Genomic DNA, 64,593 nt, shown 5'->3' on the forward strand with positions numbered 1-64,593 from the left:
TGAGTTTCATTTGAAAAAGTATTATTTTTGACAATGCGGGTTGGGTTACTTTTTTATTAAAATTTTAATTTTTTTTTATTTTAATTTAATTTTTTCAAAATATTTTCTAAGTTTTTTATATTGATTTTAATGTGCTAAAATAAAAAATAAATAAAAATATTTTAATATATTTTTAAATTAAAAATCACTTTTAAAAATGAGTTTCACGGCGGTATCTAATGCATTAAACACATGTAACTAGCTTCCTTTTCGCGTTTGACGTGGCCTCAACAGCTGTGATCCAATGGTATGTCCATCTTTCATGATCGCTGGCCCCACGAAAAATGTTTTTTTTTTTTTTTTAATTTGTTTTTGTTTTTATGAATTATTCTATGATTAAATATTTGTGAGCACATTCCAACAACCCGAACACCGAACATTAATTGAACTTTTGAATTCTTATAACCCATTTGTTTTTTCATTCCAAAAGTATTTTATAAAAATTATTTTAAAAAACATTTACTACCGCAACAGCTAACATTCTATCAATTTTGGCAGTTTAGCTTATACAAGGGATCAAGTCATCAAACCTTTGCATTACACATATTTTACACGTCCAGAGGTGCCTCTTGCCATAAAGCAAGAGATATTTTGTTTCCTTCATATATATATATATATGAAAGCAAATTAAAACTCCCTTCTCTTATTACATATAGATAATGCTTCTTGTACATTGGCATAAAAATAAAAATAAAAAAAACCCTGCGGTTTTTATTATTCCAAATACACAAATCCTGTATTCCAACTATGTAGGAAGTGAACGCCATTAATTGGTTTGCCGGTACTTTTTTTCATCTGAGAGAAACTGAGCAAACCTGGCAAGAGCTGCTTCGTTCGTGCGTCCTCCTTCAATTTCTTCATACTTGCCAGTATCCATATTCACTCTTGACTCTGTCTTCTTTAGGAGTTCAGATCCAATCTCTTTGAGCCTTTGCAAGTTCTGGGGAGTTGCAATGTCAACAGATGCTGCATCCCCGCTCAATTTGTCATCCTGTTAATCCCACACCAGCAAACTCCATTTTAGTTACGATTGATCACTTGTCATATAATCATGTCACCCTGTGTTGTTGGAATTGTTCTGGACTAATTAATTCAAAAAAATATTATGGTCGCAAGAAAATAAACCCTTTTGTATATATACCTGAATACGTAGGTAAAATTCCTTTGATTCCAGAGACTGGAAGAGGGAGGAGATATGATAGTCAACCATATCAGAGCTTGCACTGCTAAACATGTCTATAATTGGTGTTTTGCCACTGTTATAAACCCAATTGATCATGCTCCATTTAGCGGCTGTGGATGCATTATATTTCTCTTCATACTTGGCTTCTCCGGTTCCTAGCGATAAGACTAGCATACCCTTTTTCTCCGTGGGTTCCACGCCAGCAAATTCACCGGTATGCATCCTGATCTGGTTGCGGATCTCAGATATGGCCAATAATGCCTGTGGACAATTGGATTTAATTGGTTACTCTTAGCCATGCTATTGTAAACTGCAAGTACTTTTTCATGTAACCTAGCTAGATACTCACAGGATTATTTGCGGCAATCGCACCGTCAACCAGGTCGAAATTGCGAGTGGAGGTTCCATTGGGATCCTTGGTCGTGAAGAAGTGTGCTGGCAAGTACGTTGGAGCTGCAGAGGTGGCCACACAAATGTCTGCTAGCCTAGCATTTTTCAAAGCATTAGTCTTTCCCTGTAAAGCAAAAGAAAAATTAAAGATCAGTAAACTTGTGACTTTCGAAGTACAGAAAGATTTTTTCTAACTGGCTTAATAGTTACTAGCATCATACTTCAGTGGTGGAGAAGATCACTGGTTGAAGGAGCTTCATGTCAAAAGTAGGCAAAATAACGTTTGTGAGGGTCTGTTTGATAGTCAACTCTCCTAGCAAGTTGTTCGTCAATGACCTCAGATACTTCCCATCATACTTTGGCCCGCCAAAGAAAACTGACAGCGGACCTAACAGGTTACTATTCAACGGATCGAAGTAAACATCCACCGCAAAAAAAAAAACAAAAAAAAAAAAAAAACAAATTATCAACAGTCAGAATACTTCGAAACAATGCTTCATCATGCTAATACGGAACGTTTCTCTTGCAAGTCCTGTACTGGAAGCTAAAGCATGTGGAGAAAAGAATGGATCCAGCACTGGAATTCACCTTTTCTGAGGGAAAATCTTGGGGGTGTGCTCTAAATAGAAGTCATTGATGTCCTTTGCTGCATACATGGGTCTGTTTTCCTTATTAGGAGCTGCAAGCATGGTGGCTACCAGTCCACCAGTGCTCGTCCCAGCGATGATGTCAAAATAATCTGCAATCCTCGCCTGTGACCCGTCCAGCTCCTAACAAATAACAAAGCATAAGCATAAACGAAAAGATGAAATGAAAAGGATGGGAAAGGACATGGTTTAGTTAGTAAATTAACTACCTGAAGTTTGGATTCAAGAAAGGCAAGAAGGGAACCCGGAATTATGCCTCTAATGCCACCTCCGTCAATGCTTAGCACTGTTGCCACCCTTCTCTTACCAAAACCAGTAGCCATATCGGTTTCAACTTTCAAGAGAGACGGGCGCTCAATTTAACCAAGAAACAGTACAAGTTATGTTCCAGTACTGGTTGCTGGGTATGAATATGCATCTAGGCGATCGATTAGTCTTTATAAGGGAAAGACACCAACGACCTCGCCTAAAAGAGTCCAATAATGCCTGTGGTACACACACCAACGATCTCGCCATAAAGAGTCCACGGCCATCTTTATTTTTATATTTTAAAAATATTTTTTAAAAAAAATTATTTTATTTTATAATAAATAACTTTTTTTATCTTGAGATATTTTTAGGTTTTGGTGTGAGAAATAAATTTTAAAAAATAAAAAAAAAATTTAAAAAATAATAATTATCCCCCTCATAAACACCATTATTACTGGTGACTACTTTTAAAAAAAACATTTATTTAAAAATATATTAATATAATATTTTTTAAAATTTTAAAAATAATTAATTTAAAACATAACAAATTTTATTTTTAATTTTTTAAAATTATTTTAAAATAAAAAAAAATAAACAAACTCCAAATTACTTTAAATTTCGTAAACGGAGGCCTTGGACCATGTATGTGCTGACCCGCATTTTGTAATTATCGAACTTCTTCTTTATTTTCATGGCTGTAGTACAGACGCCTTTGTTGAATTGCCCAACTTTGTAGCTATGTATCATTCCTTCCTTGATTGGACAATGCCGTTTAATGCAGATAATTAAATCCTAGCATGCAATTTCATACTGTTATGATTATTATTTAGAATGAATGAAATCAATGAACAAATCATCTTATATAATCAAGTTCTTAAAAGAAATTTTAAAAGATGCACAGTTCTCTCTTTATCATAGACATATTAATCAAACATATATGAAATTAGTACGTGATTAATGATAAAAGTTTAGGATTAAGGAGTTTATTTTTTCTATATCTCAAGTTTGACCCTTGTAATTGTTAATATGATGGTCATTAAAGACTTATATAGTTATTAATTTCAGGACTCGTAGAGTGCATATAAACTAGTCTAGATATTTTTATTAATATATATATATATATATATATATATATATATATATATAAAGCAATTCATGGCGGCTTTCTTAACTCTTAATAATTAATTTCTGTATGTATGTGTGCTAGCGTGGCAGGCGCGTTTTATAAAATATCATTTCTTATAGATATGCTGTCCCTGTTCTTGTTGTTGAGGAAGATGACATGGCTAGCATTTAACTTGTTATGCAGGAAAAAAATCTTACTGATATTTTTATTATTTTTATGATTTAGGTGTTTTCTAGTTATCATTTTAAAAATGATAATAATTTTATAAAAAAATATTTTTTTATTAAATTTTTTGCACCAACTGTGAGATATTAAAATTATAATCTTGATGAGTGTAGTTTAACTGATCAGACTCTAGATTTGCTCTCTAGAGATCACCAGTTTGAGTCTCACAAATCTCAGGATCATTTAAGGCTTATATGATCATTAATTTCAAGCCGTGAAAGTAGTCGAGATGCACACAAGCTAGTCCGAATATCCATGTTAATAATAATAATAATAATAAAAACTTAATTATAAATCATCCAGTAGTTGACTCAATAATAAAAGTTTAGGACTGAAAAAGGGGTTTACTCCTTCTATGATCTCATGTTTGAGTTCAGTGGTTACTAATAGCCATCATGGAAGCTTATATAATTGTTAACTTTAGGACTTGTGAGATTAGTCAAGATACGTGCAATTTAATTTAGACATCCATGTTAATAAATAAAAAAACTTTTATATATATACACAAATTATGTACGATAGTCATACCCCAGTTATTAATCGTTAGCTTCTTGTATGCACGAGGAATCTAGTATCTTTGAACTAAATTAGGAAGTATAGTTCCCCTGTCACGCACTGAAAAGGGATCACTCTATCTCCACGGCTGATCTTTTTTGCTTACAGAGTGAGATAAAGGGAGGCCGGGGAAGTAAGTACAGATGAAAACTGGGCATCTCTGATGAATGAATGTTGAATAGTGGGGCACAAAACCCACCAACAGAAGATCATACCGACTCTTCTGGCACAAACACAAAGGCTTGGGGGTGTCGAGAAACATATATTGGGAGCGTAATGCCTGTTTTCTTTGTTCTCACCATTCTTTATGCTCTGTTAAAGCTGCTAGCTAGATATTTAGACTTCGACAGATAATTAGAAAAACTCCTGCTTGAACGTAAGCTCTTGTTCTTCGATCTCAAACCAGAGAGTTGTACATTTATTTATTTATTTGGGTTAACATGTTACATTTTATTAATGTCGTCTTGTCCGAAACTTGCTTGCCACCCTACATACCCATATGAAGCCATCCAAACAACCTTCTGATGCTTTGTACAAGAAAACGCATATTTCTTTTTCTCGCTGATCCTGTCATCTGTTGTTGTGGAGTCATCGAGTTGGATTTAGAAATTGCTTTTGCTCGAGCTTTAGGAAAAGCATTTCCTGATCTTTTCAATGAGGCAGCCTTTTTGAATCTTGCTGTCCTTCTTCCTCTTAAACGGGAGATCCATCTCCAGTTATCCTTTTCTCTTCCATTCTCCTTATCCCTGACATGTTCTTCTCAGAACGAGTTTCTTTCAATCTTATTGACTCTGAGTTCCGGCTTGCTTCAGCTGCGAACTTCTTTTCCATGGGCACAGAAACCCGCCAGGCAGCAAGTGAAGTCCCTTCTTTGGCTCTTCGCTTCAAGGAAAGATATTCCTTTTGACTGAGTTGAACTGAGCTATTCTCTGATTCAGAACTCTTGATGTGCCCTGGTGCTTATGTTGCTGATTCTCCAAAAGCTTCTGATTCTATTTGCACTGCTCGAAGAGTTAATTGAAACGTACTTAGAGTCTGCCTCCTCAGCCTCTGGACTTGTTTCATTTTTTATCTGTCTTCGCCCTTCATCTTTTTCCAGCTTGATTATGTTGCAAAAACATCACAGTCTAAAAGTTTAGGTTATTAGAAAAGTGTAAGTTATTAGGTGAGGTTTCAGGAATAATTTTAAGCTTGAAACTTGTATAGACTCGTAACATCTTTTGAACATTTGATTAATAAGACTTTGATACCATGTTAAACAATCATCTCAATCTAAAAACTTGAATTATTAGTTAAGTTTCCAAAAATAGTTTTATATTTTAAGAAAATCACTACAAGATTTAATAGTTTTACCGATGGAATTTTTCCATCGGCGTAAGACACATATTCCGTCAGTAATTAATTTACCGACAAAATCACCGACGGAAATGCTTCATCGGTGAATCTTTTATCGGTAACTTTTTACCTGTCAGTAAATCCGTTTGTAATAAAAAAATAAAGCTTCATTCCGGGTAATTTTTTTTTTTTATTACCGACGGATATACCTACGGAAATTCCGTCGGTAATTATTTAAAAACATTTTAAAAAAAATTTCATTTCATAAAAATTATAAAATAATTAAATTAACATAAATCAACACTGTATAATATATACTCAAAATGCTTGGAAAAAAGAATAAAAAAATCAACTCAAACAAATTTGCAACAAATAAATAAAACAAAAAAATAAATTCAACTAAAAAAATTCATATGAAAAAAATGAAGTTGCAATTGCTAAAAATTTAAAAATCCTATAAATAAATCAACTAAAAATTGATCTTATATGGAAAAAAAAAATCTCACAACAACATTTATACAATTATCAAGAACAAAAACAATTAAAAATAAAATAAAAAACAAATATAGTGAAAAAAATCATGAAAAAAAAAAAGAAAAATCTTACCTTAATGTACTTGCAAGTGAAGCTAAGGAAAGAAGAAAAAATTGTAAAGCATATTAATTTAAAAAAAAAAAAACTAAGAGGATAAAAACAGAAAGAAGAAGAAGACATAACCAAGCATGGAGGAAAAGAGAAGGAGATGAGGAGAGAAAAGAAAAAAAAAGAAATAGATATTGATGTTTTTTACATATAATGAAGAAGAAGAAGAAAAATAATAAGAAATGAGTCTGTCTTTTGTGAAATAAGAGGAATCAGGTTTTTTATTGGAGCACGTTAGCGACCGATTTACCGACGGATAATTGAATATTCATAATTTTTAATTATTCCGTTGGTAACTTCATTGGTAATATTTAATTTAAATTTTCAATTTCATAAAAAGTTTTCAGAAATCGCCAACAATTACCGACGATTTTTCAATCCATCGGTGATTCCGTCTGTAATATTTAAATGAAAATTTTAAATCAATTGAATTTTTCAGAAAACTGCCGAATAACACCGACGACTTTTCAATCCGTCGATGATTTTGTCCGTAAAAAACAACAATTAACAGTGCAATTGGAAAGTGAACAGTTCTGAAGATCTCTGAAAAATTCCATTGGTGATTTCCTTTGTAATTGACATGATGAACAGTTTTCACAATTTACCAACAGAATTTATCGACGGATTTTACCAACATAATTTATTTCCGTCGTAAAAAATGACACGTCATCATTTTTTTTCTTTGTTTTAATTTTTTTCCCACTGTAATTCTCTCAATATTTCCGTTTGTATTTATCGATTTTCTGATAGTGAATAGTCAATGTAAATATTCTTGATTACTTTCTAATTAAAGGAAGATATCTTGTTGAAGTCACCCTTTAGTTTTAATATTATTTTAGATTCTTGGTTTCTAGCAGGTGGACTTTGCTAAGTGTTCCTACTTCTTCAATTTTGATCGGTATGCCTTGTTTGTTTTGTGAGACTTTTCTTTTAGTTTTGATTTGATCTCTTAGACACTCTACTATTATTCTATTTTAATTAAGCTTGAATTTTGACAATATAATGAGTATTATAGATTATTGTTTTTATTTTAATTACTGGTGAGAAGTTTTGAACTATTATTTGTTTTCATTAGTTTTGAATAATATAATATTTTAAAAGATTATAAAATGTATATATTTTTAAATAACTTGTTTTTTTTATATGTCCTTACGACACCAATCTTGCATTGATGGTCATGGACTTGAGATTCGGGTCGTGATAACATTAACTCATGATAAGGAGAAATCTCAAGATCATATAGATGACCAAATGACATCCAAAGAATAAAAAAAAAGTTAGGGAGATTCAAAACAAAAAAACCCAACAAGAGAATTGAGATTACATCAAGAAAAGGACATACAAATAAAAACAAAAGAGACTTTGTACAAGGTGAAAAGTTCTTGCACAAGAGATAAGGTGATTTCAAATAGACCACCTAGAGAGAGAGAGAGAGAGAGAGATTCTTCTCAAAAAATGAGAAGGAAAGTGGCCAAGGAGTTATGATAAAAAGAATGCATCAATCTAATGAAGAGTGAGACAAAATAAAATAATCACTTGAAATGCTGAATCTTGAAAAGTGATGTTTGGTTAAAAAAATGTAGCCGCAATCATAATAGGATAAAAATGGATAATAATAGCTATATTTAAAAAAATACAATTATTAAAAATAAGTAGATGAAGCTAGAATGAAAATAGAAGTAGGGTATATCAAACTCATGAAAATTAAAAGTATTATGAGGTTTGAGGGGAGTGTTAAGGAATAAATCAAGGCAAATATTATTAATTATTTTCTAATTAATGAAAAGAAATTAAAAATCAAGGAATTACACAACTCAAGACAATCATGAAATTATTTCAATCATCTAATAAAAGGAGATGATCAAGTATTTTCTATAATTTAATTTATTTTATTTTGTAATGTGTCTTGATTTATAACTATATAAACTATCAAATAATGACTTCCTTTTCTATTCTAAATCTTGTCTGATTCTTTCTAATTCTTAACACAATTGATCCAAAGCCTAAGTTATTTCATTGGTCATCCCCGTGACCCTTATTTCTTCTTCAGTTTTGGAACGCATGTCTACACAGAAAGGAAAAACAACAGTGGCCATCGTTTTTCTTCTCACCACCACCATTCTTCCTCTTCATTACCACCGTCAGCATCGTGAGTTGTCGTCAGGCCTGCTCTCCTTGACCCTTCTCCTTTTTCCCTACTTTCGCTGCCTCGTCATCTCCACTGTTCTACAAAGTGAACAGTGGAGAGTGAATTAATTGAGTTCTTAGGCTTGCCAATTCTTTTAATTAAGCTCATAATCTCATTAATTAAACTAATTTTAAGTTTAATTAAGTCCCTAAACTTATTCATTCTTCAATTAAACTCTCGATATGATTAATTAAACCGAATCAAAGCTTAATCGAAATCCTAAACTTGTTAATTCTTTCAATTTCTTTTAAAATTAACTTTCAAAGTCATAAATCCAACATGATTAAACCCTTAAAGCTTTTAATTTGTGTTGTCTTGACTCAAATTTCAATTTTCTTCATTTTTTTTAATGAATTTATGTTGTCAAAAATTGGGTTATGACAAAGAGTATTATACCATGCATTTTTGTAATCTTGATATGAAAATGTTTGAGAAAAGTAGTTTTTAGAAAAATATTTTTCTATAAAAATTTTCTTGATTTGACTCATAAGAAAGTGAGAACTTTTAAAATCCTGCATTTTGAATAGGCAATTGTGTTTGGATCATTATGGTTTGGGGTATGAGTTACTTCAATAAAATTAGTCTCTTAAAATTAACTCATAAAACTATCTGGTTTTTATCAAGTTTTTTGGTAAGTAATGAAAGTTTACTAGGAATATTGTTTTATATATTTCTTTAGAAGTTTGTTTTAAGGATTCAAGTTCTAGTATTGTAATGGAAAGAGTTTGGTCTGGTATTTTAATTTCCTATTATTAATATCAGGAAGATTGTATATGATTTGGTCTTAGGTTGGGTGGTAAGGTTGAATTAATAGGGACTAGTGAAGTATTGACAACATGAGAAAATGAATGAGGTCTTGGTGATGAAAGGGCATGATTTTGGTATTTGGCCAAAAAATTGCTATGTGATCTAGTTTATCTTGGTGGTGCTAAAAGATTTCTTGAACTTCCTAGATGAAAGTTCATTGCATAGGAAAATTTTGTTTATTAGGAGAAGGTGTTTGTTGCCTTATAGGAGTGCCTATTATTAGCTTTTATTGTTGATAGTAGTCTTCATCAATTATTTTTTTCTGTAAGAATTCTCTTGTCAAAAAAATTAGGAAGATAATTTAATTCTCCTTTGATATGTTCTATTTGAAAATCATAACAAGAAAGTATTGCTTGTCATCTAGAAAAAAATTGTTTTGAGACAATATTTTTGACATCTTTTTGAAGAATTGTTTTTTAAGATTTACAATCAACTTGTATTAAATTGTTGACAATATTATTTTGGAGTTTTGTAACACATAAAATAATAGATAGTTTTTTTTAATAGTAGAATAATTCTTTTGAGATCCAAGCCAAATACCTCAAAAATATCTGGTTAGTTGTTCTTTGTCTTTAATCTTTTGTTTTAATATTACTTCATATCTTGTATAGAGACACATTTGTCTCAACTATGTGAAATGTTTTAGGGTTTGATATTCCTAAATATGGAAGAGTTTTGACATGTATTTTAACTTGTTGGACTATTAAGGTGTGATGAGACCATATTGGAGGATTCTTTTCTAATCTTTGGTACAAGGATGCATAGATTTTTCTAAGATTTTAAAGAAATTTGCTATATAATTGAGACATTAAAAAAAAAACCTTTGTAATTGATTCTTATCCTAATATATTTAATGGTTCGTAATAATATTTTTGTATTATATAATATGTTTAAAAGGTCTTTTTATTGAGTATTAGATATTAATCCATTTTAAAATTTCATTTAATGGTTAGTAATTAATTACTAATATTGGTATTCCTTGTTAAATTTCTACTTGTTTCAACATAAAAAAATCTAGTTATTCTTCTATTTTCTTTTTTGCAATATTCATGAAATTCATTATTTGTTTGAATAGTCTTGTTTTTCATCGAAATTGTTTAATAAGTTAATATCATTGTTGTTTAAATTAATTCTTGTTGTTGTTTAAATTTCTCTTGGACTTCTTTTGTTTGTAATTGTTCTTTTCAATTAATTCTTGTTCCTTTTCTCCAAGGCTTGAAGATTCTTCAATAGTATAATTTTGAATTCCTAATTCTAATAATTCTGATTTAATTTATATATTATCTTTTTGTAATTTTTTTATCTGGTCTTTTAAAATATTAATTTCATATTGAAAATCAATAATAGTTATATTAGGGTCAAAAGATTTATTGTTAAATCTTGTTAGCATATATTTTTTCTTAATCATAAGGATCTGGGTTAATGTTTTTTTTATTCTTCTAAAACTATATTTTTGAGTTTTTGGTATAAATCTTTCTTTAATTCTGGTTCCTCATTTTTTTTCTTTTAATTCTATTAAAAATTCTTCGTCTTTGGTACAAATGCTTCCACAAACTTGAGTATCATTTTCTTCTTCCAATTCTTTCTGAACTTAGAGGGTTTGTTGACTCTTTCTTGGATTCGTGTATTTGTTCTTATATATATATATAGCTTATAATATACGAGCTATATCATGCATAGTGACTATCATATCAATATAGGGCTTCAAAAAAATTGTTTCTTGTATTACTTTTGATAAAAACATATCTTTATAACATTTGAAATCATTCATTGTTGCACATGAAAGGTTTGATAATATTTCAGAAGCTCTGTGACAGGAATTGAATTGGTTCTCCTTTAAAATGTTTGGATATGATAAAATTAAGTAATAGTAATAATAATAGTAATAAAGATTATAATCATAATAATATATTTATTATTAATAAATTGTTCACTCTTCTTGATTTCGTGTATTTTTTTCAATTAAAAATATATGTTTCTTTGGGACTTTCAATTTATGAAGGTTGGAGTCACCGTGAGCCATAGGCTCCTCGTAAAATGGGCCCAAGCCTAGCACAGGAATAAAAAGGCTGATTAAAATCGAAGCTTCAAAACTAGGTATTTTTATGAGTGCATTGTCCAGGGCAAGTGATACCACCACCTTCGTCCGCCTCCCTTCTTTACCTATATATTCAAATTTAACCAACACCATTCCTCTCTGCAGCTTCAAATTCCATATCAATCATAGGTATAGGCAGAGGCATAGCTTAATCTCACCTCACCTACTCAAAACACCCAACCCCTTCCCAACCATGGCCCACTCTAATAATCCCAGGCAGGGGCTTTCACCCATCCTCCCCCCTCCCCCTCTTTTCTTTTTTAATTTGAATTGATTTTTAATTTGTAGATATTAAAAATTAAGATTTCTCTTATGGTACAGTTCTGATACTGTGGATCCTACTTGTGCTGAGATTATTGTAGTGCGTCACGGCGAAACGGTGTGGAATGTTGACGGAAGACTTCAGGTTTTTAGTCCTCAAGTTTTGAATTTCTTTGCTTAAACCTGCTTAATTAGGTTTTTTTGGTTAATGATTCTGTTGTAGCAATCAAGTTGTGGTTGATTAATTCCAGTGAGACTGGATTGTGTGGAATCCAGCGATCATAGTTTAAACAAAAATAACAATAACTCTAATCTGTTATTAAATCATTTTTTTATGATATGATATGATTGCATTAGAATTCAGTGTTATGAAATTGCATGTTGGTTGCTATGTTTTGGCAGGGACATATTGATGTGGAATTGAATGAAGTTGGGAGAGAACAGGCAGCTGTGGTACGATACCAATTTGTATTTCATGTGGGGTTTATTAGCATTAGCGTTTCTTGTTCTCATGTTGGAAAATTTTCTTTTTTCACTCCTTGCAGGTGGCTGATAGACTATCCAGGGAGTTTAAAGTCTCTGCTGTATATTCTTCTGATTTGAAGAGAGCTTTTGAGACAGCGGAGAAAATCGCAGCTACTTGTGGTATTGCTGAGGTATATTACTGACGTGATGAGACCATGGTTTTGAGTTTTGGGTTTGATTTATATATAATTTTTGGTTAGTTATGTATTCATTAATATAACTTGTTTACCGGCCGGGTTTTTACCTACATGGCCAAGCTCAATCATGTTGTTTATGGTAGTTCTACCCTGGCAATCTTGAGCCATGATTTGGAAACTATTAAACCTTGTGGAATGCATTTTAATTTGTAATTTTATTTTTTTCTACTTATTCAATTGAAATTCAATTACAGGTTATTAAGGATCCTGACCTACGGGAAAGACATTTAGGGGATCTTCAAGGCCTTGTCCTTCAAGAAGCTGCCAAAGTTAGTGCTGTGGCTTACCGGGCCTTTAAATCTCACAGAACCAATCAAGATATCCCAGTATGTCAGACTGATCTATTCTTTCAAACATCCTGATTATTTGGTGCAGTATCTCTTTATTGGAAAGTCCTACTGGGTCCATCACCACATTTCAACCTTGGCTCTTTGTAGGCATCACATTGCTATGTTTAAAACCCTAAATTTTGTGAAACTTATTAGATCAATGAGTTCCCTTAATTTTTTGTACTAAATGTCAGTCTATCTTGTCAATTCTCACGGCACAGCTGTTATGAATATTCTGCCATATGTGCAATCTTCTCGTTTTTCTTACCTATCATCCATATCTTTCATCCTAGCAAGATCGCCTCCTCTCGTCAAGTATCTGCTTAACTCACCCGACACTCTACTCAGACATTACTTGTGCATAACACTCTCTATTACCTCACCATGCATACTTTCTCAAAAAAATCTATGCAAGGCATGTGTCATGCTTGAGGAAAGCGACTAGCCAAAAAGCAAAGAAGTTTATAAATTAACATTAGGAAAATGAGCAAATGCAGAACCAAAATGCGTTGAAGAAATTTGAGCTCTTTGAATCTCTTTGAGTCTTGATGATGAAAGTCCTCTAAAAACCCTGGAAAGTGTACTAAAAGAAGCCCCAAAGCTAGTTTATCCCAAAGCAGTTGCTTTGATGTAGGTTGATTCTTTAAAATTCTTGAATTTGATTCCGAACTAGTAGTTACTCTGATTTACTACATGTCAGGGCGGTGGAGAAAGTCTTGATAAACTTTACGATCGCTGTACATCTTCATTGGAGAGAATTGCTGCGAAGCATACAGGTATAGTATCAGTAAAGAGTACCAACATCTCGTCTTTAGTTTTGGTGGAAATCATTTGATAGTATGACTTCCTTATTTTCTAGTACAAGTGTTTGGAAAACTTTGCATTTTAGGTGCAAGTTAAATGTATAATGTTTTTTGAATTGCAGGAGAGCGAGTTGTTGTGGTCACTCATGGCGGTGTCATCAGAGAACTGTACCAACGAGCTTGCCCAAATGGAAAGTCTGGAGGAAGGGTTTTGAACACTTCTATTAACATCTTCCACATATTTGATGGGGATCGTTGGACCATTAAAACATGGGGTGATGTTAGCCATCTCAATGAAACAGGATACCTGAAGTCTGGTTTTGGTGGGGACAAAACATCTGGTTAGTTTCTTCATGGCGTGCTGGAGTTATAGGATGAGAAAGAAATAACACCATAATGGAAGACACTGTTCTCATGATCCTTCATACACTCTATAGGGCCCTAGGTATTTTTATGACCATGTCAAAACGTGCACAAATGAATTCTTCATGCTATGATAATTCTTTGTCTGAAGCATAAAAGGGGAATCGCACCTGGCAGGCCATCTTTTGATTTCTAGTTCTTTTATAACATGGCATTTTCCAATTGTTGCGACAAGGATCTGCATTGTGCTTTGTGAAACACGTTGGTAGAGGTTGCTTGAAACCGACTGTTTACCTGAACCCATGGCACCCATAGATGGAAAAATTACAAGGGGAAGACAGCTCATTGGATTGCATGCGTTTCTTATCAAACAGGTTCTTCATTCCTTGATATGGAAAGATGTGTTTGGGACAAGGAGTGGGAATAATGGTGTACAGTAACCTTGTTACATTGTATAATCATCACAGCTAAAATTTAGTTTAACTAAAGTTATATCCTGGAAAGTGAAATTTTTTCATGTTTGTTTATAATTAAAAAAAGTAGTTAATTAAAAAAAAATTTCATCTAAAGAAAAATTAGAATTTTTTTTTATTTTAATATACTTTTTAAAATTACAAAAACAGTTAAAAAAATATCTTCTAATTTGTTGATTATATCAAATTTAATTTTTTAATTTTTTATTATTATATATTTTTTGAATTTTTTTTATATGTTTTTTTTTTTTCAATTTCTTCTAATTTGTTTTTTTTATTATTTTTTTTCAATTTCATCTCTTATAAATTAATTTTTTTATTTTTTATTTTTGTGATTACTATTTGTTTTTTTTATCATTGTTTTAATTAGAATATATATATATATATATATAGTTTTTATTATTTTAAGTTTCTATTATTTTTATTGTTATATATTTTAATTAAAATAATTTATAAAATTAGATTTTTTTTTTAATTTTATCGTATTTCAACCCTTTGTTTTTTTTGTTAGATTTGAACTTTAATTTTTTGATTGCTTTTTATTTTATTTGAAATAATTTTTATAATTAATTTTTAAAATTTTTTTATCATCCTTAAACTTTTTTTATTTTTTTATGATTTTTTGAAATTCAAAAAAATATATTAATAAGTTATTTTTTAATTTATTGTTTATGGCATAGGTAAACATTAAAAGTATTTTTCAATTTATGTTTTTATGAAATTATCAAATATTTAAAAAATAATCTATTTCTCATAAATCTATTTTTTTTTTATGAAAAACTACTTTTAAAAAAAATATATTTTCTAGTTAATAAATTTAAATTGAATTTGGTTTATGTGGGATATTGCACAACCTCTTCCTACTACTATTATTATTATTATTATTATTATTATTATTATTATTATTAGAAGGGGAAATCATTGTTTTCTAGCATTACTTTTAAAAAAAAATTATTTTTTTAATTTTATTTTTTAATATTAATTTATTAGGGATTAAGGTTTATAATTTATTTAGTTTTTTTTTAAGTTATCTTATTTTCATAACCCAAATCACTTGTTTTGCGAGTTAACTCGATTGAGTAGAGTTTTTTTTTTTGTTTTTTTTTTTTCTGTAAATAATTTTTTTTATTTCATCTTTCAACATTTGACTTGAATAAAGAATTAAATTTCATAATTTATTTTAGTTTTTTTCTATGATGTTATTATAGTTTCATGACTCGAGTTAAAGATTTGAAAGGTTAGTCTAGGTTGACTCGAGTTTTTTTTTTTTATATTTTTAGTTTTTTTAAATTCCATCCTCTAATAATAAATTGATTGGTAATTAGGGCTTTATAATTTGTTTTCGTTTGCTTTCTATTGGATAATTTCATGATCTAGGTCTGATAGGCTAATATAGGTTCACTCAAATTTTTTTTCTTTTATCAATTGATTTTTTTAATTTTATTTTTCAACATTGAATTAATCAAGAATTGAGCTTCAATTTTTTTTTTTTTCAATGACGCTATTACAGTCTTATGACTTGGATCATAGATTTAATATGTTACCTAAGTTGACTCGAGTCGTAGATTGTTCATATGAAGCTGGGTTGACTCGAGTCGATCAAATATATTGTCATCTAAGTATTTTTAAAAAATAAGATGTTGTCTTGAGATTTTTTAGTTAAACTATTTTTTTTTATTGTCTAATTATCTTTGGACTTGCTAAATCGATCGAGTCATATCGAGTCAATCCTTATATAGTTTTATTTTTTTTTTTTTTTTGCAAACACGTACAATACCTAAATATTTTTTTTTAATTTTTTTTAAAATTAATTTGATGTCTAGTGAAACATGGATAAATGATATACTAATGTTGTAAATGGCACAATAATTTCAATGTATTGGACAAATTTGTCCTTACTATTATTTTCATCCATTACTCTCCCATAAGTAGAAGCAAACAAGAAAAACCATCACAACCAGAGGGCTTTGTTTATTTATAATTTTTTTTATGACTCGCCAAACATGTGATGTGAATGCTAATAGTTAATTGTCAATATTTACTAGGGGTGAGTAAAAAACTCGAAAAAATTAATAATAAAATCAAGAAAACAAAAATAATTGAAAAACCCGAACCGAGAAAAAAAATGAAATTAACTGATTAGAAAACCCAAGAAAAATTTCCAGTTCAGTGCGGTTTAGTTTCAGTTTCAAATATCTAAAACTAATTGAACCGGATTGAACCGATTCAACCAACATTTTAAAAAAATAAAAGAGAGTATAAAATATAAATAATCTAACACTAACCTAGCCACCATCCCCAATCTTATCTTCTCCTCTCCATCACATTATCTTCTCTCTTAACCCAAAAAACTTGCTTCTAGAGTAGTGGTTAGTAGATTTGTTTTCCTTTCGATCTTGATCAATTTCAAGCTTTTATTTTTCTTGATGTTTTATGGGGGTTTTTTTTTTTCACTGTAATTTGCAACCCTGGTTTTGCTTATATGTTAAATAGAATTCAATCATGTCTTGGTACATGTAAACTAAAACATGTTCTTGAATTTTGTTTTTTCTGCCAGTTTTCTTCTCTTCATAGTTGTATATATTTTTTTTGCTTTTGTTCATGTGGATTGTAAAAATCATGAGGTTCCAAAAAGGAGTGAATAATTGTAAGTTTACCTTACTGATCTTGATCACATTTCTTGGAAAAATTGGATAAAGTATTGTTTTACACGTCTTGAAACCGATTTCAATTTATAAACTTCAGTTTAATTGATGAACTTTTCCTGGACTTTTAAGTTTCTTCTCAGTTTTATCGTTTTTAAACAGTATAAATCAAACCAAAATCAGTTAGTTTAAACCGGTTTTGGTTTTAAATTTTAAAAAATAATAATTTTGGTTTGGTTCATTTTTTTTATGTAAAAACCAAACCAAACCAAAAATGATCATCCCTAATATTTACTACCACTATTACATGCTTATAGCCGTTTGAAAAGGAACACCACCATGTTAACCCCTAACTCTCCTTGGCCGGTTTTTCCCGGAAAAAAAAATCATTTCTTTAAGAATTAAAATGAATTTTTTTTTTTCTTTTAACCTTCAAAAGTCAATCTCTTCATGCTCAAAATATGCAAACAAAGATTATTAACAAAGATTATTTTTTTTTCTAATCACACTAAACTAAATTAGTATTTTAAAATTAAAATAACGAGAGATTCAACTCTTGAATCAGGTACAATTTTTTTACGTGATAGTTTTTTTATATAAAAAGCTACTTTGTTTCTTATCGGACCATTGAATCTTTGTAATTAGGCCTAAAAGTTGTTGTTTGGATCAATTTTATTATTTTTCTAGGATTCTTCCAATTTATTATTTTTGTTTTGGACTATGTTTTAATTTTCTTAACTTCTTTGTTTTTTTAATAGAGGTAGGTTTTCCCGACCTATTTAAAGGTTTTATAAACTTTTTAATAAGAAAACTACCATATACTTAAATTTTCAAAAATAAAATTATAAATTTAGAGTTGATATTTGTAATACCTACATCAGAATAAACATCTTCATAAATACATGATGATTATGGTTCTTCATACCATAAAGTCCACTTTCCTCCAAATTGACATAATGATATTTTAAGCATGATCATCTACAGACTTTAATGTTTCTAGCCCATTGAAAACTTTTTTTTCCTGCCCATTTAAGTATGAAAGTGGCTTTATACTTGTTAGCACAGACACCATCAAATTGCAACCCAGTTCTATGTCTCACCAAATCAGTTGTTTCTTTTACTGTCATAATTTAAAATGAGTAGAAAGTTCTGCAAATATAAAACCAAATCAGATATATATTCACCACCTATAAATGATGGAGGATCCCTTCCTTATTGTCCTTTGCTAAGCTCTTTGTTATTAGATTTGTATCTACAAAACATTGGTGTTGGAATACCAGTTAAGATTTTCTAGTTCTCAAGTGAAGATTTTTTTTTTTTTTTTTTTACATTTAGTTTGTCAAAGAACCATCTCAACCTAAAAGCTTAAGCTATTAAATAAGGTTCATTTAAGGGGATATGTTAGAGAATAATATAAATCATATTCTAGAACCTCATATAATAGCTTAAGCTATTGAATTAAGATGGTTCTTTGACATGGTATCAAAGCTTTGATGACCAAACAGTCACAAGTTCAAATATCATTATCCTTATTTATTTGATAAAAAACAAGCATAAGGTAAAATGAACATATACAAGTTTCAAGCCCAAGAGGTTTTCACCTGAGGGGGTGTGTTAAAGAATAATATAAATCATATCTTGAAACCTTACTTAACAACTTAAACTTTTAGATTAAAATGATTATTTGACATAGTTCACCTTATATCCTCGAAACATCATAGTTACATGGTAAATTTCTCATGGATTTTAAATGAATAAGCAAATATGATATCTTTATAAAAAGATAAATATATGCTTTGTGCACCATCGTGGTGCCACTGAGATCCATGTTCTTTATTTTTTTTCGACTTTTTTCCTTACAAGGAAACAAGTGGAGCTTGGTTGAAAATATCTTAAATTCATTTTTTTCCCGACAATTCTCAAGGGTGATTCTTTCTGACATGAATTATGCTTGGTATCATATCCCATTTTGCCTGTCTAAGTTCTAATAGTGAGAAGAAAACATTTCTGACCAAAGTGCTGTGTTGAAAGGTCTTGGAGAACAGTCCTGAACACATCTCTGATCTATCAACATCTTTCTCGTATCTGATGACATGCGTGTGAGATCTGTTTCTTTCTCTTCTTGGGGTCACTTTTAGATGGTGTAGGAAATAATTTCACATTCTCTCATCATCTTTCATCCAATTTGGTGTCTAATAGGCTTTCTGTCACAAATCAATCAATACTCTGTTAGTAGTTTTTGATGAAAATGGCGAGGAAATAAGGAAAAATATGTTGGTATTTCTGACATGTTAAATTACCGAAGGAGATTTCGTTTTCGTTGATAATTTTAAAAGAAATTAAAACTTTGTAATTCTATCTTCTTCCCATTTCTTGTTTTTATTTGATTTCAATTCAAACCCTGATTCTGATCTCTCTCCCACCCACTTTAGATTTCTAACAACAACCCAACCCGCCATCAACATATGCAACGTCCCTCTCTTGATTCATTTTCATTTTCTATATTGCAATAATCTCAATTTTTTTTTTTTTTTTTTTATGATTTTTGTTTATTAGTAATTTGTGTAGGCTTTGTCTAATCAGCAAATTGTTGATTATGTACAAACTTCAAGCTTGTGATTGTTGGTGATGGTGGTACAACTTATAATTTGAAGTTTTTTGATTTGGGTATATTTTTGGTGTTTTTAGGATTTGGGTTGGTTTTTCAGCTTCCGGGTTTCCTTCTGTTTAAAGGGGAATTTGATTTTTTGATATTTTTTTTATTAAAGAATATGGGCATTTAAAAAAGAAAAACAAAGTTTATTTTATGAAAAGCATCTAACTAGCCTTTTGTTAATGGAGTGATGCAGACTCACGATGAAGAGACGTGAAAGTTTTTCAAGTATTCTTTGGTGAATTGTATCGGTTGTTGCGTTATGCAAGCAATAAGCTTAGCCTTTTCAAGCAGCAAATATGCTTTAGAGTGTTTGATATTGCGGTAATTATTGAATTTGTAGTTTGAAAAAAAATTATTTTATAAAAAATTATTTTTAGTTGAGCTTAGTTTAAAAAAATAATATTGTTTAGTTAAAACTGTAGTTTAAATTAAAGGTTGAATAAAAAATAATTTAATATATTTGGTTAAAAATGCTTTTGAAATTGAGGTTATAAAATAATTTTAAAAAATATATATTAATATTTATGATTTTTAATTTAAATATTGTAGATTTAACTATTGATATTACATCGTGAAATAAATCATACTTTATATTAAAAAAAATATTATTGTTTCATTAAACTATCTACAATTCTATTACATATACAAAATTCATCTGACAAAAACTATAGTTTCCATGATTTTTTGAGCGTGCAATAAAATTAGGTAAAATATTATCAGGAATAAAATTGAGATTACAATACAAAAAAAATTTAATTCACCTTAAACTAATTTTTTTAAAAAATTAAATAAAATTTACGATTTTTCAAAAAAAATGTTAACTGATTTTTCAAAAAAAAAATTTAAAAAAAAATTATTCACTTTAGTGAACATGCGGTTATAGAGAGATGCTGCATTGTTCACTACAGTGCAGCATGATGTAGCCACAAGAAGTAGATAGGACTTGCTTTTATTTTCCAGCGTTTCAAACGCGTAATTTGGTGGGATCCATGAATAGTAACTTACATTTTTTTTTTTACCAAACATGATTGCATTTGTGTTTTAAACAAAACGCAGAAGCAACAACGTATAAACCAAACATTCTCTTACTGTTCTGTAATTTTGTTCATCGATGACTAATTATTAAAGCTGTGATTGTTTTGATTCCAAGAACTAATTTTCAAGCAGCAGGCACGCGCTGATGATCATCTTCTTGAAATTTTGATACTGTGGTTGGATTTATCTTGCTTCTTTTGCTTTCTTGTTTTCTTACAAGTACGTCGATAGGAACAGATGAACAGAAACATTATTGTTGATCTACACTCAGTTTCCAGCTTTTGTTTATCGTTCTTTTGTACCAAATATTGAACAGAAAGAGATTCTAAAATCTGTGTGCTTTTGTTTATATATAGTTTACAAGATTAGTTGCAACTTACTAATATGTGGGATTTGGAGAGAAAAGAGACTGTTTACCATCAAACAATTTTAAATTCTGTACAGAATATGGAATCTACCCAGCTATTATCTTTAATTATTGCAAGTTTATTTGTTTAGATATTATTTTCTTATGCTGATTTTATTTTATGCTAATTGTGAGATGTTAATCAATGAAAAAAATGAATAAATTTTCTTTTGTGCTAATTGTGAGATGCTAAAAATATAAATTGAAAATTCCAATAAAATTTATTCCGTCGACAATTCATTTAGCACTATTCAATGTCAACGGATTATCCAACAAAAAATAAATGGTAAAAGCTTATTCAAAAGATGAAATATTCTATCGATATTAGAAATCATTAATAAAATAAAATTATCGGTTATCAATTTTCTAACCATAATATTTTATCAATAATTTGTAATATTAACAGAATTTTTTGTATTCTTCAATTTTTTTGGTAGTAAATATTGTTGTGACCATACTAAAATTTGCGAAAATAAATTCCTCGTGCCGTTTTATAATTTGAATAAAGAAGGGGAAAATACCAAGGAGGGTGTAGCTAAATTCGTCACTCATGTCTGCCCTCCCTCGAGAGGTCTTAAGATTGCAAATCTTTTAGAGTTCAGTACAGTAATTAATTTTATGGTACGGTGAATAACATGTTGCTCGTGTTTATTTTTATGTTTTAAAAATATTTAAAAAAAATTAAATTTTTTTAATTTTTTATTTATTTTAAATTAATATGATTCTAATATTTTCAAATTATTTTGATGTGTTAATGTTAAAAATAATTTTTAAAAAATAAAAAAAATATAATTAATATGTATTTTAACATAAAAAATTAATTAAAAAAAATAATTATATCTATATTGCTAAATAAATTTATAATTTCAAATAGATTACATATCATGATGATTTGTTGTTTGTGATCACATGCTAGCCCAATGGACTGACAAGGACCGATGTTACCTATTGCGAAACACAGTAGGTGAAGTTGCATGACCCCGACATTTCACCTGCACCACATGACATTTAATTAACAAGATGTAAAATATTGCAAGCATAAGATAGCACAGCTCACAGTGATAATTAACAGAACCTGCACTTGAAAACCCAAAAGAAAAGAGAAATGCTGATAAGTTTTTAGATTGAATTAATTTTTTAATATGGTATTAGAATTTTAATAATTAAATAGTTAAGAGTTTGAAATCTTATTATCTCTATTTATTTGATAAAAATTAAATAAAAAATAGTATCAGTCTGTACAAGTTTTAAGCGCAAATTTCTTTTCTTTAAATAGGTGTATTAGTGAATGATATAAATCATATATTAAATCATTTTTAAATTGAATTGATTTTTTAACCTGATTTAACATAATTTACTTATATTATATCTTAAACATGGCATCAGTTTTAAATATATTCAGCAAATATATACAATGGTTTTGGAAGCTATGCGCAGCTATTGCATGTCATTCCGCATTTAGATTGGTTCTTCAGCTAGCTTTATATATTAAAAAAAATATAAATTATATTTTAAGATTTTATTTAATAATTTAAATTATTAGCTTTATATATTGAATTGGGTTTTTTAATATTATATCAAAATCTTAATAATCAAGCAATTATATGTTTGAATCTCATTATCTTGTTTATTTGATAAAAATAAAGTACAAGATAATATGAGTCTGTGTAAATTTCAAACCAAAAAATTTTTACTTAAAAAAAATACTAAAAAATAATATAAATTATATTTTTAAAATCTCACATAACAATTTAATTAATGAGTGGAGATAGTTCTTTGAATCATGCCGAAACCTTGTCCTAGTCAGCATGATATGCATGCCCTCAGCTTGTCCCCAAAATCATATACAGATTTAATTTTGTGTGGAGCAGTCTCGTGGGGCTGAATATGCAAGGGGCATGCAGTATATCAATTATCAAATGCTTCGTTAATTCAAAGTAACTGTTAATTTCACCAATTTCATTTGAAAGAAAGGACCACACTCAAATTCATGTTCGAGTAGGTGAGACCGCATGTGCAATGATAGGTGGGACTCTCTCTTTTATTGTCTGCAGTTCAAGTTATCCAATAAGTGTACAGCTTCTCTCGTCTTAATTTCTTTAAGCTTATTTCTCCTGGTTTTTATCTTCGTTTGGACTTGAGAAAATACAATATATTTTTTTTATTATGCCCGCGATGACCATACTATATAATAAGGTGGTCAAATTCGATGTCTTGTAGTGGCTTTGAAAACAAATAAACATTTATACTTATTGAAAGAAAGAAACAGATTAATTTGTACTCGTTTCAGGGTCGCAAAGATTCTTTTCCGAGCCGACAAATCCTTTTTTTATATATATAAAAAAAACAAATCAACTTGGAATTGTCAATCCAATTTTTTACATAAAAGGGATATTTAATTCATCTTTCCTCATCAATGGCTGACCATCTATCCGCCATTAGGGGTTCAGGGAGAATTTTATTCTCATCATCTCTTCATGTTTGAGAATATATTTTAAAATATTTTTTATTAAAAATATATTAAAAAAATATATATTAATTTTTTTTTTGATATTAACACATCAAAATAATTTAAAAATACCAATAAAATATTAATTTAAAATAAAAAATTAAAATTTTTTTAAAAAAATTTTGAAACACAAAAACAAATTAATTTAATATTTGAATTTCAGTGATTAAGGAATTAGGGGTATAATTAACCCAACCTTCTTAACTAGACGCAATTTCCTATGTATTTGGTTAAATGGGAAAATTATGTTTTAAAATTTCCTCTACAGAAAGAAAATTTTACTTGCAAAAAGGTTTTCTATATGATGTCAACAAAGGGTCATTTAAAAAAACAATTTCTTCGTACTTTCAGGTTGACCAGACACGTATTTGTTTATATAAATCATTGAGCTAAATATATATATATATATATATACTGATTGGTAAAATAATTAAAATTTCAAATGCTTTTAGCAAGAATTGATAATAATTATTTTTTAAAATATATTAAAAAAATTATTTTTAATATCAATATATTATAATATTACAATAAAAATTATATTTGAAAAAAAATTAAAGATTCTTAAAAATAGTTTTTGAACGACAAAAACAAAACACTCTAATCATGCATCATATAGCTATACCATCCTGTCATTCAGTAAAGTCAAATTAATTGCATTTTGTCACACTGAGGCTTTAGTTCAAATAAAGTGTCATTTCCTGGATCCACCATGGGAGGTCTTGTGTTCGTTACAGTGATTTTATTTCCTTGGAGTTATCCGGCACCAACTTCCACTATGATTTGGCTCCAAAAGAGATGAGCATCATCATCATCATCGCCATCATGCACGGCCACAGCAGTCAATACCTTATTCAACTGCTACCTCCGGCAGCTTTTCTGCTATGAATATGTTTCTCTCCTCCTTCCTCAGCACGGCCACAGTATAAAAAGCATGGCAGAACCACGTGCCAGACAAAGTGCTGTGTATATAATCAAATATTTCCATTGACGACGTCGTAGTGGCTGGACACGATATCTACTTGAGCTGTTTTTACTAGTTTTCGTTATAATTTAACTATTAAATATCATATACAAATTATATATTTATCTAAAAGTTCATCGATATGGCTAAGAACAAAGTTGATGAGAGCTTATATCTTAATGATAAATTTTATTATACTGTAAATAGTATTTATTTTTTTATCGTAATACAATACGATGTTTTTTTCATATTATTAGCACGAGTTGATTTTTTTCTTAATGTTATTTTGATCAATGTTATATTTGCTATTTATTTTATATTTTATAACATTTAAAGCTGGAGTGTTACGTAATAAAAAATAATAATTTGAATGTAATAAAAAAACATCAATCAAAATATTTTTTACCTTAGCAGTTGAAATAATACTAATAATCTTATAAGAAATGCCAATCAATCAAAACCATGTAGTGATTGTAATTTAGTTGTCAATCGAATATGATCTCATAGTAGCTATTGGTAAATATATATCGGTGAAATTATTTCTTCAATATAAGAGAATTATAATAAGAAAAAAATAAATAAAAAAGTAATATAATAACATGTTATTTTTATAAACAAAAATACTAACAGATTTAAATCCATCAATTAAATCAATAAATAAATCCATCTATAACATATATTTTATTATTTGACAAGCAACTCTCCTCTCTTTTTCTCTCATTTATCTCTTTTTTTTTTTTTTTATTCTTTGCGACAAACACCACAATCCTTTCCAATTTTATCATAAATCAACTTGCTGCTATAAATTCATTCAGCTACCCCAAGCATCCACGCAGTATTTAAGGCCTTTTGATTTAACAATGGAGGAAAGGATCGAATCCATAATAAGAAAATATTGGGCATCTTGTATTATTATCCAGCAATGCTCCGTATCGTAGTCAATCTCAATGATCACTAGAAAGATATTGATGCCTTCGCCGGCACGCCTCAATTACACGTTCAGATTTGATCTCTTTTAATACTTCGGGGGGTGAGAGATTTGAAATCCCACCATTTCTTCCATTTATTAATCCAAGAATCTTCCATCTTTTTTAAACTTATTACGTGGGATTTCCTTAATTTATTCCAAGATTGTTTTTTTCTTGCACCTTATCATCACCATCACTCTGATTATTATTATTATTATTGGCCTTGCAATGTTGTTATTGATAAAGTTTAAATAAATTAATGTTACTAATTCTGAGAATGACATGTATGGATAAGTTTTGTAGGGCAAGAAGGTGAAGGGAGAGTGCGATGAGTTCAATGGCAGGTTGTAAGTGGGGAGCTGAATAATGAATTTATGATGATAGCATGTGAGTGGGCAGGCAGATAATGAATGTAGTTTCAGATTGAAATCAAGCTTTAGAATTATGTGGTAAATGGTAAAATTGAGGTGTGTTTGGGATCGGGACCGCTAGTCTGAAAAATTGCAAAATTTTAATTTTTTATGTATTTTTTTTATTATTTTAATATGCTAATATTAAAAATATATTTCAAAAAACAATATTTATTATACTCTTAAAAAACTTTTTCACTGTTGTTTTGCTATGTTCTTGGAACCGGTAGTAATAAATTTATTTGATAATTTTAAAGTTCCATTACAAGAATTTTGATAAAAAGTAATGTGTGAACTTTGTAGGAATTGAAATCTGAATTATTACAACCAAGTACTATAGACTTGATGACATATGAGAATGAATCTCCTTGAGGAATTTAATTTCATGATTTCTTTTGCCCCCCCACTATAACATGGAGTTTAAATTTAAAATTCCGATCATTGGTTCCTCACAAAAAAAAAATTAATAATAAATACCAATGTTTCCTTAGCTAAATGATTAAGGCACATTGTATTTTAATGATTTTTAAAATGTTTTATTTATCTAAAATAACCTAAAAAGATATTAAATTAATATATTTTTAGATAACAAAATATTTTCAACCATATTACCCAATTACATAGTTGATAAAAAAGAGAATTTGTGAATTCAACTCGAGTTTTGTATTTTTTTATGTTTTGAATCATTTTGATATATTAATATTAAAAATATATTTTTTTAAAGAAATATATTATTTTAATATATTTTTAAATAAAACTTACTTCAAAAAATAATATTTACAACCATGACCGGAATCGGTAAAGTCATGAACGGATTGAAATTGAAGGGTCTTCACCAAACTATATTGATATGGTTTCTGCATTTCACAAAACCGTATCTGTTTACTTCAATGACATATCGTATGTCACATGGCCACCTTAGATTTGCTGTACCCCCACTAGTCTACATGCATTGTAATTGGTTGACTTTCTTTTATAATCATAAGCTGGGCCACGACTACAATAAGGCATCAAATCCAGTGCCTGGACGTCTTCGTTCAAAGATAACATACATGTACTTTTAAATATATACATTATATTATTTTTACAAAGTGTGGGAAGAATACTGTGTGCATGTGTTATGGATATAATCTTGTTGTACGGTGAATCACACTATAAATATAGAATATTTTATATTATAGACGATACTGTAACGTTATAGGATCGGTCTTTACTATTTTATAATTAAAAAATGTTGTTGGTGATGTTTGTTTTCTGTTTTATATGCTCAAAATTGTTGAATGTAGCTTGACAATCAGACCCAACACGAATCTGGCTGAGCAATTAAACCAAAATCGCTTCCAATAGATTATAAGTCTGGCTTGGTAGCCAAACTCAACACTATTAGGTTTAACTTTCAACCAAACTCAAATATTTCCAAAAAAATTTTGAGCCTTTTTAAATATTTTTCTTTTCTCTTATTTAATTGGATCCAATAGCGCTAAGTCCTGTCGAGCAGCCAAACTCAACAATTTTTGAAATTCATGATCGTCCTATTGGTCTAATTTGACAATTTTGGGTTTAACTTGGTTGTCAAACCTAATAGCATTGGGTCTAGTATTGCTGCTAGACCCAAAGTATTTAATGTATTTTTTATACTCTTTTTTTTTTTGAAAAAAAATTATAATTGATCAATTACAAAACATGGTCCACTATACTAGTATATATATATACTAGTAAGATAGCATACAAATACCTGGTTATGATAAAGAACAGAGCTCTTCCACATCAAGTTAATTTACCCTGTTGATTTAGTTAATGTTCAAAATTATGGTAGATATTGTTTTTTTTATTTTTTGAAATATATTAAAATAATATTTTATTTTATTTTTAAAATTTTATTTTTGATGGCATAAAAAATATTAAAAATAAAAATAAAATTTAATTTTTTAAAAAATAAAGTTGTACCATAAAAATAGACGCAACCTTAGTGTCATGTGAAAATCATCAATTTAACTGTCAATCGATTTTGAAAATATATCAGCAAATAATAATAATAATAACACCCGTGACAATGTTGAAATTTTCCTTCATTAATTGCTCTCAATTTCATGTGAATAAAGCCGCTCCTTCTAATCATTTTTTATTGGTTTCTGCACAAGCAAAGTACAATACATAATTTATATCCTCCTTGTAATATAATCATTTATATTTCAAATCTCCACATTAATTCAAAAAATTATTTTAAACGAGAGAAATAAAATATTATAATAAAGATCCAAGTTGTTTGTATCTATTATATACTAAATCTTGACGGTATAATTTAAATCTAACGATTTAGATTAGCTAAAAATAGTCCGAACCTCTATTGAACCTCAAGCAATTTAAGAACAAGTCCTTCAACTTTTAATTTTCGAATTAGACCTCCCTCCAACTATATTATATTGAAGATTGGATCCCTTTAGTTTCATGTTTTAAACTTTAAATCACAAATTAAACTAACCAGAAAGATTAATTAAGGAGGTTGATTGCTGCCTAATAAGGGCGGGCAATTAAAACGGCAATGCTTTTGACTTTTTGTACCACCTCGGTATTTTTGAAGGCAAAAGGAAATTAGATTATCAATAAAATAATTCAATTTATTCAAATTAAGATAAAATCTAGGAACCTTCCCTCTTTCCTGTTAATCCAGGCAAAAAAAAACCCATAACAACAACATGTACCAATCAAAATTCATGTAATAAAATAAGGTATATTTAGAAATGTTGTTTTTTAAAATATTAATTTTTAAAAAAATTTATTAAAATAATATATATTTTTATTTTTTTAAATTTATTTTTATATGAGTACATTAAAAAAATTTAATAATAATAAAAATAATTTTAAATTAAAAAAAAAAACTAAAAAATACGGTTGTACCTTAACAATAAACGGGTTTTAAACAACCCTTCCAAAATTGTGCCACGTGTACTTACTCTGCTCGTTGGGACCACCACCACCTCCAAAGCAGAAAGCTGATAGAAATTGTTGGGAAAACCTCAAATTAATCCCCTAATTATCAAGTTATTCCCAGTTTCGCTGTTAGAGTTATCTTTTCTCAATTAGACCTTCCAATATTCACAAAGTACTCGAGTTAATTGTAACAGATATAATTACAGTTTTTTCTTCTAATATTTTATTTTGTTTAATTATTTTTCTTGTAATAAGAAAATGAAAACCCATCAATATAGTGATGGTCTAGTGGTTAAGGTACTGCTATATTAATGTAAAGATGAAAATAAAAGTTTGATATTCAGAAAACGCACTTATTAAGAGAGGGAATCACGAACTCAAAACGAAACTAATCTCATCCTTTAAAAAGGTGTGAGGATACCAAGATAAAAATAAAAATAAAAATAAAAATCTCAAATAAACTTATTTACTCACTTATTAATCAAGTAAATCTAAATTAGTCACAGCAAAAATTAAGCATAAATTTAATAAGATTTAAATGAGCTAAACTTCAGTTTACAATCCTAGAATGAATTATGTAAACATAGTATGAATACAAAATATGATTATAAGTTTGATTACATCAATGCCTTTGAAATTGTGATATTGATGTGTATTTTTTATTTTTAAATATATTAAAATAATATATTTTTATTTTTAACATTAAAATAATTAAAAATATATATTAATTTGAAGCCTTCGAGAAAATAAAAATTCAAGAATGTAGAGGAATGGGGTCGAACCGCATTCTTGATAGTTGGAGGGCTAATGTGAGGTTTGTCCAAACTTATTTATCTGTTAACATCACAAAACTAATAAAAATCGAAACCATGCTTAACAAAAAGCACAACAAAACACACCGTCCTTGCTTCCTTTCTATCTAACCATATTACATTACAGTTACAGTTACAGACCCCTCCCTATCCTCTCTCTCTCTCTCTCTCACTTTCTCTCTCTTTTCTAATCACCATAGACAGGCAGACTTCAGTTTCCTTTACGTTTCTTTATTTTTTCAAATTCCAAAATCCTTTGGAAGAAAACTCACTTGCAATTCAAATGCTTTAAGTAATTCATTTCCAATTCTGTGTTTTTTCTAACAATCTCTCTGTTTGGGGAGAGGCTTAACACAATGGGTATCTGCACCTCTAAACCCTCCCCAAACTCCACTCTCTCTTCTCCCATCGCTATCCAAGCTAAGGACAACTCTATTCCTACCAAGGACACACCTAGACCGGATCCCAGAACCCCAAATGTTAACGATCAGAACAACACTACCGGCTTAGAATCCGTTAAAAAATCGCCCTTCAATTTTTATAGCCCGAGTCCGGCTCACTACTTCTTTTCTAAGAAGTCTTCGCCAGCGAGATCTCCGGCGGGGAATGCGGCCAGTGCGAACACGACGCCGAAGAGGCTTTTTAAAAGGCCGTTCCCGCCGCCGTCTCCGGCGAAGCATATACGGGCAGTACTTGCGAGGCGGCATGGATCCGTGAAGCCGAACGAGGCGACGATACCGGAAGGAGGCGAGGCGGAGGCGGCAGGGTTAGTTAAGAGCTTTGGATTCTCTAAGCATTTTGGAAATAAGTATGAGCTTGGAGATGAAGTAGGGCGAGGACATTTTGGGTATACTTGTCAAGCCAAGTTTAAAAAAGGTGAACTCAAAGGACAACAAGTTGCTGTTAAAGTAATCCCTAAAGCAAAGGTATTTTTATTATTTTAGTTAATTTGTTGGTGATTTTATGTAATTGAGTGATTTTATGGTTCAAGTTTAGTGTTTTTGGTGTGTTAGATCTGTGGGGATATGTGTGCTGTTACTTTCTTAATTTGTTTCTTTGATGCATGTGGTGTTAGTTTTTTTTTTTAAAGAAAGTTAATAATATATTTGAATTGTGCATTCGCGGTAGATCTTTAGCGTGTGCTGTAATCTTATTGTTGGTTTCTGATTTCTGTTTTTGTATTTAGCATTATGATGAAATGTAGTGTCTTGGGAAGCTAAATTGTTGGGGGGAAATTACTTTGATCAAGATAAACCTGTTGTTAAGTTTCAACTACATGGATAATAGTCTGTCGCTGTGTTAATTTCTAGACCAGCTGGATCCGTCTTGGTTGGTTTATTTTATTTGCTGCTTGATGGTGTTAGATATTTGGCTCTTGCATTTTGCCAATTTGTTTCATTTGCTTATTTTGGTTTTTGTTTTTGTTGTTAGATGACTACAGCAATTGCCATTGAGGATGTGAGAAGGGAGGTTAACATACTGAGAGCATTGAACGGGCATAACAATTTAGTACAGTTTTATGATGCCTATGAAGATCATGATAATGTCTATATAGTAATGGAGTAAGTGCTGATTGTTCTGTGTTTTCTTTTTTCGTATGTTAGATCCTTATTATGGTTATGTTGTGAAAAAGATCGTAATCTTTTGAGTTCATTTTTGTTGATGGTATTCGGCATCTATTTTAATGGGTTGTTGTGATTATCATGCATTTTTCAGGTTATGTGAAGGAGGAGAACTCTTGGATAGAATTCTTGCAAGGTATAAAATAGTAGCTATACCAGTATTTAGTTCATTTTCATCTAATTGATGGACTAAAGAACTGGAATTTAATGGAGTTAGTTGGTCAGCTGCTCACAGCTAATCAAGTGATGCTCTTTTCTTGTAGAGGCGGAAAATATACAGAAGACGATGCAAAGGCTGTCATGATACAGATATTAAATGTTGTAGCATTTTGCCATCTTCAGGGTGTGGTGCACCGTGATCTTAAACCTGAGGTGAGATTCAGTGTTACTAACATGCATAACCAGTTGCATTTTGTCCTGCAGCTTCTGTTGAGCGTCATATTCTGTTACCTTAGGCAGAGTCTCATGCCTGGGCATTTTGAAAGATTATTCCTTTCCAATTCTTCAAATTGTTCATTCATTAGCTTTTAGTTAGGATCAATTGTGCTATTTGAGGCAGAGTATGAAACTGGAGCACCTGAATCTGCCTGCATAATAAAGACCAGTGCGACTTCTAAGGAGTCCTTGTTGTTTTCCCTTTTTGAGCTATGAGTGGAATATAAGTGCGTGCCCCTTGCGAGATATCTTTTTGTAATTTTATAGGCATCAAAAAGTTCTTCCTGTTTGGTATCACATGCATCTAGGTTTAGTTTGACCTGAATGCAACTTCATGAAAATGACCAGGAAGAAGGAAGAACATGTGATAACTTGTACTCTCTTTTGCTAAGATTTTTGATTTTAGAGATTTTACTGGAATTAAAAGTGAAAAAACTGAGACAAAAAGAAGAAGAAGACAACAACAACCTTTAAGTTTGGCGGTCTTTTTTGCTAATTTATTGGTCAACAATTGTTCGTTGAAAACTGACTACTTATTTGCTTACTGCGTGCATAGTTGCATTTTGTTATTCATGCATTCTTATCTAAGTGTAGCTGATTGCTGTATCAGAATTTCTTGTTCACATCGAAGGATGAGGACTCCCAGTTGAAGGCCATAGATTTTGGTTTGTCAGATTTTGTAAAGCCAGGTTTGCACTTGCTCTTTATTCTGAGATGTAGTTGGCTGCTTTGTTTTCAATAGCTCCATGAATTCACTAGTGGTTTCTAAAATATATCTCTTTTTACAGATGAAAGGTTGAATGACATTGTTGGTAGTGCATACTATGTAGCACCTGAAGTTCTACATAGATCTTATGGTACAGAGGCTGATGTCTGGAGTATTGGTGTGATTGCATATATTTTGTTGTGTGGAAGCCGTCCATTTTGGGCCAGAACTGAATCTGGGATCTTTCGTGCTGTTCTAAAAGCTGATCCAAGTTTTGATGAGACCCCTTGGCCTTCACTTTCTCCCGAGGCAAAAGACTTTGTCAAGCGCCTATTGAATAAAGACCCACGAAAAAGATTGACTGCTGCCCAGGCACTAAGTAAATGCCTTGACCACTGTTCAAACGCTACCTGCTGGCTTTCTTGAATCTGAATTGATATTTGCTATTATTTGTTGCAGGCCATCCTTGGATTAAAAGTTCTAATGAGGTTAAAGTGCCTCTGGATATACACATACTCAAACTCATGAAGGCTTATATGCGCTCATCATCTCTTCGGAAAGCTGCTTTAAGGGTTTGTAATGCAATTTACCAATGAGATTGTTTTGTAATGTGCTTTGATGCTGCCTACTTGAGTGTGAAGTGCAACTTTTCATTTAAAGCTCCTTTCAACTTATGTCATTATTTTTCCTATGTTGCTTCCATGTGCTTATGTTGAGTGGTTGTGAAGGTGTCACTATGGGTTAATAGTTAATACAGACAATATCATCCTTACTGGATCATTCATGCATAGATGTTTAGATCATATTTTATTTTGAAAGTGTATACATGGCTAGAGCCAGAAATGCTAGCCAGAACTTGTTTGGTACACCTCAATTTTGCTATTCTCTAGCTTTTAATGTTGATTGTAGTTTATGGATCACAAGTAACTGTAACTCTAAAGATATGCCCAGCTTAGCACTGGCTGATTAATGATTCTAATGGGCTCCAGAAATGCAGTTTATGGATTACAAGGTTGTCATTGAACAGCCATGTAATAATTCTTACAAGTGGTTATTATCAAGCAATTTGGGGCTATCGTTAAGCAAATTACTTGGGAGTTTTTTGTGTAGCCCCAACCTTTGATGATTACGCTCTTACGATTTTGTACTGAACTTTTTGTTGGCATTTTGGCAGGCTCTATCTAAAACGTTGACTGTGGATGAGCTATTTTATCTGAAGGAGCAGTTTGTGCTCTTAGAACCAAACAAAAATGGCACTATAAGCTTAGAAAATATTAAAACGGTTGGTTGCTTTTTGAGTGCTTTAATTTTTATTACTTGTTAGCTAATTTGTCGTTAGTTATGCTAATACTTTTTTTAATGGTCAGACCTTGATGAAAAATTTTACAGACGCCATGAAGGAGTCACGGATTCCTGATTTTCTAGCATCTGTAGGTGTTTCAATTGTGGGAGCTATTTAGATTGTCATTTGTGGTTTTGCAGTTTCTAATCTTCAATTCCAACTGGTGCTTGTTTTTGTTGGTTACAGCTAAATGCACTTCAATACAGAAGGATGGATTTTGAGGAATTTTCCGCAGCTGCATTAAGTGTCCATCAGCTAGAGGCCCTTGATAGATGGGAGCAACATGCCCGTTGTGCCTATGAACTGTTTGAGAAGGATGGGAACAGGGCCATTGTCATTGAGGAGCTGGCATCAGTATGTTGCTCTCTTATCTCCGACCCTACAAAGAATTCTTTGCACATAGGCTTCTTGTCAGTTATTTACTTTACCTGCTCAAATTCTGCATCGTAGATGTGGTTTTAACTGTTCCAGTGGTCCATACATCTTAGAAACAACTTTTCAGTTCTTTAAATGAATTATTGGCAAACTGGTTGTGGTTGACTTTTTGGTCTAATCATAATGCATGTTATGCCACTGTTTGTGTGTGTGTTAAACTTGTATTGCTGAAGCATTAAGGCATGAATATGGTAAGTCAAAAGGCAGAGACTAATCAATCTCATTTTTCAGGAACTCGGCCTTGGCCCTTCTGTTCCTGTTCATGCTGTTCTACATGATTGGATCCGGCACACTGATGGAAAGTTGAGTTTCCTTGGATTTGTCAAATTGTTGCATGGTGCATCTAGCAGGACTCTTGCGAAACCTCAATAGAAGTTTTGAAGCTGATTTTAGACGCTCCAAGATATGGCTGCTGCCAATAAAAGAAAATGGGTGAGAGGCACCGAAATCCCAACCCCAGGTCTGATACACAGGTATATTTGCCTCCAATTTATGGGAGAAGAAAAGAAGTTTAGACCAATTTAATTTTTGTGGCGCAACCTTGTATAATACTTTTAGAATTGTGATGCTTGTGATACTTTAGGCAAATGTAGCATGGGCATTCACAGTTTCCACTGTAAAGCTGTAGTCAAGTAAGTGTTTAGTTGCAGGTGAGAATATTTATTAAACTGGTTAGGAGAAATTGATGTTCTGACATATTGGACTGGTCCTTGTGTCCATGATTGAAATGTATCATTTCTACGTTTATGCTTTCTAGTCAAAAGTTAATTCTGCAAAGCATTGCTTTGCCAACATCAATGTTTAATGGAAAGTTTCTGTTTCTGTTTTGTTTTATTTTTCTCTCCTGGGATATAATGGTAAATGTGTTAAGAATCTGCTAATCACATTATAGTTCAACTAACACTAATCCATAAAAAATGTATTAAGAATCCATTGCGACTCCATTCTTGTCAAATGTATGTTGCTTCATTCTTCTCAAATGTCTGGATGTCTTTCGTTTTTTCTTTTGCTAGTAAGATTTGTTAAGTCATGTCATGGGTGTAACATTCAGTATTATTAAACTTGGCCAGTGAGTTAACCCGATAATTTGTTAACTCGTGATCTCATTTGAGCCTAGTTTAATGTTAAACTTAGTAGTAGTTGATCCGGTTAAATTTATCAACTTGTTGAATTGATTTAGTCAAAATTTGGGACATATTATTAGACTTATTTGTGTAATATATTATGATATTTTTTTCAAAATGCATCATTTTAACTTCTTTTTAAATAAAAAATCTTAAATTGGGGTTATCTTGTAGAAATGTTTTCTTCGTTTTCAATCATTGTATTGTGACCCCATTTAATTACTCATATGAATAATTATTTTCTTATCTCCCATTCCTTTATATAAAAAATTTTTTTCTTGTTCAAGACAGTTTAAAACTTTCGTTATACATGATGATTTTTTGGTAAGTAAAATTTTCATATATAATTCAAAGTACAGTTATCCATGATGCTCCAATTATCTTCTTTTACAAGGGCCATGGTTTAAATGAAAAAAGAAACAAAAAGAAAAGGAAATTAATAAAAAATATTTTAAAAAAGAGAGCAAAATCTGATGCAAAACACAAGGCTTTGAATCAATCTATAAGCGATGATATCACAGTACCGTCGTAGATTGTTATCTATGTTTTTTTTTTTTAAAATGAAAATAAAAACAAGAAAAAAAATCACAGATGATATCTTAAAGGAGAAGAAAAAACAATCAGTGTGCTCTCCTGCTCGGCCGGCCGTTCGTTGGAGCAACGTGTTGTTTAATTATGCAACTGTCATTCTTTTCAAAAAAAGCTTACAACTCCCACAATTCAAACGTCATTGCGGCAAGGAATATTTCTTAGACATGGCGCCCGGAAGGGACAGGAAGCGCAAACGCCATGTGTTTGTCCAAGTTCATCGTTTATTATAAATTGTAGAGGCATGTATTGTTTCTTTGATTGATCGATTGTGTTTGTGCTTGTAGCTGCCATGGAGGGTAATTTGAAGTCTTGTTAATTGAATCAGGTGATGTTTATGCAGAAAGGTTATTCAAATTACCCTTTTGTCTCATTTCTGGTTGTGCTATATGATCTTCCTTTATGATCTTTAAGTTTGGATTGTGATTTTTCTATTGCTTTGTTGATCAGGGTTTTGGTATTAATTAGATTTAAGAAAGTGACAAGGCACTGGAAGATTCTCGGGAGGAGAGCTGTAGCGGGAAGGCTAGTTAAGGAAAGCTATGGTTCTGCCAAACAGCAACATACATTTATAGTAGTAAGACTCTGTTTTCAGGTGAAAATCTTAAGTTGATTTGGGTTCTGAATGACCTCTGTCTGGGTGCCCTAGGGTTCTATATCTCCAGTAATAATCAAATATTTTTTAACTGAAGAGATTATCAAATATCGGTCTACCTCTATGGGCACATGATAGTATCCTTCTTGGCTATATTTATTGGTTTTCATTGTGAAGTTTAGCTTAGTTTATGGTGATTTACCTTTTTGATTGGTTATTGTGTGTACTAGGTTGAAGTACTGTGGAGCAAGGGGGTTAAGAAATTGCCTCCGCTTCCTCCTCTGCCTGTGAAAGGCCGGAATCTCTCAAAATGAGAACTTTCAGACAAGTAGGTGGGCATATGATAAAACAAGAAGTTTCTCTAGTATTGACTTTCTAATATGCTGTATTCTTATTTTATTTCTTGTCCACTTCATGTATAGTGTTGGAATGGTGTAGCAGAAAGACATAAAGTGCTTGCTGAAAAGCACAAACGAGGTGAAGCAACAAGACGTCCGAGAACAATGAAGAAATCTAAGATGACATGGTCTGAAAATGGAGGTATGCTTAGGGTTTGTGTTTGGGGTTTTCTTTTTCTAAAGCATTAACCTAACTTGTCACATTTCTTCCACGATGTTGACATATGCAAAGTGTCGTAATCCTTCCCATCATAGAAGAACACATCAAACGAGAAAGACAGCCAAACTAGAAAAGAGGAAGCATGTTGATGAACATAGAAGAGACCTTTTAGCCATGTAAAACATTTAATGATCATCACCAGCATGCCCTGGCACAATTGGGTTTCAATAGAAATATGAGCTTACACGGATCTAAAACTTCTTGGAATCATAAAAATTGCAGAAACATCAATGTGGATTTGGGCCTAACTCTTCAGGCATATGGCATTTACTACCAAAGATCCTTGCACATCACAAATAGAACTGCATCAAAGGAGTGTGGCATTCCATTCCTCTTGATATGACACGGGCTCCTCTTCAAGTGTGATGACAATACCTCCTTGAAGGCCCTATCAGCGTACAACTGCGATGCCTGCACAATGTCAGGGGCTTATTCAAAACAGTGGAACCAATTATGGCCATGCAAATCCTAGCTACAACTTCGAAGGAAGTAATTTGAGCCACATACCAGAAATGATTAACATTGACAGACCATTACACCGAATTCCTCAAAGAATGGAGACATAGGGACCATCATCGTTGAGATGTCATATCTGGGATATGAAAGATGGGTTCTTTCCTGTCATCCAAACGATGCTGATAAAGAGTAGCAAGGTGCCTTGCAACCAATTGATGCCCTAATTTGGCTGTAAGTAATCCAGTTATTACTCCAGTTGGTGATTTTCTCTCTTGGTTGATCCTCCTTATAAATCATATATGAGATGCTTCAATCGTATTCATCCGTCAAGGGCGCACCAGGTTAGGAGAAGGACATGAAAGCAGTAGCCTCTCAAATTGGATTTTATTGATCATGTATCAATGATATATGCAATGATTGCGATGCGACATGGATGGTGAGAAGCGAACAGCCACAATTGTATTGATGGTTTGACCAATTCTCATGCAAAAACAAAAGCATAGTCCTTTCCCGCAAATTGCAAGACCTATCTACAAGATTGCTTCCATCTTGCATTCATGTTCTCTCTGAATTCCGAGCCTGGAAATTAGTGCCAGCAATGCTTGTTAACCATGACCCTTCTGCATAAACATTTTGTTCTCATGTTGGTAACATCATCTTGTTAAATGAACACATTTCCTTTCTATATGCTTTATTATTGAAGACATTAACCGCATTTACAAGAATTACTAGATACTAAATTCCATTTCATCTTAATGGGACTGGGCATTCTAGAGCTTCCAAATCTTTTTGGTTGGTCTTGGAAGTTTAGCCCAAGAATTCGCCAGGGAAATTCTTACATTTTAAGCTTTATCGAATGTTTATTCATCTAGAGTCATGGTTGTCCTCGCTGGCTGGAATTGATGCACTATAGTGTGCTTGATAGAGATTATTGAGAGAATTCAACCAGTTTATCTAGATCTTCATTCTTGGTTTTGCAATTGCTGTTGACGGACATTATGCTTGTGAACGTTTTATACAGGACAAGAAAGAGACTCTCGTTTAAGAATTAAACTAGGTCCGGGTAGCGATACGCTGCCGGTAGGATCCAAACCCATTTACCGCATAAAAAAAATGTGAGCATTATTATTATTATTATTATTTGCATGCGATAAAATATTTGAAATGAGGAAAAACTTGATAAATATATTAGATAAAATTAAGTGAGTGTCATATGTGTGAAAAAAAAGTTGGTGCGATATGTTCAACGTATTGGGCCACAAGCAAATTGGTTATCCTGTTTAAATTGTGATCTAGTTAAAAAAAAAGAAAAGTAACCCTTACTTAACCCTAGGTCAAATATGAAACAATAAACTATCAAAGGATTAAATTGCAAAAACATAAAAATAAATAATCTATGAAGTAAAATGAAAAGATGGTGACACATTGTATTAACTCGTGCTAACTTGCAAGATCGACGATCTAGGTAATGGATATGGCCACAATAAGTTAGCCAGGTTGGAAAATCTATCTCATTCCTTTTCCTTCTCTAATTCTTCTCCCAGTTAAGTCTTGACTGGGTGTCAATTGACCTTGTGTTCGATTAAAGAATGATGATGAAATTTAAGAAATAAATAAATGTTAAAAAATAAAGCTTAAATGCTGAATGATGAAATAAAAAAATAACTTAAAAAAATAAAACACGAGTGAATCACCTAGACCAAGATTAATCATCCAAACTTGCAACCCTTCTAAGATCGTAAAAAAGATCTCAATTAAAAAAAATGCCAAAACAAAAAGAATTGCAACAAAAAATTAAAATAACGACCAAAGCACATTGGAGAAAAATTGAAGAAGGATGACATTGTAAAAAAACTTTAATTCTCAAAATCATCTAAAACAAAACTAATAGTAATTAAAAAAATGATGATAAAATATGACAGATAAAAAATTAAAAGATGAAAATAAAAAGTAAATAAATGTTGAAGGATGAAATGAGAAAATTTAACTTAAAAAAACCAAGCATGAATATCCTAAACTTGGGTTACTTCTCCAAACTCGTAACATGTAAAATCCTAGATCTTGATTCAATCATGAAGCTTAATTTTCAACAAATTTAATGTTGAAGGATGACATCATAAAAAAAGATCAAGTTAAAAAAATGTTCCAAAGAAAAAAGAAATTGCAAGAAAAAAAAAGAATGAGGATTAAATCATTTAGAAAAGACAATTGAAATAGGATGAAATCATAAAAAACCTTAAATTCAAAAAATTATTTAAAATTAAAAAAAAATTGAGACCAAATCTGATAAATAAAAAATTAATGAAGATGAAACTGCAAAAAATCATAATTATAAAATCCATTAGAAAAAAACTAGTAATTAATAGAACATGGATCAAATATGAAGAAAAAACAAATTGAAATGATAGTTTGAAATTTTAGAGTGCCACACATAGAAATTAAGGTGGAGAAAGAGAGAGAGAGAGAGAGGAAGGAAGGGGTCGCCAAGATAAACCTAACCACATTAAGGATGCTTGTTAGTGATCATCGGACATGGTTGGATGCGTCGCTCAAAAGCAGAATCCTTCATAATGTGCTAACACATGTTATCCACGCATCAAAACTTTTTTCTTGTTTTCTTTTATATTTTATATTTATTAAAAGATAAAATTTCCCCTAAGCAAACATAGATATAAAAAAGGAGTTAGAGTGAAAAGACAAATTAGCCCTTATCTGACAACTTATCATTTTATGCTTTATCTCTTCACTAAATTTGAAAAAACTTACACGAAAATGATCACCTAACATCTTACTACACCTCTGTATAGTTCGTTTTGGCTGATTGACACTACAACGAAAGTGACACCAACCCAAAAAGGCTAACTCAAGCCACCTTTAACTACTAAAATTAACAGTTCATGATACATACTTAGAGCCAACGGTTGGGTTCCGTCGAGGCTGAATTAAGGGCTAATATTTTGCATCATTAAAGAACAATGCCCCTCTTCCACCTCCTATAAATAAAGGTGGATTTCATGGTCTGGGCAGGGAGAAACTCGGGATGCAAAGTTGACAAAAAACTAGCATTCCTCCCTAATTTTCTTCTTTTTTGTCTTCAATTCTCTCTCTTCTCTCTTTCTCCACCATGATCTCATCCATTCCAACCTTACCCACGCCATGACCAAAAGTGACCCAACATTTTCCACCAATCCATACTCTTACCAGCAACAAGGATAATTGTCATGAACTTCTGCTTTTCCACCGTAAACTTCTTTTCCTTTTTGCATCATCCACCACCTCCACCAACCTTACCTCAGCCTCCTGGCCAGACCATTAGCAACACTCCCCATGCCAGGTAACCCTTCCCCCTTCTCCTCGTCCTTCTTCTTTTCCCCTGCCATCATCGATCTTGTATGGGGAATAAGAATTTGTTCTGGTTAAGAGAGGAGAAAGAAAGGTCGCCGAATTCAATTTCGGTAAAACAAAGTTTCAATACCTCAATATTTTTCAATTTAATTTTGGTATAAAATTTAATTTCTATTATTTTTTAGTCATTGGTTGAGAGAGGAGAAAAGGAGGTCATTAGATTGCGGCGATGGATAGAGAAAAACATCGTTAACACCAATTTAGGCCACTAAAACAGATTATAATTATGTCAAATAATTCTATTTGATGAGGAGAGTTTATATTAGGTGTTTTGTACCTTTAAATTTCATGAAAAAAATATCTAAGCTCAAGTTAATTTTTAGATTTTGGTTGATTTTGATTGAGGCCATAGATATGTTTATCACGGTTCCTACGGTATTTTATATTTGTTTTGGGTCAAAATGTCAACCCAAATCACACGGATAACATACCATTCACCTCAGTTGCAAAAAAAAAAAAAAAACATTTAGGGTTCAATCACGCAGGCCCTAACATAATGAGCCAGGTGGATTGGCCGAGCTTAGCTTGTCAGGCTCAACAGTGCCCTAACCTTTGCTTCTTTTATTTTCTATTTTTTTTAAATGAATGATTTTTTTATGGTTTTCTCTCTAAATGTTTTTAATTTATATTTAAATTAATACCTATTTTGTCTTTTATTTTGTTTGGAGAGCTTATTTTAAATGTTGATTATTTTTTTAGTTATGTTTTTTAAATTTCAAGAGTTTTTCTAATTCATCTATAAATTTTTTATCATTTAATGAATGAAATTTATTTTTTTAAATAAAAAATTATTTTCAGGTGATATTTCTAAAATGTGTAACCTTACATGTTGCTTTTTTCTCTTTTTATTTTATTCGATCAATTTAATTTGTCTCTATTTCTATTATTGTTTGCTTAAATAAAAACTTATTTTAATAAATAAATTTAGCAAACACAACTGGGTAAATATCTCATATTTCGAGATTAAATATCTTAATCTATACATGTCTCTAAATTTTTCAAGTTTTATTTTTAGGTATCGTTAATGATTATTTATTTATTTATTCATACAAATAGTTCTTGATTTATTTCATTACATGTATGCATCAAATGTATGATTTGAAGTTAGATTTTTTTAACTACAAAAATACATTGAAAAAACCTGCATATATAATTTGTTATAGAAAATAAAAATATTTAACTTACAACGGGGCGCTGATCACATAACTATTAAATAAACTAAATGAAGAAGGTATGTTACCATTGCATTCATTGTGACACCAAATTTAGGCTTATGGACTGTTATAGCATGCTTGATTCAACTCTTTTTTTCTTTTTGTCTTTAAAACAATTATTTGGTTTCTATCACTAATTTTTTTTTTTTTTAAATATTTCATCATTTGCACTATGATCACACTGTGTTAATCCAAATAATTGGTTTTTGTTTGTGTGTTACATCATATTCATGATATAAAAAAAAAAAGTGTAGGCATTAATTGATGCTTAATTTTGCAAAATAAGATTTAATTTTATCAATTTTAAAAAAAATAAAATAGTAAGGATCAAATTTAACACGAAATTAAAAAATAACCTTTTTTTTCTTCTTTATTGTTCATGAGGCACATTGAACTATATTTTGGTTCCTAAAGTTTCTACCTTTTCATTTTGTATTCTAGTGTTTTAAGAGTCTCACATTTCAATCATAAATTTTATTTGTTTTATGTTTCAATCTTTAAAATTTAATAGGAGAGATAGTCGCTAGAAAGTGAAAGATGAAAGAGAAAATGGTTGGTCAGTCATATTTCAGCCATTAAAAAAAGTATGTTAGTGTTCATGGGTTTGACTTGAAGAGCGGGGTTCAATGAAAATGTTGTTTTTTCTTTGAACATATTGTAAAAATTAAATTGGGGTGTAAAGGTTTTTTTCTTCGGTTAGATTTTAATTTCAATGAGTGATTGTAGGTTTTTTTTTGGAGGGTAGAAATGAATAGTTTCTAAAATATTTTAAATGTAATTTTTTAAATGAAAACAAGTTGAAAATTGAGTTAGTGAAGTAAAAAAACTCGAACACTAACTTTTGATCATCATAAGTGGCTAGAAAGTTAATTTGGAAATGACACTTCATGAACTATTTAAAAAAAAACTTGAGGGAACATCATGCGGATGGCTGGTTGGCCTTGTTTTAGATGTCCATTATTTTTTTCAAGTTTTTAACAAAATAATTTTTTAAATGATTTTTAAAAAATAATATTGTCCAATTACACCATTATTTTTAAAAAGATTATGAATTTTTTATAATAATATTATAGATTGCTTTATGAATAATTATGCATTAACCTAATATGTAGAGTTTTTAAAAATAATTTGCTCATTAATATTTAATGGTAATAACTATCTTTTTTTATATAATTTTCTCTAACTTATTGTTCTTAATATTTTTCATATAAGTGTGCAAAAATAATCAATTCAAGTTTTTTTTTCTTTTTAATTGAAATTTAATTTTATTATTATATAATAACTTTTTACTTAAAAAACAGTACTTTTCATTAAAAAAATATTTTTTAATCAAAATGAAAAATAAATTCATGAATAAAAAATTAGATTTTTATTAAAAATATATCATCTTTCCTTTTAGCTGTACTTATTATAGTTTTTGCGAATATCTTTTTTAATTACTATTGAGTTTTATTCAATGAACTCTATTGCTAATAAAAAAAATTGTTTTGTTCTTAAGAAAATACATGAATAAGAAAAAAAATTACCCCCCAGTGATTTTATTAATTATATTTTTATAATTAGATAATTAAATAAAAAAATAAATTCTAAAAAATTCCTAGAATAGCACGCAACCAATATCACTTGTTTCCATCTCAAAGGAAGAGCATAGAAGACTAGAGAAGAATAGTTTCTAAATAGGGATAATTCCATGAAGGGACAACGTAATAAGAATGTATTTATATGCATTATTAATAATAAGGCCATGGATCTGTAATGGTGAAAAACAAAAGTCCCTTTGTGGAACGAAACTCTGCGTTTGTCTTCTCTTATTGGAACCTTGCTATGTGATTTTGCGTTTGTTTTTCACTATTACAGATCCATGGCCTTATTATTAATAATGCATGTAATTTAGTTTTTACATGTTTTTTAATTAAATTTCATAAAATTTTATTTAGTTTTGTGTTTTAAAAATGCTTTTTAGAAAATTTTAATTTTTTTTTGCTTCAAATTGATATATTTTTAATATTTTTAGATCATTTTAATGCACTAATATCAAAAATAATTTTTAAAAAATAAAAAAAATTATTTTCATGTATTTTCAAATAAAAAATACTTTGAAAAGTAACCACAACCATACTTCCACCAAACATTTTATATATATTTTTTGCTACATATAAATTTCAACTATATTTTTTACTAAATATGTATATCTAAATCCAACAACCATAACTTACTATACTTTTTAAAAATTTATTTTTTTAAAAAATACAACTACAAAAACTACATAAAATAATAAACACGAATTCATGACAACGATATTGTAAGACAATTGCCTGCTAGAAAAGTCAAGCATATTAATTGATAAAACCGTTTGGTAACATGTTTATATTAGGTTTGAAAGTGTGTTTGAGAAGCAAAAGCATTGATTTGATGTTTCTTTTTATACAATAACATATTATATATTGTGTACATTAATACAGATTGTTTTTTACAAGTTTGTTTATTTTTATGTTTTAAAATTTGAAAAATAATAATTTTTTATTTTGAATTAATTTTTTAATTATTTTAATATATTGATATCAAAAATAAATTTTAAAAAATAAAAATATATATTATTTCGATATATTTTTATTAAATAAAAAACATTTAAAAAAAACTATTATCACAATACTAATACTAAACAGAAAAAAACCCCTAAGAATTCGTTCAAGACAACATTTATTTTTTTTAAGAAAATAATATTACAAAAAAATATATAATTGTGTATTTACTTGATGTTATCTAGCTTGGTAATTCTTTTTGTATATAGTAGTATGACCTCTCTGCAACTCTCACCTTCAACGAAGAAGGGGAGGAAAAAGAGAGGACAAGATCAGACAGTAATATGACCTTGCATTAGAACAACTTAACTTATGTCGGCATCGATGTTTTTTCCCCTCTACCTCTCTCGTAAAATAAAAGGGAAAATGAGGGCCCTAACCTGCTTCTAAGTTCAATGCATGGCTCTCTACTTCTATCAATTTCCCAAATCATTGGTATAAGAGAAATTTCAACTTCAATTTTTTTCTTGAGTCATTAACATATAATTTTATCATTAATTTTTCTTTTTTGATGATCAAGTAATTTATCAATTAAACTAGATATTTAGTTTATATGTGACAAATTTAGTCAAGGAATCAAGACAGATAAATATTAATCAGAACCCCAGTTGCATCCTATTAATTTTTCCTTCCTTTGATTAAAAAAAATATATTCAAACTTGAGATGCCTTACACAGTAAGTTTCACACAGGAGGAAAAAAAACAAAAAAAAAACCCTAAACATGAGAAATTCTAGCTCAGGAAGAGAATATTATGATGACAATTAACGGTGAAAGAGGGGCTATATTTTCAATATAAAAAGGGTAGAGAGGCAGCACTCAAAGTTTGAGAGTTCATATTTCACAAGGCAAGAAAGTTCTTCTCGGTGAGGAGACAGACAGAAACAGCTGAGGAAGGAAATTGTATCCCCCATCTTATCATATATAAATATATACCAGATTCTTCCTTCTAAAACCTCTAGCTAGCAAGTTGCTTGTTCAATTCTTGGTGAAATTTATTAACGGCCCGGGGGCTCAAATTCTCACTTCCCAAAACAAGAAGAAAAATCCTCGGAGTTCTGCAAAGATGCGGAGCATGAAAAGCTCCACCTCCAATAAAGGCATCGCAGCCATTGTAGGCGTTGGACCGAAGCTCGGCCGATCCATTGCCCGCAAGTTTGCCCATGAAGGTTACACTGTTGCCATCCTTGCCCGTGACTTAGGTACTTTATCTAGCTCTCTAATTCTCTATCCTTCACTTGTTTTTGCTCCCAAGAAAAAGATAAAGGAAACAAGATCGATTATATATCAACGCTATTTTATAGAAAAAAATTCTATGTCTTGCTAGTAATCAATGATTTTGCTGGATGCTTTTGAAAGTGCAGCAGAATTTCATACTACATATTCCTGCAGTTTAATTAGCTTCCCTGGACAATAATATTTTTTGCTTTTGCTAACAATTAGTTTACTTGTATAGAGATTAGTAAATGATGAAGACCATATACGTTCTACTCTCAATCAATTCATATCTTTTAGCCGTATATAATAAATTGTTTGACATTTGATACATGTAAAAGAAGAATCGAACTTGAAGATGTTGTAGATTATAACTTGTCGGGGATTGAAAGAGAAGGCGAGAAAGAGATTTTTGAGCTAATTAGATAATAGAGTGAGATATGGGTTTTGTAGGGAGGTTATCAAGATTTGCAGATGAGATAGCAAGGGAGGAGAAAGCTCAAGTTTTTGCCATCAGGATAGACTGCTCGGATTCAAGAAGTGTGAGAGAGGCATTTGAGGGTGTTCTTTCACTTGGCTTTGTAGAAGTACTCGTCTACAATGCCTATCAACCAGCAGTCTCTCCACAAACCACCAGCTTCACCAATATTTGCGTCGACTCTTTCGTGAAGTCCCTCGCAATCTCCTCCGTCGGTGCCTTCCTTTGCGCCCAACAGGTATTCCTTTCCCTCAAATTTGCCAAAACCAAAAGCCTATTACCATGAACGTGTTCCATTTTCAAGAATCTTAAGGCTTCTTGTTTCTTCAGTATGTTATGTGGCTTCTGTTAATGCATGGAAATACACAGGTTCTTCCAGGCATGGTAGAAAGAGGGAGAGGGACAATTCTTTTCACCGGCTGTTCAGCTTCTTTAAATGGCATTGCCTGTTTATCTGAACTGTGTAAGAACTCTCTCTTAAGATATCCCGAATTCAATTCTGAAAAGGATTCCACTTTATTCTCTTATATATACATGTTATCTGCTAAGCGTGCAGTGCTTATTTATTTCCCAAAATACAGGTTGTGGAAAGTTTGCCTTGAGAGCTCTATCACAATGTTTAGCCAGGGAGTTTCAGTCTCAAGGTGTGCACGTTGCACATGTTATCATCGATGGTGTGATTGGCCTACCTACACCTAGGTAGGTTTTATCTTCATCCCTTCCTTCCTTTTCCTTTATTAGTATCTATTTTATCTCTCATATTCTCAACAATATAACTGAAGACAGCAAGATTCTAAATTCCTTACTCTACTTTTGTCTCCAAAACACTTTACTTTCATCGATTATTGATTCATTACCAACCATAAAAAGAGAGAGATGAGTTTGATATCTGAATTCCCACTAGATACTTTTTGACCGAAGCAGAATACCATTACACAGTCGAATTACACCTCAATGACAAAATGAGCATGATGGTTGTCCATGTAAAGTGTGAGACAGTCCTATTAATTACTAGTTCATTGTACACAGTAACCACCAAAATTATACATGGATGGATATCCATTCTATGTGGAGCGATAGTTCAAAGTGGTATTCTCCAAATGAACAAACAAAAGCAAAGAAATTTTCATTAAAAACTTGATTTTATGAAAAGGGGTGATATATAAATAGCTGTCAATGAAAAGGGATAATGATGAGCAGTTAATGAAAGAGAAGGAAAATTGGCAATCGTAGGGGACCACCAAGCTCTCAGAGAACGTCAGCTGGGGAACAACAGCAACATGGTATGGCCGGTGGAGGTGGAGAGATGATGATGGACCCAGACTCGCTGGCTCAAACCTACTGGCATTTGCATGTTCAAGGCCGGACTGCTTGGACCCAGGAGATCGACCTCCGTCCCTCTAACTCCATCAACCCCAGATCCTGTTAGTCCCAAGCTACGTAGGTGAACCCGTCTTTCCCTTCCATCATTCACTCACCTTATATCATCACAATCACAATCATGATCTATTTCTATGACAAGCAACGCTTAATTTCTCTCATTATATATGGTTATCATTGTTGTTTTGGGTTCTTGTAGCTCTTATACCCCAGGCTACACTGTTTTATTCCTTGTCCATATGAAAGGTTCATGCATGGTCTCTTTTGAATCCACTTGAAGGACGCACCCACGTTGAGAGCCCCACAGTCTCTCCAAGTGGTCAGAAAAGGAAGGACTGTGTTCTTAAGTTTCAAAGTTTCCGTTTTCTTTTGGGTTTGCAAGAACTTTCATATTAGCACCGTTGGGAATTGAATTGTATCTACATATTTTTCTCTACAAGTGTGATTAAAGGATTGGTTTTGGAGGTTATCAAGCTATATTGATCTGTTTATTTGGTGCTAATATTTTGTTTTTTAGCGTGCAACTAGTTTTAAGACCCCACCTCAAGTTGGGCACGAGAGAAGCAGGAGGGGTACGAACGTTGCATGGATACCTGAATGACCTCGTGTTCTAATTTAGGACACACAAACCTTCATATACTCGATTACGAGCTTCTTTTCTTTTTCCTTCTAGTTCTTTCTCATTTATCCTTATCCATCTTTTTTTTTTTTTTTTCAAATAAAGACATCTTTAATTTAAAATGTATATCAGGAGACCAAGTTTGTTTTTTTAAAACGATTTTAAAAATATAACTTCCAATACAGATCTGGTTTTTTTACTACAATATTTTTTAAAAAATTAACTTTAAAATTTGAATTAAAAAATCTTATTTATCACAAGATCAACCTCTTACAGCCTATTTAGAACCCTTGAAATTAAATTTAATTCCAAAAGTTAAATTAATTTTTGTATTTGAAATCCTTTTGAGAAGATGTAATATTTTATTTATGAACAAGCTATTCATTGAGAAGATGTGCTTGCAATTCTGAATTAGAGCAAAATAATCAAGATTGCTATTTCAATTCAACTCCATAGATATTTCAAATGGTATAATTGAATTCAATTATGTAATTTAATAAATTTTATTTTAGATATAAAAACTATAAAAAAATTATGAATTTAATACAAATCAAATTTCAATTACAGATATAATAACTTGGTTAAAAAAAGACTGATAGAGTTTAATTCCCATTTACTGACTACATTATAGATAGCACATATAGGCTACAAGGGTCAGGAACCACATAAAAAATGCAGGGTGTCATTTTTGACGAATTTCACAAAAAAAGAAAAGTGGAGGGCAGTGGGGCTTTCAGTCAAAAGGTTAATGTATAGGGTGCCCAGTTATGATATATTTCTTTGAAGAGACGTCGTTTAGGGCCCTTTTATTGTCTCTGGGTGTGCCATGCATGGCAACAATACGACGCAGGCATGGCTCCCACTCCAATCATTCGATGTCAACAGAAATTGCTCAGGAAGTTTCGATAGTGCAGCATCTAAATTATGACTCAGCTGCATGACTTCATGGTTTGATTCCGATACACTCCTTTTTTCATATATAATGGTTGATCAGGAATCTCTCTTTTCTCATCAACAGGTTTTGATTGTGAGAGCCTAATTCCAACTTGCAAGGTGGCTATGTGGGCATCATTAATCTTCAAAGAGTTTACTATTTCGTAGCAATGAGTTCGTCAAATTGTTAACATCATAGCCTCGCTACTCTAAACATTACAATTACATTATAAATTAAAAAAAAAATTGTTTTTATTGTAGATTCTTTCACAAAACACTATGAACTGTTCATAAAATAGTTATGAAAGCATTTGTGTACAAATAAAAGAGAGTAATAGAAAGAAAAGGAAGGCAACAACAGAAAGCAAAATATACAACATATCTTCGGAACATAATAGACCAGCTTAGCAAACTTTGAGAACCTTTAATCAGATTCGAGCATGTGTAAGTGAAGTTTCTATCAATTGTGAAGTATGAACTCAAAGACTGATTTTTAATCCGGTATTTCATCTTGACATATCAAAAGATTTCTAGCCAACAAAAGTAAAGATAGCTTCATGTTGAAACTAGCTTCATGTGATTCTAAAAAACTTGGCATACATCATTCCAGGCCTACCCATTTGATAAAGTGACTCTCTATATATCTTCTAGGTTTCATAGCATTAAAGGAAAAGACGCTCAACAGTTTCTCTATAAAAAAAAAACAAAGAACAAAGAACAAAATAAAAAGCCCATAACATCATTGTCTATTAAATTATTTCTATCAAGTAAGTCCTTAGTAATTAGAATTAGTTTAGAGATAGTTTTGTGTTTAATTGTGTTGGATGCATAAGAGTAGCAGCCATCCTTTGTATTTATACTTGTAGGGTTGTGTACAATATAATGGTGGATGTATTACATACTATAACTATTACTATATAGAAGTGTTTACATTGAATTCAAACTCTTTCCTTAATACACCCCGTCAAGCTGAAGGTGGAGATTCCACCCGAAGCTTGGATCGAAAATAAGCAAACGAGACTGGAGGAAGAGGCTTGGTAAGGACATCAGCTAGTTGATCTTTGGAAGATATAAACCGTACCTGAATTTCTCGCTTAGTAACACGATCACGGACAAAATGATAATCAACTTCAACATGTTTAGTATGAGTGTGAAATACTGGATTTGCAGATAAGAAGGTGGCCCCTAAATTATCACACCATAACGTGGTCACAATCGAAGAAGGAATCCGAAGTTCTGTCAATAATGAGCGAATCCACAAAATCTCAGCAGTGCCATTAACTAAGGCTTTGTATTCCGCTTCAGTGGAGGATCTCACAACAGTGTGTTGTTTCCCAGATTTCCAGGAGATAGGGGTAGAGCCAAGGTACACAAGGTAACCACCTGTGGATTTTCGATCATCAATACTACCAGCCCAATCAGCATCTGTGAAACCATGAAGAGACAGAGGAGAATCCCTAGTGATGTGCAGGCCATAAGTTGTTGTAGCCTGGAGGTAACGCATGATGCGTTTGACAGCAGACCAATGATCCTTAGTGGGGGCATGCATAAATTGACAGACCTTGTTGACCGCATAGCAGATATCAGGTCTAGTGAAGATAAGATATTGTAATGCCCCAACAATTTGTCGATACCATGTGGGATCAGAGTAGAGAGTACCCGGTATGAGTCCTAATTTGAAGGAGGCAGATAGAGGAGTATCAACTGGTTTGCATGAAGTCATACCTGCTCGTTTGATGATATCGAGAGCATACTTATGTTGGCTTAATAAGATACCCATAACAGTAGGTTTAACTTCAATGCCTAAGAAGAAATGAACAGAACCCAGATCCCGAAGCTTAAATTCTGATTGCAGCAAGGTAATCAATCTATGAAGCATAGCTGAGTTACTTCCGGTTAATAAAATATCATCAACATACACAAGCAGGTAAATCATGGCACCATCATGAGAGAGGATAAACAGAGAAGTATCACCCTTGGATGCCTGAAATCCAATGGATAGTAAGAACTCACTCAACCTGTTGTACCAAGCACGAGGGGCTTGTTTCAAACCATACAGAGATTTATGGAGACGACACACATGAGACGGGAGTGCCGGATCAACAAACCCAGGCGGTTGCGCCATGTATACCTCTTCCTGAAGAATGCCATTTAGAAAAGCATTATGGACATCCAACTGATGAATGGTCCATCCATATGAAACAACGATAATGAGCACAAGGCGAACCGTTGTAGGCTTGATCACTGGACTGAATGTCTCCAGATAATAAATCCCTTCTTGCTGAGTGAACCCGCGGGCAACTAACCGTGCCTTATATCGGGCAACTTAACCATCAGCATTTCTTTTAATCTTGTACACCCATCTACTGCCAATCACATTCATAGTTGGATGAAGAGGCACCAACGTCCAAGTCTGATTAGAGTGAAGTGCCCGAAGTTCCTCCTGCATGGCAGTGTCCCAAGTAACATACTTGTTTGCATCCTTAAATGACAATGTCTCCTGCTGAGGTAAGGTCGTGTCTCGTGAGACAGCCGCAATGCTAAGATTAGCATTTCTTTCTGGCCGTGGGCGAAGCACCATAGGATGGGTGCGAGCCCGCTGAGATGGGGAGGAGATAGCGGCAGGGGCGTGCTGAAGATTGAATTTAGATAGATCAACACATACGTTAATTCCAGGAAGGGAAAGAGAGGAAGAACCTGTGGGTGAAGAGCTCAATATAGGAGAAGACCGTGATGGAGACCTAGCAGAAGAAGTATCCATAACAGGGGAGAAACCATGAGAGCTGGCAGCAACATCGGATGATGCCTATGAGTGTGACGAATCTGAACCTGCAATTGGAGAATGATCATAATAACATGCAGATAATGGTAAATTAGCCGAAGGAGGTGTAGGCAGTGATGTAGAGAGTGACGAGGGTTGCATGAGAGGAAGTAAAGTGATAGGTAGAGAGGGAGCAGAGGGCTGTTTGGGTGTTGCTGCAATCTGTTCAGTTTTATCAAGAGGAAAAACAGTTTCATGAAACCGGACATGATGTGCAAGATAAATTCGTTTGGATGACAAATCAAGACAACGATAACCGATATGCGAGGTACTATATCCTAGAAAAACACAAGGTGTGGACCGAAAATCTAATTTGTGAGCATTGTATGGCCGAAGAAAAGGAAAGCAGAGACACCCGAAAGTATGAAGAAACGCATAATCAGGAGTCGATTTTAACAGACATTCAAACGGTGTCTTATTATTAAGGACTGGAGTGGGCATGCGATTAATTAAATAAACAGAACTTTCAAAAGCATAACTCCAATATTTAAGGGGAGCATGACACTGACCAAGGAGAGTGAGTCCAGTTTCAACAATATGTCTATGATGGCGTTCAACCATGCCATTTTGTTCATGAGTGTGCGGGCAGATCACGCGATGATGAATACCAATCGTTTTAAAATATGTATTTAGTTTTCGATATTCACCACCCCAATCGGTTTGAACATACTTAATTTTTAAGGAGAATTGGCGCTCCATAAGCGCCTGAAACTGATGAAAAATTGCAAAAACATCAGACTTAGCAACCAAGGGATAAAACCATATAAACTTTGTATGAGCATCCACAAAAATAACAAAATTGCGAAAACCATCAGATGATAACATAGGGGATGGACCCCAAACATCACTAAAAATCAAGTCAAGAGGGGCTCGAGTTTGATGACCCGTAGGTTTTAGAGTCAGACGCGATGACTTGCCTAGAGGGCACGTAGGACACTGAAAATTAAATTTAATGGACGTACATGACACTTTATTATTTTTCACTAGCAAATTCAGAATACGTGGACTAGGATGTCCAAGGCGACGATGCCAGACATCAGCTGAAGTAGATAGACAGGTAGAGGAAAAAACTTGAGGCAACGACGTTGCGGACGACGCGGACAAAACATATAGACCATCTTTACTCTGACCGGAAAGAAGAACTGCCTTTTTCATGAGATCCTTAACATAAAATAGAGAGGAATGAAATTCAAAAAACACGTTATTCTCAAGACAAAATTTTTGAACAGATAGCAGAGGTTTTTTAATGGTAGGAACATGTAAGATATTGGATAACGTAAAAATGCGGTTTGGTGAGCGAATTTTAGAGTGAGCAATATTTGAGATAACAAGGCCCTTACCATCACCAACATGCAGATGATCATTTCCAAGATAAGGTTCTGAACTCGTCATACTTACAAGATCCGGCGTGACATGATGATTTGCACCTGTATCAGGAAACCAAGTAACAGGAGTGGTGGAAGGGGCAGTATTAAATGCAAGATTAGCATTAGCTTGCATATGATGAGTAGCCAACTGAGAACACTGTTGAGCAGTACGCCCATATTCATAGCACAACTGACATTTTATTAGGGGTGAGCAAAAAAACTGATAAACCGATTAAACCGAGAAAACCGAAAAAAAAAAACCGAAAAAAAAAACCGAATTAACCGATTAAAAAATCACAAAAAAAATCCGGTTCGGTTCGGTTTCGGTTTCAAAAGTCTGAAACCGATTGAACCGAACCGAACCGAACCGGTTCAACCAAGCCCACACTTAAAAAAAAAAAACAAGTATAAATACATAGCTTTTTCTAACCCTAAACCTAAAAGAGCATTCCCTGAACACATAACCAGCCACCCCTCCATTTGTTTTACTCTCTGCATCTCTCCTTCTCTAATATAAAATTCTTAACTAGCAGCCCCAAGATTCTTACCCAGCAGCCCCCCCATACAGGTACTAAGGCACACATACAAACAGTTATTGAAAGGAAAGGGAGGACGGGCAATGAGTTTAATAATCCATTTTTTCTATTCACTCTAGCCAGACTTTCATCTGATACTTCGACTGGGGAGGAGAGGAAAATCAGTTTTTTGATACGATCTTTCTGTCTCGCTGCACCGACATAGAGGAAAACTTTATAACAGGGTAGTGGGCTTCTCCAAATCTTGATTTTGTTTTCCTTCTCTCGGTTATTGAAAGCTCAAAGCTACTGGTTTTGTTCTGTCATTCTCTGTTCAAGTTCTTTATACTCTCGAGTTACATTTCAAGCAAACTCAGAAGAAAAAGAGGAAGCCCACGAAGCGGTAGCAGTTACTTGTTCTGCTTCGTCTTGAAGCTAGAATCAATCCTTAGATTTCATACTTTTCAGGGAGAAAATTGTGTATTTTGGCTTGTACAAAAACGACATCATTTCATTTCATAGATTTTCAAGCTAGCGAACCAAACTGACCGGTTTGGAAGGGAAAAAAACCGAACCGAACCGAAACTGGTCGGTTTGAACCGGTTTTCGGTTCGGTTCAAAAATCTGAAAAAAAAAATTAATTTGGTTATTTATTTTGACCCAAAACCGGACCTAACCGGAAATGCTCACCCCTACATTTTATGTTGCGAGGATAGCCACCAAAACGATTTCCTTGTTGCCCAAAATTACTTGTTGGCCGTGAAGAAGAGCCAGATGAGAACCGATTCCCATGTGAGCTATATTGTTGTCCTGAAGTATAATTGTTTGCTGGTCCATTGCCACGGTAAAAATTGCTGCGATTGTTAGGTCTCCAGCCCCCACGAAAACGCCCTCGTCTGCCAGATTGATGCTGCACAAAGAACACAGCTGGTTGCTGCGTTGGAGTTGGTAACAAAGGGGCTGTTACAGATGGCTGGAGGGAGGCTTTGTGCAGGAACTCATGTGTAAGAAGGCTGCTATGGAGATCAGTATAGCTGATGGGGGCATCCTTTGTGGACAAGCTGGTGACAAGATCCTTAAACTCACTGCGCAATCCGCGAAAAACATACAGATTAAATTCTGCAGGGAGATTGGTCTACCAGCGGCAGCCAATTCATCAAACAAAGCCTTAGCTTTCTGCAGGTAAATGCTGGCAGAATCATCATTCTGTCTTAGCTCCTGGAATGAGCCGTGGAGCTGCATAATTCTGGAATTTGAGGGAGAGGCCAGAGCTGTTTCTAACGTTGTCCAGATTGTATGTGAAGTGTTGCAATCTACAACCAAGTGCAGAACTTCCACCGAGAGAGAAGATAGGAGGGCACTCATGATTAGATGATCTTGCTGCTTCCATGATAAATATGCCGGGTTGACAGAGAGTATAGATGGCTCAGCCGATGCCAAATGTGAAGAAGGACATGGTGATATGCCATCAACAAATGAATAAACACCTTGGCCCAAGAGAAAAGGTTTCATCTGCATCCTCCAATACAGGAAATTATGGTTGGAGAGTTTTAAAGAAACTACCTGATGTGTGTTAGGAAGAGAGATAATGGAGGCAGTAGGCGATGCCCCATACATGACTGATTGCTCTACAGGGGAGAAGGAAGATTGAAGAGTTGATGCAGCGCCAGCAGATTGTTGATTGTCCATGATGCTAGGAAGAATAAGTTTCAGTTTCTACTTTGTGATAAGTGACAGAGGAAGGAGATGAGTAAGCTCTGCGAAGGATGAGGCTGCGTTCTTTGTGAATTAAATTGAGGAAGAACCGGCTGCTGCGAAGGATGGCTGTTGGTTGCCAAATAGCTACGCAGGAGAATTTCAGCTTTTAAGGGAGAAGGCTGCTGAACAATAACAGTGCTCTGATACCAAATTAGAATTAGTTTAGAGATAGTTTTGTGTTTAATTGTGTTGGATGCATAAGAGTAGTAGCCATCCTTTGTATTTATACTTATAGGGTTGTGTACAATATAATGGTGGATGTATTACATACTATAACTATTACTATATAGAAGTGTTTACATTGAATTCAAACTCTTTCCTTAATATTAGTGCATATTTTGTCATGAAGTACTAACCATATGAAAACTTTTTTTTTTTTTTGGATACTTTTCCATAGAATAAGGGGGGAAGGACATACCAAGACGAGCAATTATGTCAATTAAGGTGTTACAGGATTTGACAATTTATTTCACATTTCTTTCAATACTGTAGAAAAGCTAACTTATTATTGCCTTTGTTGTTATTTATATGTATAGAAGGTTACAAGAGTGATTGTCGCCTATATACGTGGTAATCTAATCATCCTAAGAACAATATGAAATATTACAGATATTATGGAGACATTAAAGGTAGCATGGTATGGAGAGTATCACGGATAATTAATCTTGATATAATTACAAGAATTCTACTGTTGGCTGCTGGCTATCAATATCTCTTTCATCCCCCCATAAGCTCAAGGCGGGATTAAACTGATGAAGAGCGTGTAACAAACTTGGCAGAGCGGACTGGTTTAGTAAAGATATCCACAGTTTGATCAGGACCAACAACATGTTCTAACAAAAGATCTCTGCTAGCAACACGTTCTCTGATGAAATGCACATCAATTTCAATGTGCTTTGTTCGATGATGAAAAACAGGATTCTTGGCCATAGTCACATCACTGATATTGTCACAGTACAACTTTGGAGTTGGAAGACAATAGCCAATACTCTATAGCAAATTCATAAACCACGTGAGTTCGGTTGTCGTTGATACTAATGCACGATATTCTACCTCTATCGTGGAACGAGATACTGTGGCATGCTTTTTAGCACCCCACAACAACATATATATAGCAAAACTAGAGGTGGAACGCCGGTCATCGTGACAGCCGGCCCAATCTACATCGCAGAAGCCATGAAAAGCAATTAAAGGAGTGTGAACAAGGTGAAGACCAAGATCAAGGGTGTCCTTCAAATATCAAAAGATTCTCTTAACAACAATGAGATAAGGCTCCCTAAGGGCATGCATGTATTGATAAACGCGATGAACAGAATAGGAGATGTCAGGTCTTGTGAGAGTAAGATATTACAAAGATCCAACAAGCTAACGATAAAGGGTTGGATCAGATAATAGGGCACCATTAGTGGCTATCAATAATGTTCTTGAGGCGAGGGGAGTGGCAACTGGTTTAGCACCAACTAGACCGAATTTTTACATAAGGGACAATAAGTACCGTGTCTGAGTAACGGTGAGTATTGTTTCATCCCTAGTAATTTCAAGACCAAGAAAGTTATGAATATCACCGAGATCCTTCATGCTAAACACAGAAGAGAGATGAGATATAAATGTAGTGATTTGTGAAGGAGAGCTCTCAGTAAGAAGTATATCATCAACATAGATTAATAAAAAAAAGGATATATGAACCTTGTCGTCGATAAAACAAGGACTAATCATAGGGACATCATAGGAAACCCATCGATTGGATGTAGATGCTGAATTTCATATACCAAGCATGAGGTGCTTATTTTAAGCCATATAATGCTTTTATGGAGAAGACAGACATATTGTGTAAGAGTAGGGCCCTCAATACTAGGCAGTTGAGCCAAGTACACGTGTTTTTGTAAATCACCATGAAGAAAAGCATTGCTAACATCTAATTGTCTAATTATCCAGGTTTGAGATAAACCAATTATAAGAATTAACCGAATAGCACTACCTTAACAATGGGGCTAAAGGTTTCATCATAGTCCAACCTTGAAAGTTGTGTAAAGTCTCTAGCCACAAGTTTAACCTTATACCTGTCAAATGTGTTATTAGACTTTGTTTTAACTTTAAAGACTCACTTACTGCTTACCACATTCATATCTAGTTTTCGAGGAACCAAAGTCCATGTGTTATTAGCATGAAAAACATCCATTAATTTAGCTTGCATAGCCTGCTTTCATTGAGGAATTTGAATATATAAGCTTGACGATATAAAGTGGGCTCTTGTGGCTGAGCTGCAAGGTCAGCAAGAAAACAAATAGGTATATGATATCCGAAAAAAAATAAGGATTTTGGTTTAAGATTTCCTGTTTGAGTGTGTGTGACCATTGGATGGGGATGCTGTGAAAATTATACTAAGACTAAATAAATAAACTTAATGATTTTTTAGCCCCCCAACAAAATTTAGCACCTTTCAAATTATTTGTATTTTTATAAAATTATGATAATCTCACATTTAAGAAACATTAAGAAATATTTCTTCACCTTAATTTTTTTAAAAGTAGATTGAATTTTTATTAGCATATAAGGAGAATTGCAGTTTAAAATATTAAAAAAAAATTGTTTTTTTGAGGATTTTTGGTCAATTATAATGATCAAATCAAACATAGCAACAATACAATTCAAGAATAAAATTGATCAAATAGAGGTATCATGAGTCATAAATCCAATTGCAAGGAGATAAAATTATCATAATTAATTAAACCTATTTATTTGTGTTTGGAAGAAGATCAACTTCCCTATATCAATTGTTCTTAGCAAAACACCTTCAATTTCATATTAGTTTCTATTTTAACTTGTATTTTTTTTTTTGTTTTCTTGGTTTTTCATGGCTAGTTTGTGCAGGGAGCTTATTCCCCCTTTTGGATTTAATGTTCTTTTACATAAAATTTGATTTCTTAGAGAATTTGTTCTGTATTTTGGTTTCTTTTATTTTGTATATGCAAACAAACTTGCTAGCTTGCCATCATTGTTACTTTTGATCTTAATACATACTTGCATTCTGATAAAAAAAAAAAGATATATTATTCTTAGCAAAACTTTCTAGGTTATAGCAAATGTTGCTACAATGTTATAAAGCATTAACTAATTAGGGTAAATGTTACAAAATATAGCATTTATACTGATAGTAATTTCTTGTTTGCAGATGGATAAGGATGGTGGCATGCATGTAGTCATTTTCACCACATTCTACCTTGTTTAAAAGATATGACTCCTTCCTATGAATCACAAGAGAAATCCCAATTGATAGAGAAAAGAGATGAAGACAAACAGGGCTTTAAATCCTGGAATCCAAGCTGCAATGGCATGGTCCCTGTAAATTAACTCAGTGGCTGAATTTGGATGTGAGACAAGTGCAGGTCGCTGTACATAGCCTTAAATGAGCAATTGCTGCAATCCAATCATCAATGACATGGACACGTAGCAGCAACAATGGCTGGTGGTGAAGGAGATGGAAAGCCTAAAAAAAATGGTATTTGCCCCGTCGACATTCATACCTTTATTTCTCTTTCAAAGATTTGGGGATGGGGAATGTACTTCAACATGTGTTTTTTAAAAATTTTAATTTTTTTTAATTTAAAATTAAAATATTTTTAGTATTTTTGGATCATGTATTAATATCAAAAATAATTTTTAAAAAATAAAAAAAATATATTATTTTAATATATTTTTAAATAAAAAATACTAAAAAAAACAATATCTCCAACACACTTCATTTTCATATAAATGAGTGGCACATAATTTAGGCCTGAGGCTTTAGAGGGTCGGTGGGTTGGGACCAAATTGTTGGGGGAGTCTTTGTTAAGGATGATAGAAATTATTCGACTCAAATTTTAAGAACTTACAGCTAAACCAATTAATATTTCTCGGATCATAGAATTATTTTATTGATTAATTGAGATATTATTTAAACTTCAACTTTAAATTGGAATTAAATACGATTTAATTAAGGTTATTAATTTGTAAAATTATATAATATATTAGAGAAAGTTTATAGCTAGGGGGGCTTATTAACTATAAATTAAAAGGCATGCCTTTTAGTAATAAGTTTTTTTCTTTGTTTTTTTTTTAATTAAATTTTTTTATTTAATTAGTTTGTTAATATTAATTTTTTTTTTATTATCACTCTCATGACAGGAATCTCAAGATTGACTGATTAATCTGGTTTGGCGGATTAACCTAGTTGATTAAAAAAAAATTTTCTTAATTAGTTTTTTTCCTTTCAATGGTTTTTTTTTTAATTAAGCATTTTTTTTTTAATTTAGTTCATTAATATTAAATTTTTTATATTTAATTATCACACTCTCATAATATGAATCTCAAGTTTGATGGGTTAACTTAGTTTGACGGGTTAACCTTCTAGATTAAGATTTTTTTTTCTTCTTCTTAATTAATTTTTTTTTTTCAATTTCATCTTTTAATATCAATTTGATTGAAAATTAAACTTCATGATTTATTTTGTTTACTTTTTATTAGATTATTGTGATATCATGAGGGGATTTTATCATACCCCTCCTTGCAAAGCACTATTCTAATGAATAGTGCTTTACTTTGTTTTTTTTTTTTTTTTTTTTTTCCTTTTCAATTATTATTTTTATTCAATTTCATTTTTTAATATTTTTTTATTTAGTTATCACACTTTCATGACACAATTTTACAGTTAAATCCACATCCAAGGCTCTTGGGTCTAGAGTTATAGCTAGATCCAAGGCTCTTAAGCTTAGCGTTGCAGTTAAACCCACTTAAACTTGGGTCATGCAAGTTTAATATTATTATTTGTATTAATATTATATATTATTATTTATTATTATTATTATTGCTAATATAATAATTAATAAATTTGAAACAAAATATTATTAGTTATAGGTTTTTTTTCGTTTTTTTTCTTTTTAATTAATATTTTTTTGTTCAATTTAGTTCATTAATATTAATTTTTTTTTTCTATTTAGTTATCACATTCTCATGACACAGATCCCAGATTTAACGAGTTAACTTGATTTGACGAGTTAACCCAGTTGATTCAATTTTTTTTTTCTTAACTAGTTTTTTCTTTCAATTTCATCTTTTAATATCTATTTAATTAAGAATTAAATTTCATGATTTGTTTTATTTACTTTTCATTAGATTATCGTGATCTTATAAGGGGTTTTTACTTACCCCTCCGCACAAAGCACTATTCATTGTAATAGTACTTTGCTTTGTTGTTGTTTTTTTTTTTTTTTTTTCATTTTCAATTACTCTTTTTTTATTTAATTTCATTCTATAATATTAATTTTTTTTATTTAATTATCACATTTTTCATGACACGGCCTTGCAATTAGACCTACATCCAAAGCTCTTAGATCTGGCGTTGCAAGCAGACCCATTTAAACTTGGGTAATGGAAGTTTAATATTAAAAATATTATTATTTGTATTACAAATATTATTCTTGGGTCTAGTGTTACAGTTACATTCAAAACTCTTGGATCTAACTTTATAGATACACCTAACGTTTTTAAATCTTAATTTTTTTTATATATTTTTTTATGTAAAAAAAAAAATAATGATTTGCGGTATAATAGGCCACCTAACTCGGACATGCTATCATAATCAGTTAGTTAGGCGTTTGATATTTTTGGAGGAAAGATTTTAGGTCTCGAGCCTTTCTTTTCCGATCCACGAGCAGCCAAGGTATTGCATTATATCTCAATTTGTTTTCACCAAGAAATTATCTCTCCATGGCAAAAAGTACATTCGATGATCAAGAAAATTCGGACGTCAAATATGTTCTCAACGCCATTCATAGAAATGGTTTGGAAATGCAGTTATATTTGTATTTTTAATTAAAAATTAAAAATTTTTTTTATATATATATTTTGGATTGTTTTGATGCATTGATTTCAAAAAAGATTTTTTAAAAAAATATATTATTTTAATGCATTTCAACATGAAAAATACGTTTAAAAAACAACCGCAACCATACTCCCCAACAGGTCCATATAACCATATAACTTACATGTATAAAAATAACAAATAAAAGCTTGGATGCGTAATTGGATATTATATACTAAAGATGCTTCAATTAATTATAACACATCTATTTATTTAGAAGTAGTATATAGAAAATATGATAAGTTATTAGATCTTCCCTGTTCCATGATCTGGTTCATTAATTGTGTGAGTTAATATGAGTTGATTCGATCAATTAAAATGATATTATTTTATTTTCATAAAAATTAAAAGACATTATTCTGAATATTATTTTTGTAGAAAAAGTCAAACTATGTTTTGAACGGGTTAACCAGACTATTCGAGTTTAACCAGGTCAACTTGCACATAATTTTTTAGAAATTTAGCCCCAACCAAGTCTTGAGTTGTCTCCACCCGACTCGTCAGGCTGGTTTTGATAACAAAGTTTGTGTGGATGTTTATTTATTTATGTGTTTTTTTTTTTCCATTCAATTATGCTTGAGCTACTAAGGTTCCGTTTATTTTTTATGGTATAGTCTGGGCTTTGCTCCAATCATGAATTAAAAAGTGTTTAATTAATTAACATATATGACAATTTTTCATGAATCTTATTGAAGACTTTATCTTAAAAATTTAGATAAGAATATTTATAGTTTATAGTTTATTTTTTTAAAATAAACTTAAAATTGTAACCACATAAGCTACATAATATCAAATACACTAGTCTATTGGCCGATAATCTGCTACAAGAAAAACTAATTTTTTAAAATGCAAGAAAAAAAATATTAAGAACATGAAGAATTTTTTGACTATGTTATTAAACCTAACTTAATGGATCAATCTTGAAATCTCACAACCTATTTGCCTAACTCGAGTTTCCAACTAAATTGTATGGGAGCTAGCTCGAATTAAATTAATTGATTTCATGGATCAAAATGCAATTTTAATGACTGGTAAAAATATAGCTTGGCTTTTAACAAAACTTAAAGATAATAACTTTTTTCGTTGAGATAATGACATATTAGATTGATCGCAATCTCCAAGCAATCAGTGTTGTGGACTCTATTGAGTTTAATAATTTTTTTTTATATAAAATATTTTTTTAATTATATGATAAAAATATATGGTCACAAAATTGAGCACCAACCTAAAAATAAAAACTTATTTGAGATAGTATTATCTATAGAAAGCAAACAAAAATAAATTATGCTGTTTATTTCCTAAACAATCCAATATTAAAGGATAAAATTGAGAAAAAAAAATTTAAAAACAATTAAATGAATAAAAAAAAAACATATTCAACTAGTGGGTAAACTCGTCAAACTTATGAATTGGGTAATCTAAGTTAGCATGCCAAACATGTAAATCGAATTATGGATTCTAGTGGGATTATTTTTTATATACAAAATTATTTTTTATTTAACTATATGATAATAAAAATAAATGATCGCTAAATCAAATACCAACCCCATATTGAGATGTTGAAAAAAAATAATTAAAAAAGAAAAAAAAAAGTTAAACTCGCATGATTTATGAACCATGTTAACTAACCAAACTTGTGAACATATCCATGGACTTTATAAACTGAGAGATAAAGTAGATTAAGATATTTAATATCGTAATATGGGTCGTTTACTTGGTTATGTTTAATTTTTTTTTTATTAATATAAATTTGAAATAGAAATCAAAACACATATAAGATTTATTGAATAAAATAAAAAGAAAAGACATATTATGCATGACTGCAAATATTAAAAATATTATAAAAAATAAATATTATTTATTTTTAAACCCGATTTTTTCCCGACCTCATATATGTTTTTTTTAGGAATTTTCAAGGTAAAAAAAACATATAATTCAAACTTTTCTTGTCATATGAAACTATTTAAAGTAAAAATCCATATTTTGATGTCTGAAATAATATAAATGACATCTTTATTTTTCTAGACTTTAGAATCTAAGAATCCGATGAATCTTTTTTTCTTCTCTCTTCCAATAAGGGTAGAAAAATAATAAAAATAAAATTTAATATTAAAATTAATTTTTTAAAATTAATAGGACCGGTCACCTAATAAAGTTTACTTTGTTCTATATCTTTCTTTTAGCCTCTTGTAAACCGAGTTAATTGATTATTATTAATTTTAATTTCGTGCCAGATGTAGTTCAATTGTTATCGGTCTAGTTGCATTGATTATCTTTATATGAAATCAGGATTGCCTCGTAATTCATTCTCTTTCGAGACATAAGCAAATTTAATATTTTTAGTAGCTTTTTTCAGTAAATTAAAACTCAAATCTCAAGTAACTTTCATTATTTTTAATTATAATTATATATATTGATGGAGGATTGCACCATACTGTATAGCTCAAGTCCCCACTAAACCAATAAAATAAAATAAAATCTAGTAGGTATGCAAAGAAATATAGTTGAAATTATATTTTTTTATATTTAAATTTTTTTTGATATGTTAAAGTCAAAAATAATTTTTTAAAATAAAAAAAATATTATTTTGATTTGTTATTAAATAAAAAACACTTTAAACCGTAACCACAATCACATTTCCAAACATCCCCTAAATATACTTGTTTAACATTACAAATATATTATTATTTCCCAATTAATTTTCTTTGTTCTAAAATTA

The 64,593-nt window shown here is 31.5% G+C and overlaps 4 protein-coding genes, 1 long non-coding RNA gene and 1 pseudogene across 16 annotated transcripts; 4 read left to right on the forward strand and 2 right to left on the reverse strand.

Annotated features, from left to right (window-relative positions):
- Positions 1–656: 656 nt before the first annotated feature.
- On the reverse strand, positions 657–2,746 carry LOC118047882 (patatin-like protein 2). The gene is made up of 6 exons (XM_035057303.2): positions 2,469–2,746; positions 2,201–2,382; positions 1,834–2,011; positions 1,572–1,736; positions 1,181–1,483; positions 657–1,030 (listed from the first exon to the last, which is right to left on the reverse strand). Exons 1-6 carry the CDS (start codon positions 2,580–2,582, stop codon positions 806–808), a joined length of 1,167 nt encoding a protein of 388 aa, XP_034913194.1. The 5' UTR covers positions 2,583–2,746; the 3' UTR covers positions 657–805.
- Positions 2,747–11,482: 8,736 nt separating this feature from the next.
- Positions 11,483–14,196, forward strand: LOC118047883 (phosphoglycerate mutase-like protein 4). Its single transcript, XM_035057304.2, has 7 exons — positions 11,483–11,700; positions 11,806–11,890; positions 12,148–12,198; positions 12,291–12,401; positions 12,662–12,793; positions 13,497–13,572; positions 13,722–14,196. The coding sequence occupies exons 1-7, from the start codon at positions 11,492–11,494 to the stop codon at positions 13,943–13,945; spliced, it is 888 nt and encodes a 295-aa protein (XP_034913195.1). The 5' UTR covers positions 11,483–11,491; the 3' UTR covers positions 13,946–14,196.
- A 15,664-nt stretch (positions 14,197–29,860) lies between these two features.
- LOC118047884 (CDPK-related kinase 5) lies at positions 29,861–35,135 on the forward strand. The gene is made up of 11 exons (XM_035057305.2): positions 29,861–30,694; positions 31,200–31,330; positions 31,485–31,526; positions 31,654–31,762; positions 32,436–32,514; positions 32,614–32,910; positions 32,991–33,103; positions 33,706–33,813; positions 33,899–33,961; positions 34,060–34,227; positions 34,540–35,135. The coding sequence occupies exons 1-11, from the start codon at positions 30,125–30,127 to the stop codon at positions 34,678–34,680; spliced, it is 1,821 nt and encodes a 606-aa protein (XP_034913196.1). The 5' UTR covers positions 29,861–30,124; the 3' UTR covers positions 34,681–35,135.
- A 586-nt stretch (positions 35,136–35,721) lies between these two features.
- Positions 35,722–38,429, forward strand: LOC118047885 (uncharacterized). Of its 9 annotated transcripts, none has more exons than XR_004687393.2 (5): positions 35,723–36,348; positions 36,471–36,597; positions 36,846–36,947; positions 37,038–37,155; positions 37,246–38,429. It is a non-coding gene; the product is annotated as an uncharacterized lncRNA (long non-coding RNA). The 9 variants fall into 9 exon arrangements; XR_012170370.1 differs by having other exon boundaries at positions 35,726–36,348; positions 36,471–36,615; positions 36,846–36,943; XR_012170371.1 differs by having other exon boundaries at positions 35,727–36,348; positions 36,471–36,615; positions 36,846–36,943; positions 37,038–37,920; positions 38,021–38,429.
- A 7,158-nt stretch (positions 38,430–45,587) lies between these two features.
- LOC118047886 (uncharacterized) lies at positions 45,588–48,429 on the forward strand. 4 transcript variants are annotated; one of them, XM_073410396.1, is made up of 6 exons: positions 45,588–46,091; positions 46,558–46,820; positions 46,952–47,045; positions 47,164–47,281; positions 47,816–48,026; positions 48,209–48,429. In XM_073410396.1, the coding sequence occupies exons 1-5, from the start codon at positions 45,956–45,958 to the stop codon at positions 48,009–48,011; spliced, it is 807 nt and encodes a 268-aa protein (XP_073266497.1). In that variant the 5' UTR covers positions 45,588–45,955; the 3' UTR covers positions 48,012–48,026; positions 48,209–48,429. The 4 variants fall into 4 exon arrangements, with proteins under 4 accessions (XP_073266497.1, XP_073266496.1, XP_034913204.1 ...); XM_073410395.1 differs by having other exon boundaries at positions 47,816–48,022; XM_035057313.2 differs by having other exon boundaries at positions 45,589–46,091; positions 48,162–48,429.
- A 2,049-nt stretch (positions 48,430–50,478) lies between these two features.
- LOC140955812 (uncharacterized) lies at positions 50,479–55,906 on the reverse strand (annotated as a pseudogene).
- Positions 55,907–64,593: the final 8,687 nt, after the last annotated feature.

Source organism: Populus alba, chromosome 7, assembly GCF_005239225.2.
Source record: "Populus alba chromosome 7, ASM523922v2, whole genome shotgun sequence".
Lineage (NCBI taxonomy): Eukaryota > Viridiplantae > Streptophyta > Magnoliopsida > Malpighiales > Salicaceae > Populus > Populus alba.

Excerpts from the sequence above, each read along its gene's own strand:
- LOC118047883 (XM_035057304.2), top strand. The coding sequence starts at position 11,492 with ATGAGTGCATTGTCCAGGGCAAGTGATACCACCACCTTCGTCCGCCTC. Across the intron at positions 12,199-12,290 it reads GGAGAGAACAGGCAGCTGTG|GTGGCTGATAGACTATCCAG; the intron begins GTACGATACCAA and ends CACTCCTTGCAG. Across the intron at positions 12,402-12,661 it reads CTACTTGTGGTATTGCTGAG|GTTATTAAGGATCCTGACCT; the intron begins GTATATTACTGA and ends ATTCAATTACAG.
- LOC118047884 (XM_035057305.2), top strand. The coding sequence starts at position 30,125 with ATGGGTATCTGCACCTCTAAACCCTCCCCAAACTCCACTCTCTCTTCT. Across the intron at positions 31,763-32,435 it reads ACCGTGATCTTAAACCTGAG|AATTTCTTGTTCACATCGAA; the intron begins GTGAGATTCAGT and ends TTGCTGTATCAG. Across the intron at positions 33,104-33,705 it reads TTCGGAAAGCTGCTTTAAGG|GCTCTATCTAAAACGTTGAC; the intron begins GTTTGTAATGCA and ends GCATTTTGGCAG.
- LOC118047886 (XM_073410396.1), top strand. The coding sequence starts at position 45,956 with ATGCGGAGCATGAAAAGCTCCACCTCCAATAAAGGCATCGCAGCCATT. Across the intron at positions 47,046-47,163 it reads TGCCTGTTTATCTGAACTGT|GTTGTGGAAAGTTTGCCTTG; the intron begins GTAAGAACTCTC and ends CCCAAAATACAG. Across the intron at positions 47,282-47,815 it reads ATTGGCCTACCTACACCTAG|GGGACCACCAAGCTCTCAGA; the intron begins GTAGGTTTTATC and ends TGGCAATCGTAG.
- LOC118047882 (XM_035057303.2), bottom strand. The coding sequence starts at position 2,582 with ATGGCTACTGGTTTTGGTAAGAGAAGGGTGGCAACAGTGCTAAGCATT. Across the intron at positions 2,383-2,468 it reads TTCTTGAATCCAAACTTCAG|GAGCTGGACGGGTCACAGGC; the intron begins GTAGTTAATTTA and ends GTTATTTGTTAG. Across the intron at positions 1,484-1,571 it reads CGATTGCCGCAAATAATCCT|GCATTATTGGCCATATCTGA; the intron begins GTGAGTATCTAG and ends AATTGTCCACAG.